The sequence below is a fragment of the Lissotriton helveticus genome, chromosome 1_1, assembly GCF_964261635.1.
Source record: "Lissotriton helveticus chromosome 1_1, aLisHel1.1, whole genome shotgun sequence".
NCBI classification, from domain to species: domain Eukaryota; kingdom Metazoa; phylum Chordata; class Amphibia; order Caudata; family Salamandridae; genus Lissotriton; species Lissotriton helveticus.
The window spans coordinates 1175773963-1175846051 of NC_136057.1; positions in this window are offsets into that span (position 1 = coordinate 1175773963).

Below are 72089 nucleotides of genomic sequence, written 5' to 3' on the forward strand. Positions count from 1 at the left end.
AGGTCGGTGGAGCGGAGCTGGCAGGTGGGGGTGTAGTAGCTGGGTCATCTGTTGAGGTACGCTGGTCCGGTGATGTGGAGTGCCTTGTGTGAGTGGATGAGGAGCTTAAAGGTTATCCTCTTGTTGACGGTGTGCCAGTGCAGGTCTCTTGGGTGGGGTGTGATGTGGCTGCGGCGAGGGATGTCGAGGATCCGGCGTGCAGAGGCGTTCTGGATGCGTTGAAGCCATTTCAGGAGTTTGGCCGAGGTTCCTGCATAGAGGGCGTTTCCGTAGTCCAACCTGCGGTTGACGAGGGCCTGGGTGACCGTTCTTCTCGTTTCAGTGGGGATCCACTTGTAGATCTTGCGGAGCATGCTGAGGGTGTTGCAGCAGGAGGAAGAGATGGCATTGACCTGCTTGGTCATGGAGAGGGTGGAGTCGAGGATGACCCCTAGGTTGCGTGCATGGTCGGTGGGTGTTGGAGGTGTTCCCAGTGTGGTCGGCCACCAGGAGTTGTCCCAGACCGAATGGCTGGACCCGAGGATGAGGACCTCCGTCTTGTCCGAGTTCAGCTTCAGTCGGCTGTTCCTCATCCATTTGACGACGGCCTTCAGTCCTTCGTTGAGGTTGGTTTTGGCGGTGTGGGGGTCCTTGGTGAGGGAGAGGATCAGCTGGGTGTCATTGGCGTAAGAGATGATGGGAAGGTCGTGCTGTCAGGCAACGTGGGTGAGCGGTGCCATGTAGATGTTAAACAGCGTTGGGCTGAGGGATTAGCCCTGGGGTATGCCACAGATGATCTTGGTGGCTTCGGAGCGGAAGGGGGGAAGGCAGACACTCTGTGTTCTACAGGAGAGGAAGGAGGTGGTCTAGTCCAGGGCCTTCTCTTGGATCCCGGCGTCATGGAGGCATGTTCGTAGTGTGCGGTGGCAGACCGTGTCGAAGGCAGCTGACATGTACCTGGGGAATGAGGGCCGCGGTTTCTCCGTTGTCTAGCAGGGTCCTGATGTCATCGGTGGCAGCGATGAGGGCAGTTTCGGTGCTGTGGTTGCTGCCGAACCTGGGCTGGGACGGGTCCAGGATGCTGTTCTCCTTGAGGTTGCGGTTCAGTTGTTTGTTGATGGTCTTCTTGATGACCTTTGCCAGGAATAGGAGCAGGGAAATGGGCCGGAAGTTCTTGAGGTCCTTGGGGTCCGCCTTGGGTTTCTTGAGTAAGGCGTTGATTTCGGTGTGCTTCCAGCTCTCCAGGAAGGTTGCTGTGTCGAAGGAAATGTTAATGGTTTTCCGGAGACAGGGGGCGATTGCGGTGATGGCTTTGTTGAAGATGTGGTGTGGGCATGGGTCTGACGGAGATCCGGAGTGGATGGTATTCATGATCTTGATGGTGTCGTCGTCGATGATGTTGGTCCAGGAGAGCAGGCGGTTGGTGTGGATGGTGGTCGTGGGGGCTGAGGTCTCAGTGGTTGTCGGAGTGGTCGTGGCGTTGAAGCTGTCGTGGATGTCTGCGATCTTGTGATGGAAGAAGGTGGCCAGCGAGTCGCACGGGTCTTGCGAAGGTGCGATGTCGTTGGTGTTGGAGCTGTGGTTGGAGAGTTCCTTCACGATGTTGAAGAGCTCTTTGCTGTTGTGTGCGTTGTTGTCTAGGTGGTCTTTGAAGGAGACCCTGTTGGCGGATCGGATGAGGTGATGGTGTCTGCGGGTGGTGTTCTTGTGGGCTGCGTAGTTGTACGGTGTTGGTTCACAGAGCCAGTTCTTCTCCAGCTTTCGGCAGGTTTGCTTGGAGGCTTGGAGGTCATCAGTGAGCCAGACGGCTTTCTTGCTGGTGTGACTGTTGGAGGGTTTCTTGAACGGGGCGAGGGTGTTGGCGCAGTCGTCGATCCACTGGCTGAGGTTGCGGGTGGCGGTGTTGGGGTCAGAGGGTGGGCTCTGGGCGAGGGTGGTGGTTAGCTGGTTTTCGTGACTTTGCTCCAGCAGCGTCGAGGCATTTGTTGGGTGCGGTGGTGCATGGTGGTTTTCCAGAAGGTGAAGTGAATGCAGCGATGGTCGGTCCAGTGAAGTTCGGTGGTGTGGTTGAAGGAGCCATGGGGGCTTGCGGAGAAGATGGGGTCAAGCGTGTGGCTGGCAGAGTGGGTAGGTTTTTTGACGAGTTGTCTGAGTCCAATGTTGGCTAGGTTGTCGATCAGGGTGGTGGAGCTGGTGTCGTTGATGTTCTCGAGGTGGAAGTTGAGGTCCCCGAGGAGGATGTAGTCCGTGGAAGCTAGGGCGCGTGTGCTGATGAAATCGGCGATGGAGTCGCTGAACTGCGGTCGGGGTCCGGGGGTCTGTAGACGAGGGTTCCTCTAAGGTGGTGTTGAGGTCGGTGTGGATCTGGAAGTGCAGGTGTTCGGCGGTGCTGAGGGTGTCGTCGGTGTTGGTCGAGACTCTGAGAGTGTTCCTGTGGACGATTGGGATTCCCCCTCCTACACCGTTGGTGTGGTCCCTGTGGGTGATCTTGTAGCCTTCCGGGATGGCTATGGCAATGTCGGGTCCCGAGGAGGGGTTCAGCCAGGTCTCCGTCAGAAAGGCGATGTCTGGGGAGCGTTTAGTCCAGTAGGTCCAAGAGCTCAACAGCGTGTTTGCGGGCGGAGCGGGTGTTGAGAAGGATGCATCTAAGGTGGTTGGGTTCTTTCCTGGTGGGTTGCTTGGCGGGGCGGTTGCTGGTGAAGCTGCTGTTCTGGCCTGTGAAAGGTCCTTGGGTGCGCTTCGGGGTGGCCAGGAAGCAAGTGTGTGATCGTCTGGTGTTGAGTGCGAGGAGGCTGCTGGCATCGTAGCGGAGACGGGTGTTGTGGGGTTCGCGGGGGCCAGGGGTTCTGGCGCTGGGTGCGGTCCAGGCGCGGACGGGCACAGACGGGCTTGCCTTAGGCGAGCCTTTGGCGCGCCAGTGGCGTGCATCTGCTGTGCGGCCACGCAGTGGCCGCCATATAAGGGGAGGTGGGAAGGGGGAGCCGCAAATGGGTGAGCAGGGGGTGGGGCCACAGTGGGACGCAGCAGCAGGGAAACTGCGGGGAAAAACAGGCGTAGAGTGGGCTGAGGGGCAAGCACAAAGGGCAGAGTCCACATGGGGCAAAGAACGGGCCACAGAAAGCAAAAATGGGCAAGCAAAAAGGGGAAAATCACAGTATAAAACCAAGACAATAGTAACACAGGAAATAAATGCAAAAGGAAGTTACCAGGCGAGCGAGGCAGAGGGACCTTGAGTCACAGGAGCAGCAGCAAGCGGCAGTGAGCAGGGGTCACGTGCACACAGGTGGTGCTTTGCAGCATGGGGGAGCAACCTGCCTGTGGGCAGGGTCAAGGGTCGCTCCCCTCACCGCGCAGCGGCCGCCATATAAGGGGAGGAGCAGCGAATGGGTGAGCAGGGGGGCGGGGCCGCAGGGGACACAGCTGCAGGGAAACGGTGGGTAAAAAAGGGCAGAGAGTGGGCAGAGGGGCATGCACAAAGGGCACAGTCCACATGGGGCAAAGAACGGGGCACAGAAGGCAAAAAGGGGCAATCACAGGGGCACTGAAAAAGGGCCAATCACAGTACAAAACCAAGACAATAGTAACACCGGAAATAAAGGCACAAGGAAGTTACCAGGCGAGGGAGGCAGAGGGGCCTCGAGTCACAGGAGCGGCAGCAAGCAGGGGTCACATGCACACAGGTGGTGCTGTGCGGCATGGGGGAGCGACCTGCTTGTGGACAGGGTCATGGGTCACTCCCTTCACCGCGCAGCGGCCGCCATATAAGGAGAGGTGGGAGGAAGGAGCAGCAAATGGGTGAGCAGGGGGCGGGCCGCAGGGGGACGCAGGGGCAGGGATACGGCAGTAAAAAACAGGCAGAGAGCGGTCAGAGGGGCAAGCACAAAGGGCACAGTCCACACAGGCACAAGGAAGTTACCAGGCAAGCGAGGCAGAGGGGCCTCTAGTCACAGGAGCGGCAGCGAGCAGGGGTCACTTGCACACAGGTGGTGCTGTGCGGCGTGGGGGAGCTTCCTGCCTGTCAAGGGTTAAGGGTCGCTCCCTGTGCATGTTGCAAGTACAGAGCCTAGGATACAGGCTAACAGCCTAACATGAGCAGGTAAAACAGTGCAGATCCAGCATTAAGAAACAATAACGATTTGGTGATATTTTCAAGCAACATTAAGTAGGAGTTGTTTTCAAGCACAGAACAGAGGCTTCATCCAAGGATGGGTGTAGAATAGTTTTCCTTTTCAATAACTCCCCAATCCAGAGCCATGAGATATCCCACCAGGAGCCGGAGTCTCGGGCAGTGGCAACTAGAGCCAGGGCTGGCTCTAGCACTAGTGGCGCCCGGTGCGACAATGTTTGTTGGCACCACCCCCAATGACCACCTTCGCCTTGGATTCTGTCACTACCACCCTTTAACAGTGCCCCTCACATCTCCATAACCACTCACTGAGATGCATTTAATTAGGTTAATAGCGCCGCTCATAACAGTGTAGGGTGTCATAGCACTTTACATTACACACACATTACACAGAGACAATCAATCACACGTGTGTAAATCAGTGTACAGTAAATATTACATAAAACTGAGGACTACAAGGCGTAGGAGTCACATGTCATCCTTACTGGTAGACAGTATAGTTTAAGAGTACTTAGTCTGGAGAAGCACAAACTCAGAATTTTATGCATAACACCACAGTTGGGGGTTACATTTAACAATAAGAAATGATATATATATTTTTTATTTTTCAGAAATGAACCTACTTTGCAAGGTTAGAATAATGAATGGCTGGGGGTAAAAGCATAACGCTATAATAATAATAATAATAATATACCTTGCAGTTTACATGCAGCCCTTGATGTCAGTTATTAGCTCACTGTTCTATATTAGGATTTTAACTTATACACTGCAAGGAACAAAAGGATCTCTCTAACAAAAACACTGACCTCTTTACTCATATGCAAATTGTGATCTGCACGGTACACACACTTTGCATCAGGCATATTAACCCACTGTGCTACTTTTGGTTGAGTTAAAACTTCCCCTAAAAAAAATTCTGATCTCACTCCGAGAACAACATTAATCACCGGAGTTGTCCGGACATTTTTATTGTTGTATTAAAATTGCTGGATGCAGGGAATGCGGTAAAAGGTGCTTTTAAAACTGTAACATACTTGCAAACACTGCTCCCCAGAAGTCCGCCCTAGAGCTTGCCATGAATAGAGTAGGCCAGACCCACACAGGGATCCAATTGGAGCTGCAGCACGCAGTGATTCTGAATGCACACGTGTGCTTGAAGACTTGCTACATTTCCAGATTATGTCCTGCGCTCTATTACCTAAAGAAATGCAACAAGTCTACAAGCGCAGGTGTGCTTTCAGAATCCCCTGAAAGCACACGTTGTGCTTCTAAACTGGCTGCCTTCCTTCCATTTGTTAAAAGGACGCAGCTGTGGGACAGCTTGTATGCCTTTGTTAAAGTAATCATGTTAATTGCAGCACAGGATGGGTGCTTGCGATTAACCTGAATACTTTTACAAAGGCATACAATCTATCCTGCAAACGTGCCCTTTTAACACAAGAAATGCAGCAAGTGCAGAGAGGCACTTGCTGCTGCACTTACCTGTGTGCGCTTCAAACAGCACACTGCTCGCTCGAGGTGAGATAGGTGCGCGCGGGCGCCCACACGCACCTTACTGGGAACAGTGGAGTGATTGCAATCATTAAAAGGCGCTGCACACCTAGCCTTGCTGTGCAGAAGAGAAAAATAAATTTAAAAATTGGCCCAGAGAAAACTCCCCAGGGTGTTGGGGGTCATTATTTGTTTTGTTTTCCAAAAACGAATCCCGATTGGGGAGTTTGTTTTTGTAAAATAAAAAGGGTTCATGAGCGGTCATGTGAGCCATAGCAGCCACTAAGGAAACTTTCAGTGCCTTCACAGGAGCCACCATGAAGGTAGCCCCTCTGAAGTCACAGAGGTATCCACAAGGTAGGAGTTGACCTCTAAATACGCAGGCCATAGTCCACCAGGGCAGCAGAGAACATCCATTGGCTGACCTGTTGGGAAAGATAACAGTCCATCAAAGACAACATGAGGTCCTTAGTGACTAGAATGGCTAGCATCAATTGTGCCATTATAGCAACCTGGCTTAAATACCATCCTAGTGGTGAAACAGAATTGTATGAAATGAAACACGTTATGGGTCAGATCAAGCATTGGTTGCAATCAGAGCAAAAACAGCAGCATATTTTAAAAACCTATCTTTGCCAAAAGTCAGAAAAAATCCACCCTTGTAAGTGAAGAAATAAAAAAAGTGCAAAAAAGTGTATGAAAAATATTGATGAAGACATTGTTCATGCAGGAAAGAGCCATTGATAATGGGTCAGTGTCACAGCTCCAAACACACCTTGATCAAATCTCTTCACACACAAACACAAGAAGACAGTGGCACACAATAATAATAGCATCTATTCCAAACAGGACTAGAGTCTCTGAGTATCTATCATGACAATGCGCACCCATGAACCAAATGACAATGCTTACCCAAAAACATGAAAATCAGTGCGTGAGAGCTGTGGGCCAAGTGCTTCTGAGTGTCAATCCTCCACATACCAGCATGCACAGATGCCATTAAATGTAATGCTACATTCATGCAGAATGGAGTGTTCTGAAACTTTCATGTAGTACACAGTACTATGTACTGCAGTATTGGTAATGACGCACACAGTGTTCAGACAAAGTTAATTCACTCCGCAGTTCAAGAGCTCCATAGGCAAAGATTTCATGCTTCAAAGCGTGCAAAGATCATAAACCAGACATTACTGTGGGCTTCTCTATAATTTATGTGCTGTAGAGGAAAAGGCCTCACACTTCTCAATGTGCAAAAATCAAATCCCCGGTTTCATAAGGCAAAGTGAATTTCTTTGCAGAGCACAAAGTACCATACCACACAAATGTAGAGAATATGCTCTGCGTTCAGTGGACAACATATGATATGTTCTAGGTTCTGTGACTGTGTTCTTGATGCTACACCATCTCACGCTGTGGTTGCTTCAGCTTGCACAGGGCTGAGCACGAGTTTCCTTCCTGCTTTGCCGTCCTGCAGGATAATGACTCAATCTGCAAGGGCATGTACTTTATGTCCTTACCCCTCCCAAGATGGCTGCCAAGATTTTGTCTGAACTAGAACTCTTACATAGCCTGCCCGTGGACATACAACCATTAAACACAACAGTTTGTCTCACTCACAGAATGGATAACACACATATCGAGCAATCGGGGCTCCTGGCCTATGAGAGTAAAATAATGAGCACCTGTCTGTAATTGCATATATTTTCTTAATCTGACTATTCACAGAATTCGTTGACCAACACCTCAACTGGCCTCCATGTTTATGTTGGATTAACATTGTAAAATCAGCTGAGATGTGGTCCAGGTCAAAGAACATTTTCGCTAAGTTAGTAGAGCAAAGGTGCAACTGCTGACATCAGAGGGCAAAGGGCAGCGGAGACAGTACAATCCGAGCAGCAAAACCAAATGCTGAAGCAAGCCGAGTTTCATATCAAGGCCCGGAGGCCAATATTATGCATAGTACCTTTATTGCTCCCCAAACACAGCAGCAACAAGTACTAGAATTTAGAATACGTATAATTTCTACAACGTTGAACATGCTTATACTCTCAGAACTGGCAGCCATCTTCTTCTTTTGTTGCTGCTCAACACAGATAAGTAACTTTTTAGTCGGTTAAGATAAAGAGATGAATGTGTGTTTGAAGGTGTATATTGTGTTTAAGATTTAATGGCGAATGTTCTTTTATTTAAGAAAAACTTTTAGTGAGTTTTAAACAAAAAGTCTTTATTAATCAGTAGTTTATGTGGTTGTGACGAGGAGGGTCGGACCGATGACTATACGAACTTACCTGTTACCAGGCAGTGTGTGAACGACCCACCTCTCCCCTCTCTCTCTCCAGCAACCGGAAGCCTGGCAGGTTGCTGAGCCGCAACCATATTCAGAGGAAGACAACACTAGCCCGTGTTTCTTTAACTGGGCCAAGTTCTCACCAAGCCCCGCCCACTCCGATGACATGGAGGATGCAGGAAGCACAAATCCCGGAAACAGAGGGAGTCCTGGGTGTTCTACCACCGGAGGAGAAGAGATAGCGAGACGAAAGAGAGCCGTGAAGCAGAGCAAAAAGGAGACGAACGACGGAGGCCCGACTAGAGGACCAACCCGCAACCTACTGGAGCCAGAAGGCCAACAACACGGCGGTTCGCCCAGCCATGCTTCAGGAGAAGCGTGGCTAACACAGGTACGATCACGTATCTCGGCAGGAGGGGGTTTGCGAAGCCATAAGTGCCTTGCTCCGAAAACTCCCAACACCCTGTCCTGAGCACCACCATCATATAGATCTTAAGAAACTGCACAGTGTGTCTCCTCACTACCCTTCCCTCACGCATTACACGTTTTGGGCACCAGACTGAACCAAGTCTTCATTTTTTATTTTCTACTCACGTCGGACCGCTGCGAGTCCCCCTCCTACGACGACATCACCCTGGAGTGGACAAGACGCGGAAGGAGCTCCCCCAGAGGTATTGTTTTACCAGAGAAAGCTTCCGAGCCACTCCTGCCGACTGGCTATTCGAAATAGAAGAACCCTAAGACCAATAAAACCCAGTTTAACCCCATCTAGTGTCCCTGCGTTTTCATCCCGCCCGCCACAGTGGTGTTTTTTGTTTTGGAGTAAGAAGTCTAAAAGAAATGTTTATGGTAAGCGTTCAATAAATTATTAATAAAGTTATCACGTGCACTTAGTATATAAGAGGGTAAGGTATTTGGTTAAGGTTTTATTGTAGCGAAAATGTTTACCGTTTTTATTTTGGCAGTTGGTCGGGTGCACATTGCGCGAGGCACGAAATTGAAGGGCGTGAGCTGCTCAGCCTGTGAGGAAGGTTGGTTCTTTGCACGAAGATGAAGGGCGCGAGCTGCTCAGCCTGTGACGAAGGTTGGTTCTTTGCACGAAGTTGAAGGGCGCGAGGTGCTCAGACTGTGACGAAGGTTGGATCTTTGTTTGAACGCCTGAGGAGAAAACGCGTTAGTTTAGGTAGTTTTGGCACAGGGAGGACGCTGTACGGACGTAACGTACGGCGGCCATTTTGTTACTTTGGGACATTTTTTATGTTGTGCTGAGTCTGTATGTCGGCCATATTTTGGGATAACACGAAGTTTGACAGAACACAAGTCAGTTTCTGTCAAACTTCGGTTATCGGTTCATGAGCAGGTCACGTTTTTGGGGTCACGTGAGAAGGGAGCTTTGGGAGTTTACAGTTGAAATTGATTTAGGAATATGTTTTTTATAGATTGGTGAGGACAAATGTATTAATTAGGTTTAAAGGAAGATTTGGGTAGCTTAAGTATAGGATTTGTTGGCAGAATAGAACATCTCTGGTAACATGGAAGGTGCAGGGGGAAGTTTTGAGTAGAGAATAAAGAGCTACATGGATAAAATGTTCGGAGAGATGTCAGCATCTATTGATAAAAAAATAGAAAATAGTTTGGAGAAAACTATGCAACGGAAACAAAAATCTGGCGAAGATGAGAACTTCTGGACCACTGAAGAAATGGATGTGGTTGCAGAAGGATCTAGCCAGGGGAAGAAAAGCACCCAGAAAAGAAAGTATGTTGATACAGTAAAGAAAGGGAAAGAACGTAAGGTTCAAAAGGAGCCAACTATAAAGGCGAAAGAGTGTCCAATAAAGGCACATAAAGTAAAACACACAGCGGTGCTTCTAGTTCATCTAGTGGTGATGTTGAACTTACTTGTAGCTCAAGTATAGATGAGTCAGATGTGGAGGAGGTCCCTCTTAAGAGAAGTAAGGTGAGACAGAGGGAGATTAAAAAAGAAGAAAATGACACTGTAGATCCTCAAGGGGAGGAAATGTTCGACCCTCTTTTGATACAACATCCACTTTGCACGCAATGGTCTCCGGTGGAGCACGTAGCCAAATACATTAGGTATTGGATTAGAAGGGAAATACCGAATGATGTGAGGACTAGGATGAGGAGAGAGTGTCCAAGGCCGAGTCTGGAGAGTAAGGTTGCTTATACACCTCAGCTGGACTAGAAAAAGATGGCATTTATAAACACGTCTGGGAAAGAACCAAGCAGAAGTCTTGAAAAAGGATTGAAGGGGTGTGAGGATAGACTCCTGGATGTGTTGAGGCCTCTGACCATAATATTTGACATGTGCGAAAAGGCGCATTCAAACAATATGCAATTGAAGTAGCAGAAATGCGTCAATGGGCCCAAAGAGCTATTTGCCTCCAGGGTACTTCAAATACTGCGCTATGCATAGAAAGAAGGAAAAGTATTCTTTTCAAAAAAGATCCGAAGTTGGCAGATCTTGCAAGTAAGGAGCCTGGGGACGGGATGGATTACTTTTTGGTGACGATTTTGTTAAAGATATGTCAAGATATGTGAGTACTTTTAGCTCGCTTGAGAAGGCGCAGAAAGATACGCGGAGAGTTTTTAGTGTGGCCGGGCAAATGCGTGGTCGGTTCCCTGGTCGTGGGCAAGGTGTTTCTAGAGGAAACTTTGGAAGGGGATACAGACCCTATGGGACCGGTTTTGGTTAAAAGTTTCTGCGGATAGAGATGGGGCAAGGATGTTTTTTCCCACAAAAGCAATGAAGCAGGGCAAGAGGCATCCGATCGGAGAGGCGGACAAGGGGTGCCTAATGTAAGCTGGTTTCAAGACCCTTTTTCTATCCAAATAAAGTTGGGCGGCAGACTAGCCCATTTTGTTTGGAGATGGAAAGCGATTACACAAGATCCCTGGGTTTTGGAAACAGTTTCAGGTTACAGAATAGATTTCTTACAGAATCCAGTGCAAGAGAGACCACCAAATATTCTGAGGTTCTCAGAGGAGATGGAGAACATGGTAACGAAAGAAATAGAGGCATTGGAGGCAAAAGGGGCAATAGAACCGGCAAGGAAAGTGAAAGGAGGTTTCATAAGCAATGTTTTTTTAGTGGAAAAGAAGGAGAAATGTATGCAACCGGTGAGCAATCTGAGAGAGTTGAATGAATGGGTTACTTACAATCATTTCAAGATGGAGGACATCCATATGTTGAGGGATCTTTTAAGCAAGGGAGATTGGTTGACAAGATTGAATTTGAAAGATGCCTATTTGACTATTCCAATATGCAAAGAGCAGAGAGATTATCTTCAGTTCAGGTGAAAAGGGAAGTATTGGAGGTTCAAGAGTCTCCCATTTGGGTTGACTTCGGGCCGTGGTGCGTTACCAAAGTAATGAGACCGCTGGCAGCTTGGTTGAGGTCAAGGGGGATATGCTTGATTGTCTATCTGGACGATGTGTTGATCATGGCGGAAGAGAAGGAATTAGCAAGGGATCAAACGGAGTTTCAGTAAGGATGCTGGAGGATTTAGGTTTTGTGGTGAACAAAGAGAAATCATGTGTGGTGCCTCAATAGGAGATACAGTTTTTAGGTTTTCAGATACAGAGGTTGGAATGTGTGTTGAAATTACCTATGGTGAAGGTGAGGAAAATCAGGAAGGAGGTGAAGAGAGTGAGGAATGCAAAATGGATTACTTTGAGACAATGAGCTCAGTTGCTGGGTCTGTTATCGGCATCAATTCAAGCGATCTTTCCAGCTCCTCTTCATTACAGAGCATTGTAGAGGTTGAAGGGTTATCATTTGAGAAGTGGGGCGAAGTATTCTCAGAAGATTTTATTGAATCAAGAATCGAAAGAAGAGTTGAATTGGTGGTTGATGAATCTGGAAGCCTGGAATGGCAGGGGGATATTTGGAGTGGTGCCAGAAATAGAAATAGAATCGGATGCAAGTTTATACGGTTGGGGAGCACGGTGTGGCATGGTGTCAACAGGGGGACAATGGTCAAAGGAGGAGAGAGAGATGCATATAAACTGTCTGGAACTTCTGGCAAGGTCTTTTGTAGTAAAGAGTTTTCTCAGGGATCAGGTGAAATGTTGTGTTCTGTTGAAGATGGACAATTTGTTAGCAGTAAGATATGTGAACAAGTTGGGAGGCCCGAGATCGAGGGGTTTAGTGAAGGAATTTTGGAAGTTGTGCTTAGAAAAGGAAATTGTGGTTCAGGCTCAGTATATTCCGGGGTTGAGCAACGTAGAAGGGGATTGGTATTCAAGGTATCTCAAGCATGTGAGCAATTGGAGGTTAAACAGAGAGGTTTTTTTGAGGATACAGCAGAGAAGGGGTCCGCTGCAGGTAGATCTATTTGCGGACTGACTGAATTGTCAGCAGAAGGACTTTTACAGTTGGAGACCAGATCCAGAGGCGAAGGGGATAGATGTTTTTCTTCAGAATTGGAATATAGGAAGGAATTATGCTTTCCCCCCTTTCTCGTTGATTCGGAGGGCATTTATAAAAGTCAGGAGGGAGAAGGCAGAGTTGGTCATGATAACGCCATTCTGGAGAACTCAGGTGTGGTTTCCAGATAAGATGAGTATGGTGATGGAGGATCCGGTGTTGTTGTCGAATGTAAGAGAGATAGTCATGGATCCAGAGGGTTATGTTCAGAATTTGGTCGTGTCAGGTCAGTTAAGGTTGATGGCTTGGCTGATTTCAGGAGAGTATGGCATGTGCATGGATTATCAAAAGAGGCTGAGGATCTTATCGCGGAATCATGGTCTAAGGGAACAACCAAGGTTTATAGATCAGCTTGGAGAAGATGGTCTGGTTGGTGTTTCGAGAGGAATTTGGATTCCTTACCAGCTCCTGTAGTGGAGGTGGTTAATTATTTATCGGAGTTGTAAAAGAGTGGCTTGGCGTACAATACTGTGTACATAAGCAGATCTGCAATTTCAGCAGGTCATGTTTTGGTGAGTGATCTGCCTGTGGGGCAACATGTGTTGGGTAAAAGGTTAGTTAAGAGTGTAAGAGTGGATTTGCCACCAAAGGCTAAGTATGGTGTGCTTTAGGATGTTTCATTGGTTCTCAAAGAAGTGGATAGTTGGGGTGTTAATGCGCCTTTGGATCTTACGTTTCTGTCATGGAAGTTGGCTATGCTTCTCTGTTTGGTTTCTTTTAGAAGAGTTTCTGATATTAGGGCGGTAGAGGTGGATTTAAGGTGTTATCAGCTGGAAGGAGTGTGCTTCGCGTTAAGGAGAAGGGACAAAGACTGTGTCTAGGACAACTTTTTATCCTCATTTGGAGGGGCATGATCATTTATGTGTGGTTCGTTGTCTTAGAGAATATGAAAAAAGGACTGTTGGTTTGAGGCAAAGAGGTTGTTCTCAGCTTTTGATTTCTTACAGGAAGCTTTTTAGGGCTGTGACAACTCCTATGCTGGCAAGGTGGGTTAGAGAAGGAATGTTAAAGGCAGGTGTGGATGTGAATGTTTTTGGGGCTCATTCTGTTAGAGGGGCGGTTGCAAGTAAAGCTTTTATGAGAGGTTTTAGTCTAGGTGGAATAATGAAATCGGCAGATTGGTCTAATGAGCCAACATTTAAGAGGTTTTATTTTAAGCCAGTGGAGAATGTGTTGAATAGGGCTTTGGGTGAACTTTGAACATGCATAATATTGGCCTCTGGGCCTTGATATAAAATGCAGATTTTACACAGTTTCAATGGGTAGAAAATCATGATTTTAATAAAGGCACGGAGGCTAATATTATCCCACCTCTATTACCGCCCAGTTTATTCATTGTTTGTTTTTATTATGCAGGATAAAGAAGAAGAATTGATTGTTTGGGACAGTTTATGGAGGATTCTGCATCATTTGGAATTTGACTGTTGGATCTTTGTTGTTAAGAGAGACTCTGTTTTGTTCGCAGCACTTAAAAGAGAAAGATGGCTGCCAGTTCTGAGAGTAAAAGCATGTTCAACGTTCTAGAAGTTATATGTATTCTAAATTCTAGTACTTGTTGCTGCTGTGTTTGGGGAGCAATAAAGGTACTATGCATAATATTAGCCTCCGTGCCTTTATTAAAATCATGATTTTCCACCCATTGAAACTGAAAAATCTGCATTTTCCCAACTGAGGCAAAGAGTTGAAAGTTTCCGATCTCTAACCATAGATTCTAACCACGGATTGCAATTGTAGCTGCAGTATATTCACAGTTTAAACATCACTCAAACACCCACAAGTAGGACCCTTCCTGTGTGCCACAATATTAGATGGAGGACAAAACTCTGCGCCTAATTTGTGCCAGTCCGCAAAATGATGGCGAAGCCTTTCTATTTTAGAGCAGAGCGCTAGGCACATCAGTATACCAATTCATGATACCACAAAAAGAATAACACCACTGTAAGCTGGTCATTTGTAGAGTTGTCATTGACCTGGAATAGTCCAAATTGCCACAGTTGTAGGAGTGTGAGCAGTACAAGCTGATGTAGTCTCTTGAGCAACACCTTGGGCCATTGTGCATATTATTGTTTTTTTTTACAAATGTAGCTCTGACAAAGCCGATGTATTGAATGTTATGAATAAGTAATGTAACCTTGAAAAGAAGAGCAATCTGATTACGAACAGACGAATTTCAATTGTGATTTCAGGCAGTAAATTAAATTATTGATACATTTATAAAACAGCAGCACTAAGGTTGCAGACAAGAACATGAATGTTTGACCAGGAGCCACCAATATAAAAGTGCCCAGCAAGACTTTTGGATGGAGATGAGCCACAATCTGGGGCAATAATTGCTGCACCTTCCATTGTCAATCACAATTGTGTTTGATAGTGCATAGTAGAACTAAAGGAAAAACAAAATAGCAATTAAGACCCATATCAGAGCTCTCCCCCAACAGTAGAAAGATAATACCAAGCATTGGCACTGCCAGTAGGTCTGGCCTTGATGTGCAAACCATTGCAAATATTATTTTTGCATATGCTGTTGCACATTAAAGCTAGACCTGTTGGCTTGGTCAGTGCTTGTTTAATGTACAATATTGGCAGTTAACGGTGACGAGAGACGAACAGCTCTGTGTGTTTTGAGTTTACATCAAGCCTTCCTCCCCACAACACTTAAACATCCTGCATTCAATCACTACATTAGATGCTAGAAATTATATTTTGTTACAATTGCCCAAGGCAAACTCAAAACTTCCCTCCTACTCTGCTGTTTGCTTTTGGCAACATTTTGTACTTTATTAAGTAGGTATGACTCGAAGTGTAGGAAGGTGGATATCTGACTATATGGTTACCCCCCACTTTTTTCCTGGTGTTTTGCTGGTTTTCGACTTAGTTGACCTGGGACCCTGCTATTCAGGGCCCCAGTCTATTTGCTTTTCTCTATAAAATGGACTCCATGTACTTTAGGTACATACCAGATTGGTTACTGGGTCACCCTTGTGAGCCCCTGTATAGAGTACCATAGGTACCCAGGGCATAGGTGCACCTTAGGCCTACCAGGGGCTGCAGGATGTATTGTGCCACCCCTGGTTTGCCTTCCAAACTGACACCACAGGTCTGTTCACACAGCCTGGGTAAGGTGGTGTCATCACCCCTTACTTAGATCTAGTGTACCTATATCTATATATACATATAGAAACATATACACCTATAAGTCACTCCTATGGCAGGCCTTAACAATCCTGGAGGCAGAGTGCTTGGTTTTATGTGAGAGGGTCCCCTAGCATGAGCTGAGCCCCTCTGCAGCTTTTGGAACCATCTCCTTATAGCTGTTCTATGATATAGCCATACCATATACTCTTAAGTGCATTATAATCCTTGCGGTTAATGCTAACTTTGATTTGGCTTTATCAAAACATGTCGTGTAAGATGTCAAACACTTTGGAATACTACCCCCCCTTCTAGAATGCTAGCGGCAGGGGTAGCATTCCACCCTTCTAGAGGGAGAAGACATGTAGTTACTTGTTTACGAGTCTGACCTCCTGTTGCTGGACGAAACTCCGGCAGGGGAGGCCTGTACAATAGGTTTCCTGTCCAGGGAGGTGCCAGCACCTCCTCAGACAGGCTTTTGTGTATTGGGGCAGGGAGGGCTGCATTCAGTGAATGCTTTCCAGACACTGCCTGGGGCCCCCAAGGTGCTTCATGCATTTCCCAGTTCAAACCGGTTGCTAGGGCACTCTGCCCTAGCTCTAGCGTGCAACTGGACAAAGGGAACGGGGTGTAACCACCCCCTTCCCAGGTCCACCCATAGGAGGGACCTGAAGGGTAGTCCAGCCCCTACACTCAGTATAAGTATAGGAGCTGTGTCCCTAGGACTTTAGATTACCCTGGACAAAACTCTGAAACATAAATCCTGGACCTTCGACATTCCATTTCGACTGGAAGATGGCAGACATCTCCCTTGTGGTCAAGGAGTGACCACCCTGTTCAAACAGGCACCAACAGCAACGTTGCCCGTCTGCATTTTCAAGGCTCCCGCCGGATGACGAAGAATCTGCGACACAGGACACAGACTTTCAGACATCTCTAACCCCGACCTTTAATCCGAGCAGAGCTGAGACCCGTGGTGGACACGAGAGATGTGGGACCGGAACTCCTGGACATCCTGCATTTTGCTAACTGCATCGACTCCTGAGGTATCTCGCAGTTGTGCACTGGGGTACGAGAAGCCCCAGACCCAAGCACCATTTGCACCAAAGCTCAGGCCTCCACACTCCACGAGTGTCCCGTGGGGCCCGCTCTTGACATGTCTTCTTGGTTCCTAGTCTGTTGGCTAGTGAGCCCCCTGAAGGCTTTCTTTTACATCTAACTTACTTTCCTGGTTGCTCCAGGCTTGTTCCAACTTCTCTACAAAGGAGAAGTTCCTCAGACCTTGCTGGTCTGCACCGAAGCCGTTCTTGACATCCTGTGCGGGTTGCGTTTGCCAAGGCTTGTTGGGTCCAGTCTGGATACCGACACCGCAGTCAACTAGATCCTTTGTGGTACAGCTTGAATCCAGCTCCTGGTTGTTATCTACGTGTCCTGGTCCTCGTGGCTGAAGAGACAAACTTCACATCTTCACCTGAAATCACCCGACATCGCCTGGTTCCTTCCTGGTTCCATCCTGATCACTGGCAAGTGACCCAGACTCTGTCCCTTCTGCTCTAAGGTTTAACAGAACTTCAATCCACCCTTGGATCCACCCGGACACTTTTCCTCTGGTCGCCTGCAGCACTTCTTTGCAGCTCTCCATTGAAAACGATGACGAAACCCGACACGAACAGACACCTATGCACCCGGCTTCCCTGGGTGAGGTAATACGAGATCTCCGGTGCTCCCGTGGGTCGTGACTCTCGAAGTGTCCTAGTTTAAAAGGGTTCCAGCGTAGTCCATCCGGAAGTGTCCTTAAATTGTATATTTGTAACTTCTACGTTTCCCATAGAAAGTCAATGGTAACCCGCGTCTGTGTTTAGACACTGCACGCGTCTCCCGTGGGCCTCCTACTTCCTAACCTTTGGTTGTTTAGAGTCGCCCCAGCGATTCCACAGGCCTCAGGCCTGCTTTCTAATTCTCTTGTGGTTCTTTAACCACTGTTTTAGTATATGGTTTGTTAGGCCCCTAGGGCATGACGTATACTGTGCAACTTATCGTATATTAACTCAGTGACTTGTATTGTAATTTTACCTCTAACCTCATAAACAGTGCAGAGGGGTTGTGTTTAGAATAAATACATATATATTTGATATATACCTTGTGTGGTGTCCTTTCATTTGGTACTCAAGGGATTATAATTGGTAAAACAACTTGCTTAATACGCTCTCTGAAATCTTAGCCTGATGACTGCTGGTCCATGCTACCACTAGGATAGCTTTCTATAAGGTAGAATTTACAACCACCATCAATAAGGGTCGATTAGACTGGTGCAAGGTTCCCACTAGAACTAGTGGACATTATATGCCAGGCTGACTTCTCTCATTGGTGTGCAGCGTTTGGTATAAGAGCTTGCATTGTTTTACCAAATAATCTTGAGAATATCATTTGAAAGATCATATCAAGGTACCTGTAGGTACATATGAATCAAGTCTTATATACATAAGTTCTACTGAACTGAGCAGTTGTAGGTGGCACGGGCTCAGCACACCCTGACTACAACTCCTAGAGAGGTTCTAGTAGGGAACAAGTAGTGTAGGTAGATGCAGACACCACACCTCACTAGCCATGTCCTTGAAAGAAGGGCCTAGTGGGCCTCTGCCAGAAGACAACCCAAGGTTGCCTTCTAAGTATGACACATTCTCTTTTCAAGAGTTGAGAAGCTTGTGTGTGGTCAGACAGTTAAGACAAGGACATAGTCCAACCTTTAACCACCTGGTAGATATCTTAGTGGCACATGATCTATAGAATGCATCAGACCCAGGTAGCCAAGGTAGTAGAGAGGGGGGCCATCCCTCATCAGAAGAGAATCCTAATGGGGATGCCCCACTGGTCTCTGAAGATGATGAGGATGTAGATCAGGATGAGGTTGATGAACCTAACCTGAACCCAGGACTACCTGAGGGTGGGTATGGCCTAGGAAGGCCTCCCCCCATTCCTCCACGTAGGCCTAATGGTGTGCCTAGAAGGCCCAGATCCCTTTCCAGTGGATCTGAGTATTCTGACTCATCAGTAGGGTCCAATGCCTCTGCTCAAAGAAGAATGACTTCCCCTCAGAGAAAAGAGCATAAAACTATTATGAGAGAAGTCAAGCTGAGGATCAAGAGACAAGGAATTGCCCTTGCCAAAGAGACCCTGGCTCTTGAAAGAGAGAAGAAAGAGGGGGGTTGAGCCCACTGGTGGCAGCAACAACCCTAGTGGTAGGGAAAGGTCTCATGACCATAGAAACCTAAACAAGATTGTCCCTCCTATCAGATTGGGGATGACATCCACAAGTGGATAACTGCTTTGGAGAGGGCCTGCAAAGTACAGAAGGTACCCAAGGAGCAGTGGGCAGCAATCTTGTGGCTCTCCTTTGCAGCAGACAAAGGTAGAGATAAGCTCCTCACTGTCAGAGAAGAGGATGCTGACAGCTATACAGTTCTGAAGAGTGCTCTGAAAGATGGGTTTGGCTTAACCACTGAGCAGTATAGGTTGCTGTTCAGAGACACCCAGAAGACACACACAGACTCAGGACTGGACTGATTTTGTAGATTGTGCTACTAAGGCTCTGGAGGGCTGGTTACTTGGCAGCAAGGTACAAGACTTCACAGGATTGTATAATTTGATTATGAGGGAGCAGATCCTTAATAATTGTCAAAACCAGCTTCTACACCAGCACCTGGTGGACTCTGATCTGACCTCTCGCCAAGAATTGGGAAAGAAGGCAGACAAATGGGTCAGAACCGGGGTGAGGCCTAAAAATCAGGGTGGTGACCAGAAGAAAGATTTTACCAAACCACAAGAGAAAGGTGGGGATAAATCTAAAGATAAATCCACAACAGGGCCCCAAAAATCCTCTGAGGGGGTGGGTCCCAAACTCCTTCCTCTAATGTTAAGAAACCGTATTGCCTTGTATGTAAGCAACCTGGCCACTGGAAAACTGACAGCAGTTGTCCAAAAGCCAACAATAAGGAAAATATTCCTCCAAATAATACTCCAACACCTCCTGTTACTACTAGTAGTAATCCCGCAGGTGGTGGGAGTGCCCCCAAAACTTTGGTTGGGTATTCTTGGGGAACTCAGGTGAACTCTGGCCTAACCAGGCCCCATACAACATCAACTCTAGTCTGTGATGGCATGGGGTTTGCCGACTTCACTGCTTGTTCCAATACCTTGGGCAAGTACAGACAGGAGCCCCAAATCAATGGTCAGACAGCTGTGGCCTATAGGGACACAGGGGCTAGTTTCACCATGGTGACAGAGAAACTAGTGCACTCAGAAAAGCTTTTACCTGGGTTCACATACCAGGTGACCAATATTGATGGAGTCAGGTCAGAACATGCCATGGCAGTAATACATACCAGCTGAGGAGGTGTCACTGGCCCAAAGAGAGTGGCAGTGTCTGCAAACTTGCATGTAGATTGTTTACTGGGCAATGATCTTGAGATCTCAGCCTGGGCAGAGATAGAAAAAGAAACCCATTCCAAAATGGTAGGCCTTCCTGAAAAGGTTGGCAGGGCTATGATGGCCACAGCCCAAACCCAGACAGATTGTTGTGTTGTGAAGCCTGAAACTATGGATCACTCCACTCAGACAGAGAGCATTGGGGAGGAAGAAAAGTCTCCCTCCCACCAGGCTTTAGGTGAGGGTCAGCCTCCTCAGGGAACTGATCCTACCCCTTGTGAAGAAATTGCCCAAGAGGTAATCAGGCCTGGCCTGGCATAGCCCCTGATGTCAGTGGGCCCTTCCAAGGTGGTGCCCAGTCTGGAGCAGGTAACCTGCCCCTCTCTACCCTGCCTCAATCAGCCCAGGGCTGTAGAGGTCAGGGAGGTCAGTGGACCCCAAAGGGCTCCCTGTCCAGAGGAACCCCCGCATTAGCAGATATGGGGCACCCAGTTTAGTAGCCCTAGCCAAGTGAACATTCCTCAACCCTCTGAGGGATCTCCCTTACCCTTGTGTAGGAACCTCGCCCAGATGGACTCTGTTGGACACTAGGCACACCTGGGACCCAGTGGTCCCAAACCTGAACTGTCCCTCCAGTGGTCCAACCAAAGGGACCCAACCTCCAGCTGTAGGTAGACAAAGGTTGACCCTGAGAGCACAGTACAACTCAGTCATGGAAAGAAAGGCATGCATGGTAGATAGTGATTGGAGGAAGCTGAGCCCAACCTTAGTGGAGCCTCCCTTCAGTACTCCATCCCAGCACTAGCCTTTTACTTTGCCAAAACACCCCACAGGTAGAGAGTCCCTATGGTGGAGACCCTCTGATACCCTTAGGGTGAGGGAATGCTTAGTGGACCATAAGACGGGATAACCATGGTAGTGCAGGTACTTCCTTATATGGCCACTTAGTCAATATAGGCTTACTTGGACAAGTATAGCCTTATCTCCTTTTGTTTGGGGGGGGGGGGTTGTGTAGGAAGGTGGGTATCTGACTATATGGTTACCCCCCCACTTTTCTCCTGGTGGTTTTCGACTTAGTTGGCCTGGGACCCAGTCTATCTGTTAAGGGACCCAGTCTATCTGTTTTTCTCTATAAAATGGACCCCATGTACTTTAGGTACATACCAGATTGGTTACTGGATCACCCTTGTGAGCCCCTGTATAGAGTACCATAGGTACCCAGGGCATAGGTGCACCTTAGGCCTACCAGGGGCTACAGCATGTATTGTGCCACCCCTGGTTTGCCTTCCAAACTGACACCACAGGTCTGTTCACACAGCTTGGGTTGTAGTGTAGTTCCTATATTCCCAATAGGCTCTGCGCATTGGAATAACATAAACGATAGTTTAGACGTAGGACTTAGGTCGACTAGGTCTCTATTGAATATGTTAGACTTAATTATGAATGCCAGCTAGCTCAGAGATCACTAGAAACTTTCTCGAATTCACAAGAAGGGATTAGTTTCTGACAACCGCAGAAACATGACAACTTTGCTCCCTTCAGAATAAGGAGTATACTTCCAGAGTCACGGAAACAATAGATAACTATTTTACTCAGACAATCGTGCATGCTTAGTTTCACCAGAAGTGCAGAGAAACAGAGAGACAGGCGTTTTCAATAAAAGAGGTTATTTATTGAACAGTCTTCTTTCTCATGCAAGAGAAGTGAGTTGCTACAATTGCAATACTTGTCATAAAGTAAAGTGCGTACAGTAAAATGAGTATTATAAAATAATACTGTAAAAGCATGGTATGGTTTCTAAGCCATACGGTGTTTAAAATAGATAAAATACATACAATGATAAAATCATGACTAAACGTACTCAACTGGTACTTCTAAGATACGCCTACCCCGGTGTACCTAACCTAAGCCTAGTACAGGGAAGGAGTAAGTGAGCTGCAGTTCGAGTTAAGATAGTTTCTGCCAAGAATCTGAATCAAGAATTCTCTAAGGGTCTAATCAGCTCAGTACCTTGGTTATAGAATGAAGGAGGTCTTGTATCTCTCTCTCAAGACTCGATCTCCCAGCAACCAGCAAGGGTGTCAGGGAAACACTGGAGCTGTATTTCTCGGCAGGAGAAAATACAGCGTCTCTCTCAGTGCGTCAATGGGATCTGCTCCAAACCACTGTGTGTTTTGCTAGGGCCGATGCTGGTATATTTATACCTGGAAGGTGCCGAGTTTGACGTAAGGTTGGACATAAGACGTCACTAAGAACTCGCAGTTCTTTTAGGACTCCGGGAGTTCAAGGACAAATCAATACAGAAGCAGGTGGAATTCCCGGGCTGCTGGAGGCTTGGTTTGTTTAAGAACGCGTTGTGCTTTCTAGGAGTCTATGAGAGTAGCCTTGCCGTATTTGGACTGCATTGCCTATGTCTTAATATGGGTATGATTCTTATGCCTATATAAGGATATGATTTGATATAACCACATAAGGGCATAAATCGGGAATATTTAACTAGAGTCCTAGATTTGTTTACAACAGGGTAAGGTGGTGTAATCACCCCCTACTTAGACATGGTATACCTCTATCTATATATACATCTAGACATATATACACCTATAAGTCACTCCTATGGGAGGCCTTAACAATCCTGGAGGCAGAATGCTTGGTTTTATGTGAGAGGGTGCCCCAGCATGAGCTGAGCCCCTCTGCAGCTTTCGGAACCATCTCCTTATAGCTGTTCTATGATATAGCCATACATATACTTTTAAGTGCATTATAATCCTCGCGGTTAATGCTAACTTTGGTTTGGCTTTATCAAAAAATGTCGAGTAAGGTGCCAAACACTTTAGAATACTACCCTCCCCCCCCGCCAATCCTGGTGGCAGTGGTACCATTCCACCCTTCTAGAGGGAGAAGACATGTAGTTACTGGTTTACCCGGTTAAAGTTAACAGAGCCTCAGCATCACAAAATGGATGCTGCTGCCAAAGACACCTCCTGCTGCTGGATGAAACTTCGGCAGGGGAGGCCTGGACAATAGGTTTCCTGTCCAGGGAGGTGCCAGCACCTCCCCAGACAGGCTTTTGTGTATTGGGGCAGGGAGGGCTGCATTCAGTGAATGCTTTCCAGACACTGCCTGGGGCACCCAAGGTGCTCCATGCATTTCCCAGTTCAAACCGGTTGCTGGGACACTCTGCCCCAGCTCTGGCGAGAAACTGGACAAAGGGAATGTGGTGTAACCAGCCCCTTCCCAGGTCCACCCATAGGAGGGACCTTAAGGGTAGTCCAGCCCCTAAACTCAGTATAAATATAGGGGCTGTGTCCCTAGGACTTTAGATTACCCTGGACGAAACTCTGAAACATAAATTCTGGACCTTTGACATTCCATTTCGACTGGAAGACAGAAGACATCTCCCTTGTCGTCAAGGAGTGACCACCCTGTTCAAACAGGCACCAACAGCAACTTTGCCGGTCTTCATTTTCGAGGGTCCCGCTGGATCCTGAAGAATCTGTGACACAGGACATGGACTTCCACATATCTCTGACCCGACCTTCAATCCCAGCAAAGCTGAGACTCGTGGCGGACAAGAGAGACGTGGGACCGGAACTCCTGGACATCCTGCATTTTGCTAACTGCATCAATTCCCGAGGTATCTCGCAGTTGTGCATTGGGTTACAAGAAGCCCTAGACCCGAACACCATTTGCACCGAAGCTCAGCCCTCCACACTCCACGAGTGTCCTGTGGGGCCCGCTCTTGCATTTCAGCTCGATGCATCTTCCCGGTTCCTAGTCCGTTGGCTAGTTAGCCCCCTGAAGACTTTCTTCTACATCTAACTTGCTTTCCTGATTGCTCTAGGCTTGCTCCAACTTCCCTACAAAGGAGAAATTCCTCAGACCTTGCTGGTCTGCACCAAAGCCATTTTTTTTTTTTTTTTTTTTGTAAACCTTTATTTGTACAAAAAGGAAAAACAAATCTGGGCCTACAACCAGACCGGCCGGCCACGATACAATAGAGCAATCCAAAAAATACAGAAGAAAAATATACAGATACAATCAGGATAATATGCAGTCAATACAGTTCGAAAAAGGAAGGGGGGGGGAGAATCTGGACGGCCCACAAACAGGAAGAAGGAAGGTTAATTTTTATAATATTACAATAAGGAGTATAATAGGCTCGGATACAGTATAAATGAACCCAGGTTCCCAGAGCAAACTATTGGCCGTAAGAAAACTAAAGGGGCAGCAATGCGGAAAATTATCACTACAGTCTACATCAATACGAAAGCAGATGCGGTTAATTCAAATCAACATACAAATAGACTCATCGTGTGCACCTCTACCACCCAATAGCACAGCAGAGATAGGACGATGGAACCGGAACACCAATATCACTAAAGCCAACCCGTCATACTAACCCTAGGGAGAGAGAGAAAGAGAAGGGGAGGGGAAAGAAAAGGGGGGAAAAGAAAAATACAGACTGAAAGAGAAGAGCGCCGCGCCGAGACAAGCATCCCGTAGTAAGGACACAGAAAGAGCAGGAGTATTAGCAACAAGGAAGGGATGGGAGTCGGCATTGAAACGCAGCATAGCCACAAAAGGAGGGAAGCAGCAATCCAGACCCCATCCCTATAATACCACGGGAGGCAGGGACAGCCGCGGCTCTCCTATAAAGGGATACAAAAGGGCCATAGAACGAAGAAAATTAAACCGGGAAAGAAAACCCATCCCACCCATCCCACCCAGCACCCCTGCAGAAGGCTACGGCCTACCCCCCCAGCAGAGTGCCTGTCGCCCTAATCCCGAACCCGAAATGTAGGAAACACGAAAGAGAAAAAGAATAAGGAAACAAAAAGAAGAATAAGAAGACAAAAAAGATGTGAGGGAGGAGTGAAGAAGTAAAAACAAAATGATCGGCCTCAGCCCTCCGCCCAACCAGTCAATCGTAATACGTGTAGACGAAAGCGATACAACTCGAGCATCATAAAACGTACAAGGGGGTCACCCACCGCACTATGCACACGGGAAAGCTCGCCATGGATATGTATACCAGCAATCCACCGGAAGCAATGTATCTCACCACAGGCCTTCCTTAGCTACATGCAACTCCCACCATACGACAGCGAGAAGCGAACAATTCGGTGCAAGGCAATCACACGAACAAAAAATAGTCCGATGAAGACGTAGGCCAGGGAGGGCAATCCATAAGCAAAAGATCAAAAGTCCGGGTATACAGTGCAAGTGTCCCAACAATATTAACAGGGGCAGGAAAAGACAGGAGTTCAGTCTCGCCGCTCGGGAAAGCGGGGGTTCCCCTGCAGAGCAGAAACACGACCTCAGCAAGGCAAATAGATGTAGCAAGCCATCATGTTTCTCGGACACTCGAGTAGGATCCGACCCCAGAACGACATCCGGGCCCCCAAACTCCAAACAGTGAAGCGCAGGAGGTGCAGAAGCCAATCGTTCGCATACCTGTCGACGGCCAGTGGCAGTAGTTCTCAGCGCGGCCGAGGGGGGTGAGGCAGAAGCATCACCGAGACGAGAGGGGACCGTGAGAGACCGGCCCTCTAAGATGGCGGCGGACCGCACCGATACCCCAGAGGCAATGGGGGTCAAGGCCGCATGCAAGGACCGCAGTGCTTCCAGAACGTCGCCGATTGTAGGCTCGCGCACACATGTCCAGGCCCCCGTGCAGTCCAGTAGTTCAGGTCCGCCGTCCGGAGGATATCCACGGTCTATCTCGATGGCCGCCATTTTGTGGATTCAGGCTCGTCACCACCTCCCACGACTCCCGGATCAGGGCCTCAGATGCGGACCTCCACAGAAACCAAGGGGGTCCCGCTATGGCAGCCTTGGTGCAGAAAGGAGAGCCGCCAAAGTCGGGTTGCAGCCTGCAATACCTTTGGCGTGGTCGAAGAGCAGATCCCGGGCGCGATGCTCCAGGATAGACGGACGGAGCCGCGGCAGGGGGGCCCCCTTCACACGAGCAGCCCTCGGTGCACCGTGCCCCACACCAGCTCCACGGCCGCCAAGGCAAGTCCGGATCAGGACCACCGGGATGTTCGCACAACGGTCTCCCGCCAGCGGCTCACGCTCTCGGCCGGGGCCGACGCGTACAACAATGCCAGGCTGGGTCCAATAGGCGAGGCCCCGGCTTCATCACCGCGGAGGCCCTGGTTCCTCAGGGGGCACAACTTCGGAGTAGCGGCACGTAGGAGCCTCCAGGTCAGACGGTGAGTAAGAGCAACACGTTGCGTTTCAATCTCTGCTCGAGTGCATCGTCCCGGGGCAGGATATATGGCAGGATTTGCGAGTCAGGCCGGAAGGCTGACGGAGCCGAGCTACAGAGCGACCATTACGATCGCGAGCTTGGCTCCTCCACCAAAGCCATTCTTGACATCCTGCGTGGGTTGCGTTTTCCAAGGCTTGTTAGGTCTAGTCCGGATACCGATATCGCAGTCAACTAGATCGTTTGTGGGACCGCTTGAATCCAGCTACTGGTCATCGTTGACACCTCATGGTCCTCGTGGCTGAAGAGACAAACTTCACATCTTCACCTGAAATCACCTGACATTGCCTGGTTCCTTCCTGGTTCCATCCTGGTCACTGGCAAGTGACCCAGACTCTGTCCCTTCTGCTTTCAGGTTCTACAGATCTTCGATTCACCCTTGGATCCACCCGGACACTTTTCCTCTGGTCACCTGCAGCACTTCTTTGCAGCTCTCCATTGAAAATGACGACGAAACCCGACACGAAAAGACACCTATGCACCCGGCTTTCCTGGGTGAGGTAACACGAGTACTCCGGTGCTCCCGTGGGTCTTGACTCTCGAAGTGTCCTAGTTTAAAAGGGTTCCATCGTAGTCCATCCGGAAGTGTCCTTAAATTGTATATTTGTAACTTCTACATTTCTCATAGAAAGTCAATGGTAACCCGCGTCTGTGTTTAGACACTGCACGTGTCTCCCGTGGGCCTCCTACTTCCTAACCTTTGGTTGTTTAGAGTAGCCCCAGCGATTCCACAGGCCCCAGGCCTGCTTTCTAATTCTCTCGTGGTTCTTATACCACTATTTTATTATATAGTTTGTGGGGCCCGTAGGGCATAACGTATACTGTGAAACTTATCGTATATTAACTCAGTGACTTGTATTGTAGTTTTTACCTCTGACCTCATAAAGTGTGCAGAGGGGTTGTGTTTAGAATAAATACATATATATTTGATATATACCTTGTGTGGTGTCCTTTCATTTGGTACTCAAGGGATTATAATTGGTAAAACAACTTGCTTAATATGCTCTCTGAAGTCTTAGCCTGATGACTGCTGGTCCATGCTACCACTAGGATAGCTTTCTATAAGGTTGACTTTACAACCACCATCAATAAGGGTAGACTAGACTGGTGCAAGGTGCCCACTAGAACTAGTGGACATCATATGCCAGGCTAACTTCTCACACAAAGTATTTACTGAAACCCAAAACCTATCTTTAAAAGAACAATTCCAGCTGAAACAAACCTGCACGTGGGGATACAAAGTGTCATGGTATTATTTAATTCACCTTTGAAGTCTACAGCGTATTGCAAACTGTGAGTGTGCTGGCTCCTGCTCCTGTGGGTGCCTTTTTTTTACATAATAAGTCTACATACCTTTGTCACTGTCAGATAGCTCAGGTTTTCAATTTTTTTCATTTCGATGGTAGAGGAAGCATGAGTATATTGCGCGGTGTGCGTGACTTGCCTGATGGCACTGGCACATCAGTTTTGGAAACGTCCCTGCATCTGAACCCACGCAGCACGACACAACGCTCCCCAGAGCAGATGGTGTCAACAAAAACACGCTGCTTCTGCCTTTGAAAGAACAGCACGCCCTTGATGTGTGTATTTCTCTTCGGTTTATGTGCTCCAAAAAAGTGTAAAGGCTAAACTGACTGAAATGGGTATTTTCTCCACAGGCTGGATATTAAAGACACTACAGTATGAATCATGTATATTTACTCTCCATCTCTCAAAACAATTTCCTCTAACTATTTAGCCACGTGTAACGTTGGTGCTTTAGGTCTATTCTTTGACATGGAAGGAATTCACTACGGTTTATGTTCCTGGGGAGAAAATGGCAAGTGCAGTCAAGTCAAAAACTCCTGTTTAATTGCAGAAATGCAAGGTTAAACGCACTTAGAGTTTGACAATTCTAAAATATCGGTGTCCATTTTTATTTCTTTCAAAGCGATGCAGAAGGATCACAGTTATTAGTATTCATAACCTTTTTAGGTCTCGCGCCTGCGTAGCATTGCGTAGCAATGCTCGCGGCAGCGAGACATTTTGTAGGGGGTTTCAAAATGTACCTAGAAATTGAACATGAAAATGAATCCTGCACACACATTTACAGTCATTTAATCCAATGAGTAAATGTTTGAGGAAAAATGGGACAATCCAGACGGTTGAAGCTTTGTTCTGTTCTTGTCTCTTTTTTTTTAAACCTTTATTGATGTAATAGTATACACCGCTATTCAGCCGAACATCCCGAGGGCACGGCAGCACGGAAGAACATAATATTATGGTATACATCGATCACATTCCGGATGAGTGAGGTTTAATTTTATGTTAAGCAGGATGACACTAAGAACGCAATAAGCTCCAATATAACACAAAGGAATATGGGGACCAGGTGCCGAACCACAAGCCATAGCTACAAAGTGGGCGGGCCAAACAAGAAGTCCTGCAGGATCAAAACGATAACAAGGAAGGCATAGGTGCCGCGTCAAAAGTCAGGATATACAGGCATACAATTACTATGAGTACCGGCGAGTCGCCCGCCCAGGTCTACCCACAATGCAAAAACAGCTCAGGCACAAATTACGACAAATCAATGAAGACTCAAAAATCAACACAATAAACCGATCCCCAATACAGAAAAAGAAAAAGTAAAAGGAAAACCAAAAAAGTGAAGAAAAAGGCCATAGAAACAAAGAAGGGAGAAATAAAACCCCTCCCCCAACCCCCCACCCTGCACCCCTGCAAATGGCTACGGCCTACCCCCCATAGCAGCGTGCCTGTCGCCCAGTACCTAAACCCGAAATATAGAAGAAAGAAGAAATATGGAAAGGAAAAAAAGTAGAAAGAAAGAACCCCACTCAGTGAGGGAAATCGGAGGAGGGCAGATGTCTACGGACTCCCGGTCTCCTTCCCCCATTGTAGCCAACCCCGCCCCGGACTTCGTCAGGTCAATAAAACAATCCCGGTAAACACAGTGTCACAATAAGAGACCCAAATAAAATCTCAACCCTGGCCCCTACGATCAAATTCACTGAAGTCGTCAATTAAGAAAAACCCTTTCCACAAAGGACTGCAGAAGTCTGCCGAACAGGCGTACACAGATGAGAAAAGAACGGCAGGTCCCAATGTAGATGGCTGGTACCAATGTTGCTCCTCCCTGCCTCCGAAGCCAGGCTGCACCCCATCCGCCATCTTGAAAGAACGACAGGGGAGGAGAGTCGACATGGTCCGAAACAGCAACCTACAGAAAGTAGAAGGTTCCAAAATGGGGACGACATGTAAATGTTCCGAGGGGTACACAATCGGGGGTTCCAACGGTTCCATAGGGTGATCAGGCACAGCACAGTCAGGTAGATACACTACAATAGGGGTAAACCCTGCTTCCAGCGCCGGGTCAAAACACGTCTCCGAAACGTCTATTGAAAGGCAGGCTGGCTGCTGGGTCGCGGGCGTCGAGTCAGGATCCAGTCTCAGGCCTGTGAGTCCATCCAATGCAGACAACAAACTGCTAGTCCGGACATCAATAGCCCCCTTAAGTGCCATGAGTGCATTCAGCACCGTTCGCAGTGACGGGCCAATTCGAGCCTGCTCCGCTAGACGCCTTTCGTTCTCCAACATGATGGTCTCCACGGAGAGGAGCCCTCCCCGGGGCAAAATTAGGCAGAGCAGGAGTAAGCCATGAGGGTCTGATGGTTAGCGAGCTGTAACACGCAGCAGGGCACCGACCCGGGGGAGTCGGCGATGTAAATGCCGAACCCCCGGTCAGGGACCCCCGCGACACAGAACCATGCGTCACTCGTCACCTCACCTATGCAGGGCACCAGGCAGCCGATGTTAGCAGAGCAAACAAAAAAATTTCGAATGTCACAGAGACCGGACCCAAACACAGTCAGCAGTCCGTTGTTATGCAACTCGGACCCGGCAGAGCCAGCACTCGAGACCCCGGCTTCCCTGGTGGGTCAGGCCTCAATGCGACCATCGACGTATCTCCGCTCCACAAAGGCGGAGAAACTCCGGGATTGCACCACTGGAATGCGGATCGGATCGCACACACGAATCCGGTGCGGGCAAGCAGGATGGGCAACAGGATAATAAAACGAAGGCCGGAGGGCAGCGGAGCCGGGAGACTATACGGCCATCTCGGTTGGTGTCGTAGCTCCTCCCCCCTCTTGTCTCTTTTTTAATCGTGCATTAGATATAGTAAATGTAAATGTATTTCGATTTATATAGCGCACGTTTCACCCGGGGGTCTCAAGGCGCTTGCTTAGGGAACCCGTCCTGGTATTCCCCTGTGAGAGATACCCCGGCAGGGTATTCACAAGGTGAAAGCCAGGCATCCCGCCGCGAGGGGCCGTAGTGGAGATTAAGCAAGCTATTGCCCAGAGTCGCAGAGTGTGACCCTGTGAGTCGAGTAGGCACCGGAGCGAGAATTGTCGAGTCCGTGGAATTTTTGAGCCCGAGACCCGCCGAGGCGGGGAATCGAACCCTGGTCCACGGCTGATCTCAGCTTCCGGGTCTGCCGCCTCTAACCACTGAGCCACACTTCTCCACATTTAGTTAGTACAAACAGCCAGCCGACACGTGTTTCGTTGCAGAAAACAGTGTTCAACAACTCTTCAGCGCTGGGAAACAGAGAAAGATAATCTCAGAAAAGGACAATGACACTCAATGTCCTCCCAAAAACTCATAAAAGTAGACTTATAGGAAGTGTACAAAAGGTAATCCCCGCATTTTAGTGTCAAGTTAAAAAACACACAAAGCACTTGGCACGCGTGGAGACCAAAAGAGATTCAATCTTAACGGCGAAAAACGCACAGTGCTAGATAATTGTGAGTAGAACAGAACAAATATTCTACCATCTGGATTGTCCCATTTTTCCTCAAAAATGTACTCATTGGATTAAATGACTGTATATGTGTGCGCAGGATTCATGTTAATTACAAGTGTGTGGCTTACTATACAGATTAAGGGGTTTGTGAGGGTCTCCCCTTCCTGCTAGCACCATTCCTTTAGGCTATACAACACACACATTACGTAATTATTGCTTGAGCGCCATAACTTCCTGACTACTAAAACCCTTCTCTATCCACTTACAAATTGCACATGCTCGTGCAGGTGCTTTTTCTTTTGTGTTATGGGATTGTCTTGTGGGTGCGTGTATTTCACAAACAGAGCACACAATAGGCCAAAGGTGGGCGCAGTGCTCCGCCCACGGCCTATTGGTGTCTGTTATGACCACCAGCCGTTATGTGGTTTCAATTATCGTGGCCAGACATGGGCGAGATAATTGAAGCCACATGTCTGGCTGTGGCGCGCGCGTGCACCACTCCCGGGCTTTTTCTGGGTTTTTTTTATCCATTTCACGGGGAAGCAAGTAAAAGAAAGAACCACGGACGTCTTATTATTTGCTTTCTATGACCGGTAGTCGGAGTTCCTGATTTTGTAACGGGATATCCTGGACTGCAGGAGCTATTCACTCTAGTACCTCGGAAACTTGGAGCTGTGTGGACAGTGTCACCGTTTGTATGCTAAGTGTGATCCTTCATGTGCTCGAGTATGAAGACCTCCTACAAACATCCTCGTGTTTTCCTTCACTTCACTGCCATAGCTGCTAAAATGTGTTTTCCATCAGGCCGCCGGTCTAAGGGCCTCAACTGACCCAATTGCTCCATCTGCTCCATTGCTCACTGGATATTGTACACTGCACAGAGCTCCCGTAAGCCTCTCCGACTCGATGCGCCATGCAGTTTAAGAAGGGTACATTAAAAGCGCCCACTGCAGATTTACCCGCAGGAGTGTAGGAGGCGCTGCCTGCATTCTGTGGTGTCTGCAGGGTGCTGTGCCTGCATGCTGTGGTGTCTGCAGGGTGCAGTGCCTGAATGCTGTGATGTCTGCAGGGGGCAGTGTCTAGATGCTGTTGTGACGGCAGGGGGCAGTGCGTGGCGACTGCTGAGGCCTGTGCCTGTTGAGGTTGATGCCTGGAGTGTGTAGCGCCTGGATGACTTTATACTGAGATATGTTGTCCCCTTTAGGCCATGGGCTCGGACCTCCCTTTACACTACCCCATTAGAGCGTTTCTTCTGCACTGAATGAACCTCCTTTCCTGAGAGGGGGGGGTCTGGGTCACTTGTGATTGGCGGCCCTCGGTTCTCACACACTTGTGCTCCCGGCAGCACCCAGTGCGTTCTGGGCCCCCTTCAGCACTAGGCATTTGCAGAGTGAGTATGCGTGTGCAGTATAACGCCAAGAGACGGTGTTTTCGAGACTTTTCAGCACACGAACCGTGCACAGAGGCCTCGCTGGGAGAGGAGTTAGACACTTTCCAGCACACAGTATTGTGTACAGAGATGCAAAGACGCACAGCCTGTGTCCATGGGCGTCCGCAGGGGGGGGCAAGAGGGGGCGATTGCCCCTCTTGGATCGCCGGTGCAGGCCCAGTCAGGGGATGGGCTGAAACGGCAACATGACATTGTATCCCTTTGAGGTGCTGCAGACTGGGCAGGGCAGGGTTTGTGGCCGTGATTAGCTTTCCCTGCATCTCATTTCTTAGCTTAATCGCTGCATCTGCATGATAACAGCGTTAAGCAGACACTTGAACTAGTGTGAGGTGTGAAGTGAGCCCTGCCCCTGATGAATGAAACACAGAGCATCTTGCACGGCTCACAAAAAAAAAAAGAGTGACCTCACATGACAATGGGCTCTTCTCACTCCCAAAGAAGGGAAAGGGAGAAGAGCAGAAAACGGAGAGAGAAGTGGTTATTATTATTATTTTTTTTACAATTCTGTTTTGTTTACTCTAGCATCTTTTGTTGTCTGGGGGTGGATTCTGGCTCTGGGAGTGGAGAAGTGTGGCTCACCGATTAGAGCGGCAGACCCTGATGCAGAGGTCTGGCCCGGGACCAGAGTTCAATTCCCGCCTCAGCTGGCCTTGGGCTCAATGTCCTCGGACCTGATAATTCTCGCCTCAGTGCCTATTCTAATCATGGGTCCCACTCTGCAACTCTGGGCAATAGCTTGCTTCATCTCCACAACGGCCCTAACAATGCTAGGATGCCTGGCTTCACCTTGGGGGTGCCCAGGAGTGGACACCTCACAGGAACAGGCCAGGAAGGGTTCCACAGCGGTATTCGTACAGCGCTTAGAGACCCCTGGGTGATAGGCGCTATACAAGTGCAAATTACATTTACATTCACATTTACATTCTGGAACCCTGCCTGGGTTGGGCCCCTTAACCCAAAAGTGAAAGATGCAAATTCATTTCTTAACCTCTCAAGGGCCTCATTATAGTAAGGAGGCAAATAATCAAACCAAAGGCAGGCAGGAAGAACTTCAAGCAGAGAGACAAGCTTGCATTTCCTCTTATGTTATTTTAACAGGGGAGAGATTTTAGTTTGGTTTCTTTGTTCAGTGCAGCAGGGCCTGTGTCTGATTTTCCCTAGGAGCAGCAATACTTATGGTACATGAATGTGCCAGACAACGTTGGACGGATCTGGTCAGTACCCGTCCTTACGCCACATGTCATGGCAATTCTAAAGGCATCATTCACACACACCAAAGCCTGATGTCACGTCTCTGGCCACACAATAGACTATTAACGATTTAGTTTTTTGGTTGTGTTCGAAGCTCACAGACACAGTATGTAACCACTTTTGCTGCTGTGGGGAGCAGGCAAAAATAAATAAATCTAGGTGTTCCTTTCCGACTCAGAAAACAGATTAACTCCTATGATTGACAACATTAAATATTTGAAGAGAGAAACAACACCATAATCGTCAGCCACAACCAAAGTAGAGCTACAGTTACAATATCTGAAGGTGCTTATGAACCAACAGCCCACGCAAGTGATGGTAGTGGCAGACTGGCAACTAACAAACGTTTGGGGACAGGGACTTTTTTCTTTTTTACAAATTAAACTCTGAACTGGATATAATGTTCCCCCTTCATACACCTCTACGCGGGGAGATTCGGTTCAAATTAGAACATTTCCTCACTTGACAGTCACAGAAAGAAAACTAAAACAGAGGTCATCATGTTAAAATAATTACAGCAGTTTGCCAGAAAAGGGTGCCTGATATTTAACAGTCTGTGTCAGAAAACATACTAAATGATGACAAACGAAAAACATATGAAGGGGTTCTACTGTTAATTTTCCTACTAAAATCTGTCAAGTTTTATGGGATTGGTTCAATTCCTGCATCCACATTTCCAGCACCACGTTTGTTTCTCATTATGTAAGAACCTACACTCCTCTTAGACCGGTGCTTAATTTGTAAGTAGAAGCCCCGTGGCTCACAGTTTTGCTCAGAAGGAGCTGCTGTATTTCAGCACGCTGAAAGCCATGGCTGCAGTCTTGATTCCGCCGCCTGTTTCCTTGTTCCACAACCTCTTGTCCCGTTCTCTCACTCTTGCATGTTCTTGCTTTGAACCTTTGTCACTTTTTTCGGCCTTTTTCTTCCTCCTTTGCTCCTTGTGTGTTTTCCACTCTCTTGCTTTGGATAAAAGTCTGACAAAGAAATATAAGTACTGGTCCCCAAAAATGAGTGCCGGTACGCACCCCTTCACCCACTGGCCCAAATGAAGTGAGGTCTAGAACCTATCACTCGCACATGTATAAATTAATTCAATTCGTCGACCTTGGTTCTGAGGTTTCTACAAGGTCTCTCTCTTCACCTCACATCTATTCTTTCACACTTGCTCTTAAGACGCATTTTAACTCTACTTTTCGGTCAAATCTTTGGATAATTTATCTAATAACTTCATAAAACAAGGGTCCCATTACTGCCAGCAGGCCTCCAGATAATAGTGCGATCTATAAAGGTTTTCATAACATAATATAATATAATAAAACATTTTGGCAAGGGAAGCAGGCTCTGACAACTTCCCCACTGCAGAACGAAATGAGTAAAGGGTGGAAGCCACAATTAACCTCACCCTTGTCTACCAGGGGGAAGGAAGTAGTGATCCATAGCAGCAGGCCGGTGAAGACGGAGGCCACAAGGGTACGCAGTGACACAGCGATACATAGAAGAGTCCTTCAGATTAACAGGCCATGGTGACCCATGAAGACCCATGAAGAAGTAATGAAGCCTCCCAGACTATCTCAACGTATGGGTGGAAAGTTACTTTTAATTGCCTTCCATCGATTTCCCAGGTCCCTTCAGATACATTTCATGGCAGTGAACAGGTTCTTTTCAAATTACATACAGGCCACTCAATTGATCTGGGTATATAAAAATCTTGAATAGGAGAGCATATCAGTTCTGTATCTAAATGCCTAGTGCAAGATGTTACAAACTGCTGTATGTTGTGCAAAAGTGTCCCCTCTGGAAACCCTATAGACCCAGTTATAGTAATTCACTAGAATATCCATTGCAGAAAGGTCAAGTCAAGAAGGAGCTATTAACCAATCTCAAGCCTGTATACGTCTCAGGAGGTACCCATAATAGGAAACTTTCATCCCGTGCACCAAAATTGCATTCCGGACCATACCCCAGAGTGTGTGAACTTGTCGATCATATGGGCATGACAAGCTGTCTACTTCCAAGAACAACAAGCATTGGCATAGCCAATAGGTCTCGCCTTTGGGACCTTATAAGTGTTAAGCCATGCAACAGTTGATTTTGTTGCACCAAGGATATTGTGCTGCATAACTAAATTCTTATAAGGTCCAAAAACCGAGACCTATTGGCTATGCTAATGCTTGTTATTAAGTGACATCAAAACACAGTTTCTTCCCTAGAATGGGCCAGGCCCCTGAATAACGTAAAATAGGGCTAAGCTCGTCCTCCATTTTTTTGCCCCCCTACTCCTAGCTGAATGTAACTCTCGGAACTCCATCTCGCCAAACCCATGAACTCCATTCTGTCCATCCTTGTTGTTTGCCTTTTGGTCTCTGCCTCTGTTCTAAAGAGATGTGCATTGGAGGACATGTAGCCCTGCCACTTCCATGTTCAATGACTTGCAGAGTACACCTAAAACCTACCCATTTATCAGTCCCCTGCTTTCCTTGTTTCAGTTTTCCTGCACCTGACCTTTACTTCTGGACTGAGATTTCCCTCTCTTGCATTTCCACTGACTCTAAAGAGGAGGTAGGCATTCTTCTGTCCATGTTGAAACCTGGCTTTCCCCATGACTTGTGCTGTGTGAGAATATTACAAGAAATATCTACTGCCAGTGTCTAGGAAATTGCCAATATTATCAATGCATTGTTCACAGCTGGTCTTGTCCCCAAAGTTTGGAAATCCAGTGTTGTTAGCCCTCTGCCTTCAAAAGATGGTATGAATGTTCCAAATGTTTATAACTCTGATCTCATGGTGCTGTTACCCACTTCTGAAAAAAAGACAAAGCAAATCATGTCTGAACAACTTACCGACCATCTTGAAGAATTCAATGCTCTGTACACTCCTCTGTGAGTTTCTGTCCAAGTCGAGAGATGGAATCAGTCATGGCTTTGGTACTTAATGAGGTGCTTCATTAATATTGTTTGATACGATGTGGCTTAGTGAGGCTAATCCTACTAGCTCTTCAATTTGACACAATCGTCCACTGTACCATCATTGAAAGGTTTGCTGATGTGAGTCTCTCTAGAACCTGATTTAGAATTTTTTTGTTTTTTCTGGCCATTTTTAGTTTTTCCCTCTGTTTCATTGTAGTTGCCAGGCCGTCTGCTGTGGCGCCTCACAAGATTTTTCTCTTCCCCCTATGGGTTTCTCTGTTCATTTAAGCTCTTTGTCTTATTAGATTTTTAAAAAAAATGTATTTAATACTTGTGCTCAATCATGTTGGAGGATGATGATGAAGTTAAAAATTTGCCCTCCCCTGGAAACATTTCTGCGGAGGCCCATGCCTGTGTCACACGCTAAATTCACCCAAAAGTAACACCACTGAAGTCATTCCCTCGGTGGGCGTTCTTCTGTAGGGGGCACATGGGCCCGCAGCACCCTGCAGTCAGTAGTCCCAGTACCCTGCATTGTATTACAGAAGCCTGGACCCTTTCCGCAGCGTGCCAAACCCCGAGCTAGCCTCATTCCAGGGGTAGGGGCTTGGATTAATCGCCCTTCGATCAGGAGCCACGCACTTCTGACCAGGTTCCTCTCCACCAGTGTGGCAAGTAGGGTAATGCCCTCACAGACCCGGTGGAGTAGTGTCCCTCACCTAAGCAGATGACGTCAGACTCTTTGGCAATGAGCGTTTTTCAGTATTGCGGTAATTCTTCTTGGGCTAATAGAGAGGTTGTGTGGTAGAATCGCAGGTGGCGGTAATTTCTTCTTCCAATATGGCAGCCACAGCCGCTCCATAGAGCTTTTGTTTTAGTTTGAACACAGGGGGTCTAGAGATGCGACCTCAATGTGGGTCTCCAAAAAACGGCCTCCAAAAAACAGCCCGGGTGTCTGCCCTGTCAGGAGGAATCCATAAAGGGGGACGGGGGAGGGGGTTCCAGCTCCCACCACAGTTGAGGCCCATGCGCCTCTGTCACTGCTCGTCAACTCCTTGTGTGGAATGATGGGAACTGCTTCTGTATATAATTTTGTATTATATGACATACTACATAGTTCTAAAAATATCGTCATTTACAATGCCAGTAGCTCTAACTCTCACAAATGCATTTACTAGAGTTTGAGCTATTGACATTGCAAATGACAATGCCTTTTATTTACTTGTTTTAGTCGTGACTGGACAAGTCCCAGCAGCTGTTGCAATTGTAAGTGGAGTTAATGGCTTAGGGCGAACTGGCAGAAAACTGCGCCTTCAACGGTTTCTCAGCATCCTACCGATGCTGGGTCCCGGCGGGCACCCCAGGCTTGGCAGCACCCGCTCATAAGGTACTCCAGGACCATGTCCCCAGTGTGCAAACACCCCTCGAAGATCTGCGTGATGTTATCTGTGGAAAAAATGGATTTACGACTAACCAGAACAAGCATTAGTATAGCCAATAGCTCTCGCATTTGAGAGAGTTTATGGTATTGGCATTGTAAATGACAATGCTTTTTTTTTTTTTTTAAACCAACACATTAATAAAAGGCATTGTAATCTACAGTGCCAATTGCTCAAACTCTAGTAAATGAGAGACCTATTGCATTCCAAATGCTTGTTTTATAAGCCTTTGACCTGCAATTTGCCCATCTCTAAGCGCTGTAAGTAACAGGTGGCACAATGCCCAATTTAATGTTACCAAAGCTTCTTGGCTCTCAAGGATGGAAAGTTTCGTTTTCCTACTGAAATGCCGCCTTACTACTTACTCGAAGGTCTGATTGAGGTGTTCGGGGTCAGGCGTTTAATTCACTGAACTATCCTGCCAGCACCATTACCTTTCTTAAAACGGGTTTTTCTGATGCATGCCTACATTGTACAGCAGTTTCTTGTCACCGCGGACGTTTTCAAAATCTTGTCACTCATGTTTTATGACCGAAATGGTGTACGTGGTCAGTTTTTTTTAAACTGGATCTTCCTGTCAGAAGCAAAAGAGGGGACAACTGGTCGTATTTGTTGACAGCATAGTCTTCAAAGCCAACATACATTACAACATGCCAGAAAATGCAGCATAATCCGACCTTTCAGTTGATTCTGTGGATGTGTGCTAACCACAGGGGTAAAAGATCACGTGCAACATTTATTCTCTACATATAAGCACGCTAACATGTAGTCCCCCCCCCCCTTCTTCACTGTGTAATGGTTGATTAATATTCTTCACTCTCGTGGACACACACAATTAAACGTTACTACTGCCTACCAGGAAATAAGCATTTAGGCGAGCTCTGTTAAATGCAGAATCGTCGGCACTATTTTAATTGTTCTTTGTTACTGTTATCCCCACACCGACTTCCCAGAGAATGCTGAAAACTACATCCATGCCTCCAGCCCCAACCCCAACCCACCACAGAGTTTACTCGATTTCCGGAATGCCCATTCTTGTAATTCCTGTATTCATTCTTATTATTGACAGCTGAGCTGGAGGGGCCTTCTGGAGGCCAGGGGGAATGTAACCCTTGGTGACGTCCTGCCCTCCTAAACCAAGGTTCTGAGAAACACATGGAGAATCGTTTTGCACGTTGTAACTGCACACTGCAGGCCTTTACCCCCCTCCCTCTCCCACCACTTTCTCATTGCAGTTCCTAACCCCAACTTCTACTCCATGTACCCCATGAACAAGGGTTAACATCCTAAATTGAGTTTTGCTCGTTGTTATTCACGTAAAGTGTTTACAAAGGTACAATTTCAAAGATTTGAAAGTAATTCCCTAAGAAATCCTTCTGAGAGAACCAGCTCACCATGCCTCCTTTGATAGGTTGACCAGATCTTGAGAACCAAAAACCGTGACATTTGAGAAAAATAGAAGAATGACTAAATTTTTTCATCAACAGAATGGAGCAGAATGACAGCTCTCATCAACACAGGATCACAGAAGAGGCATTAATAAAATGTAATTTCTACAACCAACATCATACCTATCAATTAAATTGCTTACTTATAACTGCTGCTAACTAGCACAGCTAGTGCCTCTCACTATTTTCAGTTGACCCCCTCTAAAAACCGGGACAAGAGCCAAAATTACTGAAACCTGCCGGGACAGCTGATGAAAAACCAGGACTGTCAGGGCAAATCCGGAACGTCTGGTCACCCTATCCTTTGAACAATACCAATGATTGTGGCTAAATGTGCTCCTAAATGAACTCTTTGCCACTACATTAATTCCTAGCTCTTAACACAGATGGCTCAGACCAACTCAGCTTTCAAGGGCAGCAGCACTTTGTTCATAGTTCTCCGCGACCACTACTGCAATGCTGCCTACACCTCTTGTATGGTGCAATGATAAAAAAATAGAAAACTGGAAGGGACGATGATATTCCTTATTTGTATGGCAGCAGGTTTGAAAAACCCTATCGAAGCCTATTTAGTAAATACCTCATTTGTAATTATATGTGCTGATCATTTTAGTTATTTTCCATCTCTGTGTTCCAAAATATTTAATATGTTCATCAGCCCAACTCTAAATGGTTGCTGGAGATCTAGTCGGCACGACTGCCCAACTCATCGTAGTTGCTGAAGACCCAGTCAGCGCAACTGCCCAACTCATCATGGTTGCCAGGGACCCAATGCAGCATAGCAGCCCAACTCACAATAGTTGCCAATGATTCACTCCAACACAGCAGCATAACCCATGACGGTTGCCGATGACCAATGCAGCAATACGGTACAGCAATACAACTTACGACATTTGCTGATGACACAATCCGGCAAAGCAGCCCAACTCATGATGCTTGCTGATAGCTCACTCTGGCTCATACATGCTGTTCATACAGTGCTTTTTAGGTCTCGCCTACGCAGAGCGCTTGCGCTGAATAGGAGGACCTTTAGCCGTCATTCTGCACTTTTCCGAAGCACATACTCATGCTTGTGGCGGCATTCACCTTTTGGGAGCGAGCAGGGGCATGCCACAAGCACGAGTATGTGCTTCAAAAAAGAGCAGATAGCTCTCAAGCGTGCGTGCGCCTCTCTCCTTGCCCACACGTTATTTTTACTTGTTACAATTGGCTTTCTTCTTTTGTTTGTTTTTCTTTTGCTGTTTGGAAATGGAAAGATGTTATAATGTGCTTTGCATTTCAGCTCCTTAAACTTGTTAACCCTGATCATTCAGAATCCTTTGTAGGTATTCTTCATGCTCTGGTTGGAACGCAGCAATTCTTTCCTTCTCCGGATACTGATGAGATCTAAGCACCTGGCCGTCTCACTCTAGAGTTTCTACGCCTTCCTGGGCCTTCTGGTATTTTTTATCAATAAAGCCCTTCGCCTTCTTGACCTGCTGGGTGTAATTGGTACATTCTTTCAAAACAAAATGATGTTCCTGTCTAGTGAACATCATATATTTGAGCTGTCAACTTGTCGTCATAAGGGGAACCTTCGGCCAGTCCTGATTTTCAGTCATCTTGTCCACCATGACTCCTAGGATTTGCAGACTGAATTCAGTATTATGGGAATTCATACTCCAGCCTTCGAAGTTAACTTGAAAACACCGAATTTGTAGCTGCTGCGGTCTACTAACTCTACAACAATGAACTGGAGTGGCGGTACACACACGCGATTCAGACCAAGACCTAGCCTATTACATTAAAGGATGTAGTTCTCTAGTACGAGGGCTTGAAACAACACTCCCTCCTTGCACACCTCACCGTCTCCAGGACGATGGCCTTGCTTGATCCTGATGGTTGGTGTTTGAAGAGCCTCCCCAAAATACTTTGACAGCAAGCTGTTGTGCACTGTGCAGAACCACTGAAAGTATAAGGGCTAGCAATGAAATCTGCAATAATTCCTAAGATCCTGGGGTGGCAGGATCTTTGCAATGCAACTGTAATTCTGTTAGCCCTGCATCTGCATGCATTCTTTAGCATTCTGCAGCTACAGCCAGGCCACGCCTAACTTCTTTCTGGGGGAGCCAGGATAGAGGCTGTGTCATGGCGGCCGGCAGCAGCATTACCCATTCGGATGCTTCCGAATTTTATGTGCAGGAACCCCAACACCACTCAGACATCTCTGACCCCGACCTTCAATCCGAGCAGAGCTGAGACACGTGGCGGACACAAGAGACGTGGGACCGGAACTCCTGGACATCCTGCATTTTGCTAACTGCATGGACTCCCTGTGCATTGGGGTACGAGAAGCCCCAGACCCGAGCACCATTTGCACCAAAGCTCAGGCCTCCACACTCCACGAGTGTCCCGTGGGGCCCGGTCATGCGTTTCAGCTTGACGCGTCTTCCCGGTTCCTAGTCTGTTGAATAGTGAGCCCCCTGAAGGATTTCTTTCACATCTAGCTTGCTTTTCTGGTTTCTCCAGGCTTGCTCCAACTTCTCTACAAAGAAGAAAGAAGAAGTTCCTCAGACCTTGCTGGTCTGCACCGAAGCCATTCTGGACATCCTGCGTGGGTTGCGTTTGCCAAGGCTTGTTGGGTCCAGTCCGGATACCGACACCACAGTCAACTAGATCCTTTGTGGGACAGCAAAATCCAGCTCCTGGTTGTTGTCGATACCTCCTGGTTCTCGTGGCTGAAGAAACAAACTTCACATCTTCACCTGAAATCACCCGACATCGCCTGGTTCCTTCCTGGTTCCATCCTGATCACTGGCAAGTGACCCAGACTCTGTCCCTTCTGCTTTCAGGTTCTACAGATCTTCAATCCACCCTTGGATCCACCCGGACACTTTTCCTCTGCAGCACTTCATTGCAGCTCTCCATTGAAAACGACGACGAAACCCGACACGAAAAGACACCTATGCACCCGGCTTCCCTGGGTGAGGTAATACAAGTACTCCGGTGCTCCCGTGGGTTTTGACTCTTGAAGTGTCCTAGTTTAAAAGGGTTTCATCGTAGTCCATCCGGAAGTGTCCTTAAATTGTATATTTTTAACTTCTACGTTTCCCATAGAAAGTCAATGGTAACCCGCGTCTGTGTTTAGACACTGCAGGTGTCTCCCGTGGGCCTCCTACTTCCCAACCTTTGGTTGTTTAGGGTAGTCCCAGCGATTCCACAGGCCCCAGGCCTGCTTTCTAGTTCTCTCGTGGTTCTTATACCACTATTTTAGTATATGGTTTGTGAGGCCCCTAGGGCATAACGTATACTGTGCAACTTATCGTATATTGACTCAGTGACTTGTATTGTAATTTTACCTCTAACCTCATAAACAGTGCAGAGGGGTTGTGTTTAGAATAAATACATATATATTTGATATATACCTTGTGTGGTGTCCTTTCATTTGGTACTCAAGGGATTATAATTGGTAAAACAACTTGCTTAAAACGCTCTCTGAAGTCTTAGCCTGATGACTGCTGGTCCATGCTACCACTAGGATAGCTTTCTATAAGGTTGATTTTACAACCACCATCAATAAGGGTCGATTAGACTGGTGCAAGGTGCCCACTAGAACTAATGGACATTATATGCCAGACTAACTTCTCACATTGGTGTGCAGTGGATGGGATAAGAGCTTGCATTGTTTTACCAAATAATCTTGAGAATATCATTTGAAAGATCATTTCAAGGTACCTGTAGGTACATTTGAATCAAGTCTTATATACATAAGTTCTACTGAACTTAGCAGTTGTAGGTGGTAAGGGCTTAGCACACCCTGACTACAACTCCTAGAGAGGTTCTAGTAGGAAACATTTAGTGTAGGTAGGTGCACACACCACACCACACTAGCCATGTCCTTGGAATCAGGCTTAGTGGGCCTCTGCCGGAAGACAACCCAAGATTGCCTTCTAAGTATGACACATTCTCTTTTCAAGAGTTGAGAAGCTTGTGTGTGGTCAGAAAAGTTAAGACAAGGACATAGTGCAATCTTTAACCACCCGGTAGATATCTTAGTGGCACATGATCTAGAGAATGCATCAGACCCAGGAAGCCAAGGTAGTAGAGAGGGGGGTCATCCCTCCTCAGAAGAGAATCCTAATGGGTATGTTCCACTGGTCTCTGAAGATGATGAGATTGTAGATCAGGATGAGGTTGATGAACCTAACCTGAACCCAGGACTACCCGAGGGTGGGGATGGCCTAGCAAGGCCTCCCCCATTCCCCCACGTAGGCCTAATGGTGTGCATAGAAGGCCCAGATCCCTTTCCAGTGGATCTGAACATTCTGACTCATCAGTAGGGTCCAATGCCTCTGCTCAAAGGAGAATGACTTCCCCTCAGAGAAGAGAGCATAAAGCTATTATGAGAGAAGTCAAGCTGAGGATCAAGATACAAGAAATTGCCCTTGCCAAAGAGACCCAGGCTCTTGAAAGAGAGAAGAAATTGAGTGGGCTAGAGCCCATTGGTGGCAGCAACAACCCTAGTGGTAGGGAAAGGTCTCATGACCATTCAAACCTAAAAAGATTGTCCCTCCCTATCAGATTGGGGATGACATCCACCAGTGGATAACTGCTTTGGAGAGGGCCTGCAAAGTACAGAAGGTACCCAAGGCTCAGTGGGCAGCAATCTTGTGGCTCTCCTTTGCAGACAAATGTAGAGATAAGCTCCTCACTGTCAGAGAAGAGGATGCTGACAACTATACAGTTCTGAATAGTGCTCTGATAGATGGGTCTGGCTTAACCACTGAGTAGTATAGGTTGCTGTTCAGAGACACCCAGAAGACACACACAGACTCAGGACTGGACTGGTTTTGTAGATTGTGATACTAAGGCTCTGGAGGGCTGGTTACTGGGCAGCAAGGTACAAGACTTCACAGGATTTTATAATTTGATTATGAGGGAGCATATCCTTAATAATTGTCAAAACCAGCTTCTACACCAGCACCTGGTGGACTCTGATCTGACCTCTCCCCAAGAATTGGTAAAGAAGGCAGACAAATGGGTCAGAACCAGGGTGAGGCTTAAAATCAGAGTGGTGACCAGAAGAAAGATTCTACCAAACCACAAGAGAAAGGTGGGGATAAATCTAAAGATAAATCCACAACAGGGCCCCAAAAATCCTCTGAGGGGGGTGGGTCCCAAACTCCTTCCTCTAATGTTAAGAAACCTTATTGCCATGCATGTAAGCAACCTGGCCACTTGAAAACTGACAGCAGTTGCCCAAAAGCCAACAATAAGGAAAATATTCCTCCAAGTAATACTCCAACACCTCCTGTTACTACTAGTAGTAATCCCCCAGGTGGTGGGAGTGCCCCCAAAACGTTGGTTGAGTATTCTTGGGGAACTTAGGTGGACTCTAGCCTAACCAGGCCCCCTAAAACAGCAACTCTAGTCTGTGATGGTGGCATGGGGTTTGCCAACTTCACTGCTTGTTCCAATACCATGGGCGGATCACTGAAAGAATATCGACTGAAAGAATATCGACTACCCAAAATATCGTTGAGAAAATATCGAGTACAAAATATCGAGTTTCTATCTACAAACAGGTAAGTACAAAAATATCGAGTACAAAATATCGTTTACAAAAATATCGTTGTTAAAAATATCGACTTTACTAAAAACAATGTTTAATTACATTAATATAAAAAATTAATTACTAAAATATAATTAACAATACTTAAAATAACTTTTAATAATTAAATAATTAATGAAAGTAAAAAAATATTTTTTTTTCATCATATTTCTTAAAACATATATATATATAGTAACAAAATTTAATTAAATAATAGGCAATATTGTATATGTACCCCAAAAACCCCAAACTGACCCTGAACCCTAAAAATACCCCTTTACCCAAAAACTGAAAACTGACCCTGAACCCTAAAAATACCCCTTTACCCAAAAACTGAAAACTGACCCTGAACCCTAAAAATACCCCTTTACCCAAAAACTGAAAACTGACCCTGAACCCTAAAAATACCCCTTTGCCCAAAAACTGAAAACTGACCCTGAACCCTAAAAATACCCCTTTACCCAAAAACTGACCCTGAACCCTAAAAATACCCCTTTACCCAAAAACTGAAAACTGACCCTGAACCCTAAAAATACCCCTTTACCCAAAAACTGAAAACTGACCCTGAACCCTAAAAATACCCCTTTACCCAAAAACTGAAAACTGACCCTGAACCCTAAAAATACCCCTTTACCCAAAAACTGAAAACTGACCCTGAACCCTAAAAATACCCCTTTACCCAAAAACTGAAAACTGACCCTGAACCCTAAAAATACCCCTTTGCCCAAAAACTGAAAACTGACCCTGAACTCTAAAAATACCCCTTTACCCAAAAACTGAAAACTGACCCTGAACCCTAAAAATACCCCTTTGCCCAAAAACTGAAAACTGACCCTGAACCCTAAAAATACCCCTTTAATTTAACATAATTAGCAATTAATCAATTAAATTAAATTACCAATTAAATTGTAAATAATTAACATATGTTATTTAATTACCAATTAATTAATTATTACTACCAATTAATAAATTTACATATTTAATTTATTATAATTAAATTACTTCCCACCCTATTCCCCTATAAACCCACAACCCGCTACAGAATAAAATTACACAATAATTAAAAAAAATTATTAATTAAAAATAATTATTAAAAAAATGACACTTTTCACATATATTATAACATAAAAACACTATAAATAATTAAATATTATTGAAAAAACTATATTTTTTACTATCTAGATTATATACTTGGATATTTTCACTGTCTATATTATTTACAGTCGATATTACTTCACTTACCTTAAAAACGATATTTTGACTGTCGATATTCTGTCTAGTCGATATTTTCTCCAAACGATATTTAAAACTCGATATTCTTTCCAGTCGATATTTTGGAGTCGATATTATGTCTGTGCACCACCATGGGCAAGTACAGACAGGAGCCCCACATAAATGGTCAGACAGCTGTGTCCTATAGGGACACGGGGGCTAGTATCACCATGGTGACAGAGAAACCAGTGCTCTCAGAACAGCTTTTACCTGGGTTCACATACCAGGTGACCAATATTGATGGAGTCAGGTCAGATCATGCCATGGCAGTAATAAATCTCAGCTGGGGAGGTGTCACTGGCATAAAGAGAGTGGCAGTGTCTACAAACTTGCCTGTAGATTGTTTACTGGGCAATGATCTTGAGATCTCAGCCTGGGCAGAGATAGAAAAAGAAACCCATTCCACAATGGTAGGCCTTCCTGCAGGGCTGTGATGGCCACAGCCCAAACCCAGACTGATTTTTGTGTTGTGAAGCCTGAAACTATGGATCACTCCACTCAGACAGAGAGCATTGCGGAGGAAGAAAAGTCTCCCTCCCACCAGACTTTAGGTGAGGGTCAGCCTCCTCAGGGAGCCCCTGATGTCAGTGGACCCTTGCAAGGTGGTGCCCAGTCTGGAGCAGGTAACCTGCCCCTCTCTACCCTGCCTCAATCAGCCCAGGGCTGTAGCGGTCAGGGAGGTCAGTGGACCCCAAAGGGCCCCCTGTCTAGAGGAATCCCCCCCCATCAGCAGATTAGGGGCACCCAGTCTAGTAGCCCTAGCCAAGTGAACATTCCTCAATCCTCTGAGGGATCTCCCTTACCCTTGTGTAGGAACCTCCCCCAGATGGGCTCCGTTGGACACAGGCACACCTGGGACCCGGTGGTCTCAAAACTGGCCTGTCCCTCCAGTGGTCCAACCAAAGGGACCCAACCTCCAGCTGTAGGTAGCCAAAGGTTGACCCTGAGACCATAGTACAACTCAGTCATGGAAAGAAAGGCATGCATGGTGGATAGTGATTGGAGGAAGCTGAGCCCAACCTTAGTGGAGCCTCACTTCAGTACTCCATCCCAGCACTAGCATTTTACTTTGCCAAAACACCCCATAGGTAGAGATTCCCTATGGTGGAGACCCTCTGATACCCTTAGGGTGAGGGATTGTTTAGTGGACCATAAGACAGGGGATAACCATGCTAGTGCAGGTACTTCCTTATATGGCCACTTAGTCAATATAGGCTTACCAGGACAAGCCTCATCTCCTTTCGTTTGGGGGACGGGGTGTGTATAGGAAGGTGGGTATCTGACTATATGAATAGCCCCGCTTTTTTCCTGGTGTTTTGCTGGTTTCCGACTTAGTTGGCCAGGGACCCTGCTATTCAGGGCCCCAGTTTATCTGCTTTTCTCTATAAAATGGACTCCATGTACTTTAGGTAAATACCAGATTGGTTACTGGTTCACCCTTGTGAGCCCCTGTATAGAGTACCATAGGTACCCAGGGTATAGGTGCACTTTAGGCCTACCAGGGGCTACAGCATGTATTGTGCCACCCCTGGTTTGCCTTCCAAACTGACGCCACAGGTCTGTTCACACAGCCTGGGTAAGGTGGTGTATTCACGCCTTACTTAGATATAGTATACCTATATCTATATATATAGACTCATATACACCTATAAGTCACTCCTATGGCAGGCCTTAACAATCCTGGAGGCAGAGTGCTTGGTTTTATGTGAGAGGGTGCCCTAGCATGAGCCAAGCCCCTCTGCAGCTTTCGGAACTATCTCCTTATAGCTGTTCTATGATATAGCCATACCATATACTCTTAAGTGCTTTATAATCCTCGTGGTTAATGCTAACTTTGGTTTGGCTTTATCAAAACAGGTCATGTAAGGTGTCAAACACTTTGGAATACTACCCCCCACTCCCCCACCAGTCATGGTGGCGGGGGTAGCATTTCACCCTTCTAGAGGGAGAAGACATGTAGTTACTGGTTCACCCGGTTAAAGTTAACAGAGCCTCAGCATCACAAAATGGATGCTGCTGCCACAGACACCTCCTGTTGCTGGACGAAACTCTGGCAGGGGAGGCCTGGACAATAGGTTTCCTGTCCAGGGAAGTGCCAGCACCTGCCCAGACAGGCTTTTGAGTATTGGGGCAGAGAGGGCTACATTCAGTGAATGCTTTCCAGACACTGCCTGGGGCACACAAGGTGCTCCATGCATTTCCCAGTTCAAACTGGTTGCTGGGACACTCTGCCTCAGCTCTGGCGTGAAACTGGACAAAGGGAAAGGGGTGTAACACCCCCTTCCCAGGTCCACCCATAGGAGGGACCTTAAGGGTAGTCCAGCCTCTAAACTCAGTCTAAGTTTAGGAGCTGTGTCCCTAGGACTTTAGATTACCCTGGACGAAACTTTGAAACATAAATTCTGGACCTTCGACATTCCATTTCGACTGGAAGATGGAAGACATCTCCCTTGTCGTCAAGGAGTGACCTCCCTGTTCAAACAGGCACCAACAGCAACTTTGCCGGTCTTCATTTTCAAGGCTCCCGCCGGATCCAGAAGAATCTGCGGCACAGGACATGGATTTCCAGACATCTCTGACCCCGACCTTCAATCCCAACAAAGCTTAGACCCGTGGCTGACAAGACAGACGTAGGACTGGAACTCCTGGACATCCTGCATTTTGCTAACTGCATCAACTCCCGAGGTATCTCGCACTTGTGCATTGGGTTACAAGAAGCCCCAGACCCGAGCACCATTTGCACTGAAGCTCAGGCCTCCACACTCCATCAGTGTCCTGTGGGGCCCGCTCTTGCATTTCAGCTCGACACGTCTTCCCGGTTCCTAGTCCGTTAGCAAGTGAGCACCCTGAAGACTTTCTTTTAGATGTAACTTGCTTTCCTGGTTGCTCTAGGCTTGCTCCAACTTCCCTACAAAGGAGAAATACCTCAGACCTTGCTGGTCTTCACCGAAGCCATTCTTGACATCCTGCGTGGGTTGCGTTTGCCAAGATTTGTTGGGTCCAGTCCAGATACTGACACCACAGTCAACTAGATCCTTTGTGGGACAGCTCAAATCCAGCTCCTGGTTGTCGTCGACACCTCCTGGTTGTTGTGGCTGAAGAGACAAACTTATTCCCAATGTGGTCTACCAACCACTAAGGACGCGCTCCTTTCATATGAAACACAAGAGTTTCTTCACTCACTCATTCTGTTTAGTTGATATTTTGTCGTACTATATATTCATGAAACTGTATCCGATTCATTGTTCATAAAAGTTCTTTTAATGGTTAATTTCTTTTTATGGTAGTTCATAAGTATTACCAAAAATCCATTACATTCATGAAAATTCAGCAGTTTATATTATGCCCAATGCATTTCGGGTTAAAGAGAGCTAACCCTTCGTCAGGGGCCTGTCAAAAAATAACAAGAAAACAAACAGGACCTTAACATTTAGCACAGTACGAATATGTCAAAGTATTTAACATGATAGCAAGGAAAACATAAAGTCGTGCTGCAAGACGATAATGTGTTGTATTCGGGGCTGTTAAAGAGAACTGGAGAGGACTGGCGGAATATTAAGCGCAAAAATGAAATGTTTGGTAAAGAAATGACTAACGGTCCGGCCAGTGGAGGTGAAAATGACGTGCAATATCAAAAACGGGTGATCGGTATTCAAACGAAGACTGAACAAAGCATACAATGCTGTGCTAACGGACAAGATGTGCACAAATAAACATTAAGTGCGCGGACTAAAAAATTATAAAACTAATACGCGGGCTCGGTAGCGAACTTACAAGCAACTGCGGAATCTCTTGGATCAAATCCGGGTCACGTAGGTGGTCACGGGACCACCAGTGAAGCTTATAGGATGTATCAACTGTCACGTGATGGCGTACCAAAAGGAGCGTACGCGTACTAAAAGAAATATTGAAGATTACTGCTAAACGATTTTTCTGGGAACCATGCAAATATAAGCATTGCAGGCAAATAATAACAGTCGGAAACAGACTTAATAACATGTCAATACCGGCGGTGGCCGTGGTGACTCAAAACCTTAATCAGTGATTGGGTGAAATTCCGACCACGTGTCTAGTGGAGACATGCTCACGGAATGAGGAATAATAAAGTTGCAGTGAAAGAGACGTGGATAATTAAACTGGAGTATTCGAAGTACGTGGAAGTGCAAGTTTTCGAGTAACATACATCATGTGCAAAATATACAGCAATGTGCTAACATGTGGCACAATAATATGAGTAATGCGTTACTAGAAAAACAATCATAACTAATGTAGTGACATAACAGTAAACACAGAATCCGGTGTGTAAAGATAAATATAAATGAACAATACAAATGGGTGGTGTAAATACTGGCTGGTTTGTGTATAGGTTGTTACAATTTACTGGATAGTGGGGGAAGAAGGGCCGTTATGCCATAGCTGTGGGACAGTCATTATTACTCATAGAAAACATGATAGTTCAATTCTGTCATTCATTCCGGTTGGATGAAGAGAGTGTAACTTTTTAATCCAAAAGTATTCGGCTTGAAGTCTTTGTTTTACTGGATCCATGTCACAGTGTTGTGGGAGTATCTCGAGTATCGTAAATCTTAGTTGTGAGATTTGGTGTTTAGCTTCTAGCCAATGCATAGCTATAGTAGATTTGTTGTTCATATTGCGTATGTTACTCTTATGTTCAGTCATTCTAATTTTGACTTTACGTTCAGTTTGTCCTACGTATATCTTGTCGCACGGGCATTTGGTCGCGTAAATGACGTTTTTAGAGTCACATGTTCCTGTGTAATGTAAGTTTATTTTGTGGCCTTTTGTAGGGTGCATAAATATCAACTCATCTGTAACTTGTCCTCATTGAACGCAATAAATCCTCGCATTAAGTTCACCCATACTATACATGATGAAACCATATCTTTTCTGGATGTGCAAGTCACCCTAGCTAATCAACAAATTCAAACTAAAGTCCTCAAAAAAGTTACAGATCGGAATTCAAGCTTACTCTTTCAGAGTTTTCATCCTGAAACCCTCAAAAGACATCTACCGACTTCACAATTCATTTGTCTCAAACGAATCATTTCCGATGAGAATATCTTGAAAGATCCACTCCTTGAGCAAAAAGATCAGTATTTAACAAGAGGATATCCTAAAGAAATCTTGGAAGAATCCTTAAAAAGAGTAGCTAAATTACCAAGGTCAAGCCTGCTGAAACCTGCTACACAATCTACAGAGCAAAAAACAGTGTGTGTACTCAAATTTTCCACTGATTCACAGAAGATCAAAAAAGCCATCAATCGTCACTGGTCTTTAATTCAAGCTGAACCGGACCTACAGAATCTATATAGCGAACACGTGATCTTTGCATTTAAAAGATCAAAAAAACGTAAAAGAGATCCTTTCAGAAAAAAGTCAACCTAAACTTGTACACAAAGGGATGGCAAAATGTCACAATTGCATTCACTGCAACAACGCTATAACCGGAAACATATTTATGCACCCTACAAAAGGCCACAAAATAAACTTACATTACACAGGAACATGTGACTCTAAAAACGTCATTTACGCGACCAAATGCCCGTGCGGCAAGATATACGTAGGACAAACTGAACGTAAAGTCAAAATTAGAATGACTGAACATAAGAGTAACATACGCAATATGAACAACAAATCTACTATAGCTATGCATTGGCTAGAAGCTAAACACCAAATCTCACAACTAAGATTTACGATACTCGAGATACTCCCACAACATTGTGACTTGGATCCAGTAAAACAAAGACTTCAAGCCGAATACTTTTGGATTAAAAAGTTACACTCTCTTCATCCAACCGGAATGAATGACAGAATTGAACTATCATGTTTTCTATGAGTAATAATGACTGTCCCACAGCTATGGCATAACGGCCCTTCTTCCCCTACTATCCAGTAAATTGTAACAACCTATACACAATCCAGCCAGTATTTACACCACCCATTTGTATTGTTCATTTATATTTATCTTTACGCACCGGATTCTGTGTTTACTGTTATGTCACTACATTAGTTATGATTGTTTTTCTAGTAACGCATTACTCATATTATTGTGCCACATGTTAGCACATTGCTGTATATTTTGCACATGATGTATGTTACTCGAAAACTTGCACTTCCACGTACTTCGAATGCTCCAGTTTAATTATCCACGTCTCTTTCACTGCAACTTTATTATTCCTCATTTAGTGAGCATGTCTCCACTAGACACGTGGTCGGAACTTCACCCAATCACTGATTAAGGTTTTGAGTCACCACGGCCACCGCCGGTATTGACATGTTATTAAGTCTGTTTCCGACTGTTATTATTTGCCTGCAATGCTTATATTTGCATGGTTCCTAGAAAAATCGTTTAGCAGTAATATTCAATATTTATTTTAGTTCGCGTACGCTCCTTTTGGTACGCCATCATGTGACCGTTGATACATCCTATAAGCTTCACTGGTGGTCCCGTGACCACCCACGTGACCCGCATTTGATCCAAGAGATTCTGCAGTTGCTTGTAAGTTCGCAACCGAGCCCGCGTATTAGTTTTATAATTTTTTAGTCCGCGCACTTAATGTTTATTTGTGCACATCTTGTCCATTAGCACAGCATTGCATGCTTTGTTCAGTCTTCGTTTGAATACAGATCACCCGTTTTTGATATTGCACGTCATTTTCACCTCCACTGGCATGTCGTTAGTCATTTCTTTACCAAACACTTCATTTTTGCGCTTAATATTACGCCAGCCCCCTCCAGTTCTCTTTAACAGCCCCGAATACAACACATTATCGTCTTGCAGCACGACTTTATGTTTTCCTTGCTATCATGTTAAGTACTTTGACATATTCGTACTGTGCTAAATGTTAAGGTCCTGTTTGTTTTCTTGTCATTTTTTGACAGGCCCCTGGCGAAGGGTTAGCTCTCCTTAACCCGAAATGCATTGGGCATAATATAAACTGCTGAATTTTCATGAATGTAATGGATTTTTGGTAATACTTAGGAACTACCATAAAAAGAAATGAACCATTAAAAGAACTTTTATGAACAATGAATCGGATACAGTTTCATGAATATATAGTACGACAAAATATCAACTAAACAGAATGAGTGAGTGAAGAAACTCTTGTGTTTCATATGAAAGGAGGGCGTCCTTAGTGGTTGGTAGACCACATTGGGAATCAGTCTATGAAAAGGCACTGCCTGACACAGTGCGACAAGGATAGCGCCACTAAGAATTGAATCAACCAATTAATATTCAGGTGTGCACGAAGATAACATTGAAGTGAAGAGACAAACTTCACATCTTCACCTGAAATCATCCGACATCACCTGGTTCCTTCCTGGTTCCATCCTGGTTCCATCCTGGTCACTGGCAAGTGACCCAGACTCGGTCCCTTCTGCTTTCAGGTTCTACAGATCTTTGATCCACCCTTGGATCTACCCGGACACTTTTCCTCTGGTTGCCTGCAGCACTTCTTTGCAACTCTCCATTGAAAATGACGACGAAACCCGACACGAAAAGACACCTATGCACCCGGCTTCCCTGGGTGAGGTAACACGAGTACTCCGGTGCTCCCGTGGGTCTTGACTCTCGAAGTGTCCTAGTTTAAAAGGGTTCCATCGTAGTCCATCCGGAAGTGTTCTTAAATTGTATATGTGTAACTTCTACGTTTCTTATAGAAAGTCAATGGTAACCCGTGTCTGTGTTTAGACACTGCACGCTTCTCCCGTGGGCCTCCTACTTCCTAACCTTTGGTTGTTTAGAGTAGCCCCAGCGATTCCACAGGCCCCAGGCCTGCTTTCTAATTCTCTCGTGGTTCTAATACCACTATTTTAGTCTATGGTTTGTGAGGCCCCTAGGGCATAACGTATACTGTGCAACTTATCGTATATTAACTCAGTGACACACTGACATCCATACTAGGCTAGGCCCCTCACCCCCACTGCACCCTTACGGCGGAACAAAAGATCTCCGACAAAGAGCCCCTTTAAGGATGCCCGTTGGGCATTGCAGCGCCGACCCAACGAGGAGCAGGCTCAAATGATGAAGCATGACACCTAGCTTGCTGGGTGTGTGAGAGCCCTAGTTCCACAAGGAGGAATTTCCCCCCTCCTTCCACTTGTTTTCTAGCCCCTGTAGAAGTCATCACCTTTCTGACACTCTCCGCTAGACAACTCCTGACTAGCAGGAGTTCTGTGACAACCTTGTCACTTAGGAACTACGTACCCTTCTATTGTTGATTAATAACCGGGCATGTACGCAGGACCTACACAAAAGCCCTCCCCTTAAAATAGAATTTTCCCTCTTTTTTTAACATATGCCTTGTATGGGCTTCACCACCCATCGGAATCAATTAGGTTACCAGTAGATAACACAATTTATATCTATCTGGCCCCACAAACTATTTTTATTCTCCTAATCAGTCTTGACAGACACCAGCTCTACTAGTAATAATAACTCTTACAAATAATACCTACACCCATACTCAAGTGCCCGTCCAGAGATTCACACTCTCTTTATAATTTCTGGAGGCCAGACAATGAACGAAAATCCAGGGTTAAGCTTTGATGAGGATCTAGTGGCGGCTTTCCTCAGGGATACCCCCTAGATCCTGGGCACGGCAGGTCCATCAACCAACATCACACAGACAGATGAGTGGAATAAACTTATTGCCATGAAGAAAGAATGGCTTAAAATCACATTACATGGAGCAATGATGGCCGAATACTTGAGGGCAAGCATAGCCCCCACTGGACTATTAGTTAAGCTTGTTCCACGCATTTTCCTGGAGGATGCCACCTTCAAGGAAGAATGGTCTTTGGTGGCGTGGAAATGCACAAGAGACCTCCTAGTGCTGATCATTAGAACTGCTAAGAGACTAGCAGATGCCTTACTTATCCAGATACAACTGGCAGAAAGCAACCTAAAGACCACGATCCAGATCTCCCTATTTAAGACTAAGTTCTCAGAAATTAATAATGACATTGCCAAACAGAAAGAGTTCCTGATGAAACAAAAAGTAACCAAACTGCAGAAGGACGTGCAGAGATTCGACAAAGAAAAAGTTTACCCCTACTTAAAAGCTGACTACGTTTCCAATAAAGATACCTACTCGACAGATGAGAGTGGAGATAGTTCGAGGAGGGGGTCCTCAAGTAGTAACTCAAATAATGGAAGCTACAACCATAACAAACCAACAAGAAGGAACCAACAGCACTACCAGATGCAACCATTTTACGGCCCACCCCAATTTCATGGGCCCCCGCCGCCACCGTTCTGGCCATACCAGATGTATCCACATAACAACCCTCAAGATTCCCACAATACTAACCCACCTTTTTTAGGTAGAGGCTGGGGCAGAGGAAGAGGGCGGACAAAAAGAGGAAGCAACAAGCAAGTACAATGGCAGGACGCGGAACCGAGAGGGATGGACACACGGAGCAAGACCAGAGGCAAGAAAGCCTGATTGTCAACTTGTCTGACAGAAATGGAAGTGAAGGTCCTAGAGAAGGGCTTGGGATTTGTTCCCACACCAAAGGTAGACAAATTCCAAGAACAATGTGAGATTCACAATTTTTTCAGGAAGGTTCGGCTAAAAGCCTACTTCAAGGATGACTTACTACAACAACAAGATGAGGATTCAGGCCTACATAACCCCTCGACTTTCACCCCCTCGACTGGGATGGCTCCACCGGAGGTTCTGACCTTTGAAAAGGCGGTAATGAAGGATTTAAAACAAGGAACAGCCACCAATCCCTTTCAGAATATCACAAAGGAGGAACGTCTAGCCAGTAACTCATTGACAGTGGACAAGGGAATCACCATTAAACAAGCGGACAAAGGCGGGGCAACTGTCATACAGTCAACTAATGATTACAACCAAGAATGCTACCGCCAACTCGGCAACAGGAAGTTCTATACCCCCATTACTAACAACCCCACGGCACGTCTAACCAGCGAAATCACTACGATGGTTTTCGAAGCAGAGGGCAATGGGTGGATCACAAGAAAGGAAGCAGATTTCCTAATAAATAAACAGCCGAAGATCCCCTATTTCTATACCCTGTCGAAAATACATAAGGGAGTTACACCAACACCGGGCAGACCCATAGTATCAGGCATTGGGTCGATCCTCGAGCCCCTATCCAAATTTGTAGACGTGTATCTACAACCATTGGTGATCAAAACCCCTGCTTACCTAAAAGACACCACAGAGGTTCTACGACTGATAGATACCTGGGACTCTGAGATAGAGATCAACCTGCTAGTTACTCTGGATGTAGAACAACTTTACACCAATATCCCCCAAGGTGATACACTTGTAGCTATAGAGACAGCACTCAGGAGTTCAGAATGGACATCAGCAACTCCAATCTCATTCATAATGCATTGTGCCACGCTAGCATTAACAGAAAACTTCTTTGAATTCAATGACCAGCTGTACCACCAATCCCAGGGCACGTCTATGGGGAGTACTTTTGCCCCTAGCGTGGCCTGCCTGTACATGGCTAATTTTGAACAGGAGTGTATTCTCAACCATACCAACCCCTTCCATGACAATGTGGTATATAAATAAATAATACCGGATCTAGGTTTTACTGGACATAGCAATAACAGATAGCTCAATAAATAAGAGTCAAGATTCGAGGTAGTAGGAGTTTGCAGGTTTAATACAGCATAAAGGACAGGAACAGGACAACCTGCACGGGAACAGGATGGCAGCGCTGCCTGGGACAGGATCAAGGGAAAGGAATCGGCGTAAGGGAATGGGTAACATTTAATAACAGTGCACAAGCATATATACTAAAACAGTTGCATTACAATACATATGATAGGCGGAGCAGTGGGTGTGGTCAATAGCAGTCGCGAAAGATAAGGGTGAAAGTAGGTGTAACAAGAGGCGTGTACATAGACATGTGATGTAAACGTAACAGAATATGTCATAAATGGGGCGGAAACATGGAGGGGGCTACCTAAGGAGCCGGGACCTCTAACCTAATGGTGCGCGCAAACTGACAATGACGTGTTACTAGGAGAAGCTGGGGGCTATGAACTCTGTGCTAGGAGCAGAGACTGAAGTCTGGAGAGTCAGGGCGACATGTACCTAAACCCTATCTAGTATCTAATGTTTAGAGGACATGTTGATATAAACTAAGAGTCAGGAGGAGAGAGGCTAACAGACTCTAAGACTGGAGCATGCATTATTCTACATGTAGTGCGTGATGAAGAATATTAAATGACCATTAAATACAGTATTTCTCTTGCATGGAGACGTAAAGGCTAGACGATGACGGAAACTATTGATGCGATTCAGTAGCTTAGGAATGCAGAGAAGGAGGGCTGGACTGATAACTAGAATCATAACATACTCTTGGCAGACTCGTAGGCAGAGCCAGGCCGAGCCGGGCACTGTGAGGCAGGAAGTAAGTGAAGGGTCAGGAATACAGGTGGGGGCTGTATCGTTCCTCAGCGAGGGTTCAGGGGACAGGAGCTGAATCTGGTGTCCAGGCCCTTTTGAGGCCTAGAAACGGGGACTTTACAATGAAATAACGTGCACACTGAGAAACGTGGCAACGTAACTTTACATAGGCCTAATACTCGTAGCTTTCACGAGAACTGGAAACTGGCATACTAGAGATGGACACAACTGTAATTGCGTCTTTAATCAAACATGGGGAATACATATGCATATTAATCATGCACACATAACATAAGATGGGGGACACGTAGGGACACAGAACATGGCAAAATTTACTTTTCCACATTCCCTCCTTGTCACTACGTTTCCATCAGGAAACATCAATATTCATGATACCATCTATCATTTCATACAGTATCATTTGCTCGTCTCGAATTTTCTTGGAACGGGATTTAGAACGGGACTTGGGACTAGGAATACAAGAGGTAGCACAAATGCCACAAATCGCAAGGCCACATTGTATACAGAGGCAGCAACTGAATATGATCGCTACTGCAATACCTAGAAAGGACAATACTTTCCATCCCCAGGCGGAAATCATATTCCAGAACCAACCGGACCATGTCCAGGTGCCTGGATTTTGGTGTAACATATGGGCAATATTATGGAGTCTGGTAATAGCTGAATATACAGACGGCGCGTTATTAGGAATGAAAATGCAGCAACTAGATCCGATGACTCTACATGCCCCGCCCCTATCGGCCAGTATGACGTCAAGGACGGGACGATTCTGGAGCACGACAATTCTCATAAAGGATTGCTCCTCGGTTAAATTACTTAGAGCAGAAGTAGTCTCAATCACTACTGCTTCAAGGGTTCTGGTTAATCTACGTATCAGTTTACTATTCACAACAGTACCTAAATAGGGGAAAACACCTTTATTGATATCTATGTATTGTTCTAGAGCAGTTTCAGTATAATCGACAATCGGGAGGTCTCTCTTGTGTCTAGTATGTACTAGGTGGGAATTCCTATGGTAGTCAGGTGGGGCTAGGAAAACTGGTGGCAGTAGGAAGGCAATGTAACAGGTACCCTCCCAATCGAGGGGCAGACGAACATATGCGGTCTGACCACAAACAAAATAAGAATGACGTGAAGCTTTAAAAATAGATTTCCTACTGTCACTATACTTGACAATAGTAGTACAATCACTATGGCCTACATGTATGGAACCATTATTTCGGACACATAATTCACCTTTGACTGGTAATACTGATATAGCAGGGTAGTCTGGAGTAGTATCAGACTGAACATTCAGGACCATAAAATTCGAAGAATAATTACCTAAATTATAAACTTCATTTTCTAGATCTAACCCTGTTCTGTGGGGAAGACCTTGCTTGTCTGGAAAACATGTACTGTTAAGAAAAGACATATCTGTTGAGGATGACGTTAACGTGGACCATGCTCCACACGAACCATTATGTGAAAATGGATAAGGAAAGAGTGGCAGAACTCCCTTCGGTGTCTGGAAAGGGGGGAGTCGACCACACACCCAACAATTAGTGGCATTGCTGGTCTGGTGTGAATAATGTAACATGCGGATAAAAGAATTATTTCGCATAGCGAGACGATAAGAGAGTTCATGAGGAGGCAGATCACTAAACGTGTGCTCTACTGTAGCATTAGCAGACTTATTTACATGAGAAACTGGAAAACACAAATAAAATGCATAACATGTGCAGGTAGTCATAAGGCTGAAAAACAATATGAAACTCAGAAAAACGATACATCGGATTGAGTTTTGACTAACTCTCTCACTATGGGGGTCTATTATATACATGTCAGAAACCGGTCTAACCGTTTCACCTAGGGGAGGACTTAGACAATCAAACTGGCTGACTTATTTTACTAGACCTTAATTTTTTCTTATACTACTGTTGCGGAGTTTTCTCTAACAGGGAGGGTTCAGTATCATTGTCTTTTGCGGGACAGTCCTTAAGAATAGTACTTTGGCAGTCTTTAAGATCCTCGGAAATGTTCTTAGTAACAGGTTTTAGTCCAAAAAATCTTTTCACATGTGACAGGTGGACCCAGCCCTTCCTGCCTTCCAGCTTGACGGCAGTACGGGTGGCCAGGAGGACCTGTCGGGGTTCCTTCCAGCGGGGCTCCAGCGGACTTGAACGATCAAAGTTCCGGACAAGAACCATGCATCCGGGAACGATGTCATGCGGTGCCACCTCGGTATTGTCTGGAAATGCGGCGGCAACCTGTGAACGACAAGAGTTGAGGGCAGACATCAAGGAAGCTAGGTAATCTGTCAGCATATTACTTGAAACATCGGTAATACTTCGAGGTCTAGGTGTACCCCACATGTTAGGGGGGCGGCCGAATACGACTTCATACGGGGACAGACCTGATCTGGAGTGTGCGACCATGCGCATATAGAATAAAGCGACTGGCAGAGCTACTAGCCAGTCCACACCTTTCTCTTTACAAATCTTGGCAATACGGATTTTCAGGGTCTGATTATGTCTCTCTACTAGACCGGCTGCTTCTGGATGGCGTACACAATGGAACTTCCACTGGTACCCTAACAAAAGGGAAACATGTTTCATCAACTCGGATGAGAATGGCTGGCCGTTATCAGAATATACGACTCTAGGGAGTCCATAACGGGGGAAGAACTCACGAACCAACTGTTTGGCAGTGGTCGCGGCTGTGTAATCTGGGACTGGATATGCTTCTGTCCACCTGGACAAAGCGCATACAACTACAAGGACATACTTGAAACCTCGACATCGCTCCATCTGAATATAATCCATTTGGAGGACTTCAAAAGGGTGGTCAGGGGGCTGGAATCCACCTTGTTCCACCGGGACACTTTTACCTGGATTAAACTGGCAACATATCATACAGGTACGGACTTTCTGCTTGGCTGCAGCTCGTAAATGCTTGTTGAACCAAATGTTCTGGATACTGTCTAACATAGCTTTTTCTCCTAAATGTGCTGGACTATGTGCGGTATTGATAATGACTTGAACCATGGAGTCGGGGAGAAACCATGTGGCTCTACCCTTCGTTACCCATCCCTGATCTGTCTGGACCCCTCCTTGTTCGGACCATTTCTTGATTTCATCGGGAGTAGCATGTAACTGGATATCTATGACATCTTGAGTGGGGTCCTTAACTGTCATACATGTAGTCGGATCTGGAGTATGTGTCTGTGTCGGATTAACTGACATGTCTGGAGTCTGTGCTGTAAGCTTGGCTGTGCGATCTGCTAGATCATTACCTTGAGAAATAGTATCAGTAACTTTAGTATGTGCTTTGCACTTCATGATAGCAATAGATGTCGGTAAGTGTATGGCATCTAACAGAGCCTGAATAAGGAGACCATGCTGAATCTTGGTTCCATGAGAAGTCATGAAACCTCTCTCCTGCCAGAGCACTCCAAAGTCGTGTACGACTCCAAATGCGTAACGTGAATCTGTATAAACATTGACTTTCAGGTTCTTGGCGTGTATGCAGGCTTGGGTCAGAGCAACTAGCTCTGCTGCTTGAGCGGACAGGGTGTCAATACGGTGTGTTTCTATAACTTCAGTGTCAGTAGTCACTGCATACGCGGCTACTAGTTCTCCTGTACTTGTTCTCATACATGAACCATCCACATAAAGTGTCAGGTCGGGATCTGGTAATGGAATATCTGTCAGATCTTGTCTTGGCTTTGTCATAATGTTAACTACTTCCACACAGTCGTGTGTGGCAGGATTCGAATTAACTGATGGTAACAGTGTAGCAGGATTTAGAACGTTGCAGCGTCTGATTTCTATATGTGGCTGGAACAGTGTCAGTTCATAACCTGTTAAACGTGCAATTGTCAAGTGCTGAGTTTGTGTTCGGTTTAAAAGAACTTCCACGGAGTGTGGAACTTGTACTGTCAAGGAGTGTCCCAATACTATGGAATCACTTTGTCTGATAGCTAGTGCTGTGGCTGCAACTGACTTGAGGCACGCAGGCAGAGCCTGGGCTACAGGATCTAATGTGCTCGAAAAATAAGCACATGGCTTGTATTGTCCTGCTTGATCTTGTGTGAGAACAGATAATGCTGTACCTTCACGTTCAGTGACGAAAAGTGTAAAAGGCTTACTGTAGTTCGGTGTAGCTAGAACAGGAGCTTGGCATAAAGCTTTCTTTAACTCATTGAAACTAAGTGTATGTTCAGATGTCCAAGGTAGGACAGTCGATACGGCTGCCTCCTGTGTCGTTAACTGTATCAGTGGCTTAGCTAGAAATGCATACTGAGGAATCCATTGTCTGCAGTAAGAAGTAAGGCCGATAAAAGCACGTACCTCCTTCTGGGTCTTGGGCTGAGGAAGACTCGCTATTAACTGGATACGGTCTGATGTCAACTGCCTACCCCTCTTGGACAGCAAGTGGCCTAAATAGATCACTTGCTGGACACAGAATTGAAGCTTCGAAGGGGACACCTTGTGCCCCATCTCGGCAAGGAAATACAAGACTGTAAGTGATGCTCGCTCGCAAGCACGTTCAGAACGGGCAGTGATTAGTAGATCATCGACATACTGGAGCAGGGCAGTGTCAGTTGGCATGTGAATGTTGTCTAGTTGTCTCTTAAGTGCTTGACTGTAAATACTAGGGCTTTCTGTGAAACCTTGAGGAGCTCGTGTGAACGTATAGCTCCTTCCATTTAAACAAAATCCGAAAAGAAACTGGCTGTCTGGATGAATGGGGACACTGAAAAACGCGTTCTTGAGGTCTATGACTGTGAAAAATGAGGCTTCGGAATCAATAGCTGTCAATAGGGAAGAGATATCTGGGACAACTGGGTACTGGGGAATAATACATTTATTGAGTTCTCGAAGGTCAATCACTAATCGATATACTGGGGGTGCATTTGGATCAGTACGTTTCATGACTGGAATGATCGGAGAATTACATACATTGGAGTCAGTTTCTACAACTACTCCTTGAGCGATGAGCTCGTCAATAATTTTGGATAAGGCTGTTACAGCCTCAGGTGGCAATCTGTACTGTCTGATTCGTGGTAACACTACACCTGGTTTGAGAGTCACACGATGGGGTGTGATTTGCATATAACCAACATCAGTTGGACCTTGCGCCCATAGATGCTGTGGAACATTGGACAATCTCGGATCAAAATCTCGTAATACATAGTGACCCTTGAAGTCACGTAGAAACAGTCGTATTCCCTCGGGGGAACAGCAAATAACTGCACCTAATTCTTTCAGTGTCTTAATGCCTAATAAATTTTCTGGACATGACTTCGTAAGTAACAGATCAGTAGTGCGGGACAATGGACCTACTTCTAGAGTGACTGGCTTAGATATCTCGTTTACAATAGGCTTTCCTGAAAATCCAAGGGAAACATTTCTAGAGCCTGAGAGCGGAGCCCCTGGAACTTCGGCGTGACTGATGGTCGTCCTACTTGCCCCTGTATCAATCAGAAACTTTCTGTCTTTCCCTAGTACTTGACTATGAACATAGGGACCCTCTTGATCTACAGGTATCTCGATGAGAGGCAAGCCTACCTCCCTCTCTAGGCTGTTTCATGAATATGGCTTATACTCTGGATACTCTGACTGTGCATACTGGTACATCTGCTGTGTAACATGCTGTGTTGCAGCAATAGGCTGCGGTGCTGGAACTGTCTGTTGTGCATTCTGCGGCTGAGAAGTCTGTGAAACTTGTTCTTGTCTAGGCGGACGTGGTCTTTCTTTAGTCTTACCAGTAGCTATATTGTGTTTCAGAACTGCACACTCGTTTATAAAATGACCTGGCTGTTTACAATAATTGCATGTCCCTTTAACGGGAACTGCAGGATGACTGGCTTGATTCGTACCCCTCTTCTGACTGTCTTGAGGAACAGATCGTGCAACTAGTACTTTCATTTTCGTGTCTTTCATACGTTTTCTTTCATGATCTTGCTCTTCTCTGATTCTATTCTGGTGGTACTGGAGCATCTGTAACATCTGGGACGGGGTACTAGCTTGCCACGTACTTTCGACTTTCAAAACTCGATTCTTAACTTGTGGACTTGAATTCTCGACTAATTTAGTAACAAAAAGATGAGGGTATGACTCGCTACTTGTCTTGAGGCCACTGTTAATAATAAAACACTTTTCAAATCTAGAATAAAAATCACTAGTGTCTTCGTCTGGTTTCTGTTTACAGGCTGAGATTGCATCCCAGTCTTCCTTTTTAGTGGCTAATAATCTTGGCAAAACTTGTATCAATAGTTCTGGTAATTCTTTACATTTCTCTCCAAGACCGGTACCTGGTACTCGTATCTTATCTTCAGCTTCTAGAACTGCCCAATCGATCTTTTTCTCTCCCACCTCCCATTCTTTTTCCTTGAGTTTCTCGTATACCCCTGCGGGCAATAAGACTTTTAACATTTTAATTATATCTGGATACGTGTATTCTCCCATACGGAGCATGTCTTTTAATTCTCGGTGGAACCCTGCTGGATCTTTGTCATGACAGGGAATTAATTTCTTCATCTCTAAGAGTTCCATCTTTGTAATCGGAGTGTAAACAAACACTTGTTGCATTTCACCATCCGTTGTCCTAACTGGGTGTACTTCTCGTAACGGATTCTGTCTATCTATATAAAAGGGTTTACTTTCTGGGGGTGAGACATGAACAAAATGCGAGTTCAAAAACGTACTATATTTGTGGCGCTGTTCTAGAATGACACTAATTAAATCGGTACCTAAACCTTTCCATCTATACTGGAGTAACTCGTTCAGGACATCGTGTAACGGACCTGGATCAGAATGTTGACCCTCATACAGAGTAATGAGGTGCTGGATCATATACATACCCACCAGTCGCTGCTCGGCTGGGGGCAGTTTCAGAAACATTTGTGCCACTATTTCATCTGGAAAAGTGGTAGAATCAGTAATCCATCGGACCGCTGATCGGACTAGTTCTTGTTCATGCATAGTACTTAACTCGCTATAACCGATTCGTGATTTCAGAATGTGATCGGTAGCTTGAAATACTTGTTCTAGAGAACCTTGTTCTGGTGCCGGATGAGGAACAGTTTTCTTGTAGTCTAGACGTGAATGTCGGTCTGGAAATCTACATTTTCCTACATACGCTATTCTGGCGGTATTCTCGTCCTCTACCTCTTCTGTAGAAGAGTCATTTTCTTTCTCGCTTACTTGTGCTGCTTTACGTTGTTCGTGTAACTTTATTATTTCTTTACGGATTTTCTTGTACATACTCTCTATACTACTGATAGTTCTGTGTTTACCCTCGGCTATATTATCACTCCACCTTGTCAGGATTCTCATTTCGGCCGAATCTTTAGTCGGGTAATCTTGTTCTCTTATTAAACAATTAATCAGAAACTTTAATATCATGAGCTGGATTTCAGCTTTCCTTTGAGACATGGCTTCGCCAATACTTTCTGGATCATTCCCTGTACGGATGAAACGATATATTCTGTCTAGATCTTCTTTCATATCCGGTAGGGTGTCCAAATACCCGGTCACCCGTCTTACACGGATGGAATATATAACTGTACTATCATCACCTGCGACTGGATCATAGCGGCATTCAGTAAGGGCTCGTCGGATATCTGCAACGGACTTAAATTTGGGCGTACGCTGTAACGCACATTCATGTAACTCGGCCAACGTTCTACGTTGGTGTGGTGGCGGGGTACCAGGAGGACCTCCTCCTGCGGCCCCTAAACTGGAATCGTCGACTGACACTCTTCGTGCTGGCAGAGTGGGAAATTGTAATGCAGGCTGAACCGGGGGTACCGTAACAGGTACTCCGGTGTCTGGAGGACCAGGAATTGCCTGATTTACAGGGACTGGCGGAACAGGATTTGCATATTCCGGGACTGTGTCGTCCAAATAGGACGAGATGAAAATATCAGCTGCGGTCGGTTTGTGACGTAGCTTGGTCGGAACTAAGGGTGGCGGAAAATTACTGGATGCCTCCGGGGTCGCTTTTGGCAAGCCCTCGGCAAGAAGAGGATACATACCCTTAATAAGGGCATGCCTCTGTCTGTCTGACTGTTCGGTTTTGACTCGTTCACCTATCTCGATTAGTTCCCTTTCTTGGGCTCGTTCTAAGGATTCTCTACTTAGTTCTGACTTTCTGATTTCTTTTTCGGTTCTTTTATGAGATTCTTTGCGCCATAACTCGATGGCATCTTTCTGTGACTGTCTGGCTTTCTTTTTCCATAATGCTTCTTCTACTCGCATGATGCACTCGGCATCCCATGTGCCCGATACGGGCCATCTATACTTTTCTTCTAACTGTTTGGTATACTCTACCCATAAATCTAGATACAATATGGCACTTATGCCATGCTTCTGATACATAAAATGACCTGGACTGTCCCTAGGCGGGACAGGAACTGCTGCTTCTAACAGACCTTTTCTAGTTTTCAACTGACGTAGTTTAGAAAATAACGGCATGACTGGACTGTAATCTAGACACAATACAATACACAATGAACACGATAATTACTCCACATTCATACCACGACATTAAAATACATGAAGAACATTTAAAATAACAGTTCGAACAGAGTACTACCTGGAATACGGAAAACAGAATACATGAATCTTCTCGAGAACAGAACTGACTAGAACAGAAACTAGATGCACTGCCAAAACAGTACGAAACTTACCGGTCTCATAAAGAGACACGTCAGGACCCGCATCCACCGAAGTGGACACTTCGTTTTGGGATCTGTGTACCACCAAACCCCACGGACCAGAGTCAATTAAATTGACCCTGTCTAGATACTACCCCAGCAACGGTACTCACCGGGCAGCAAGAACGGAAGGCCTCGGACTGGACTGGACTGCTTCGACGCCGGACGGACGAACTTCGGACTTCAGTTACGGGTGGGCCTCCGGATACCTCGGACCTTGGACTCTCGGCTTGGGCTCTGGTCGGGACTCGCCGCGTTCCTCCACCGCCTCGTCTGGATGCTGGACCGCCACCTCCGTCTCCTCCGTGGGCCTGAGGGATACTTGAAGCAGAAATATCTGCACGTGCACGGTATGGTTCCGTCACGGCTGCAGAGGGTCAGGGGGCCGGCGTGGCTTCACCGGCGCGTGGGGAAAGGGCAAGTCCCTATTCGGGCGCCATTATGTGGTATATAAATAAATAATACCGGATCTAGGTTTTACTGGACATAGCAATAACAGATAGCTCAATAAATAAGAGTCAAGATTCGAGGTAGTAGGAGTTTGCAGGTTTAATACAGCATAAAGGACAGGAACAGGACAACCTGCACGGGAACAGGATGGCAGCGCTGCCTGGGACAGGATCAAGGGAAAGGAATCGGCGTAAGGGAATGGGTAACATTTAATAACAGTGCACAAGCATATATACTAAAACAGTTGCATTACAATACATATGATAGGCGGAGCAGTGGGTGTGGTCAATAGCAGTCGCGAAAGATAAGGGTGAAAGTAGGTGTAACAAGAGGCGTGTACATAGACATGTGATGTAAACGTAACAGAATATGTCATAAATGGGGCGGAAACATGGAGGGGGCTACCTAAGGAGCCGGGACCTCTAACCTAATGGTGCGCGCAAACTGACAATGACGTGTTACTAGGAGAAGCTGGGGGCTATGAACTCTGTGCTAGGAGCAGAGACTGAAGTCTGGAGAGTCAGGGCGACATGTACCTAAACCCTATCTAGTATCTAATGTTTAGAGGACATGTTGATATAAACTAAGAGTCAGGAGGGGAGAAGCTAACAGACTCTAAGACTGGAGCATGCATTATTCTACATGTAGTGCGTGATGAAGAATATTAAATGACCATTAAATACAGTATTTCTCTTGCATGGAGACGTAAAGGCTAGACGATGACGGAAACTATTGATGCGATTCAGTAGCTTAGGAATGCAGAGAAGGAGGGCTGGACTGATAACTAGAATCATAACATACTCTTGGCAGACTCGTAGGCAGAGCCAGGCCGAGCCGGGCACTGTGAGGCAGGAAGTAAGTGAAGGGTCAGGAATACAGGTGGGGGCTGTATCGTTCCTCAGCGAGGGTTCAGGGGACAGGAGCTGAATCTGGTGTCCAGGCCCTTTTGAGGCCTAGAAACGGGGACTTTACAATGAAATAACGTGCACACTGAGAAACGTGGCAACGTAACTTTACATAGGCCTAATACTCGTAGCTTTCACGAGAACTGGAAACTGGCATACTAGAGATGGACACAACTGTAATTGCGTCTTTAATCAAACATGGAGAATACATATGCATATTAATCATGCACACATAACATAAGATGGGGGACACGTAGGGACACAGAACATGGCAAAATTTACTTTTCCACAACAACATGAGACTATATAAAAGATATATAGACGATATCCTAATTTTTTGGAAAGGGAATCATGCAACATGCATTGAGTTTTGCGAATGGATTAACACCAAGAACAAGCATCTTCAATTTACTCACACCATTTCCGCCACTCAAATACCCTTCCTGGACCTCACAATAAGACTTAATGAAGATGGGGTACTGGACACAACGCTATATAAAAAACCTACAGATAGGAATAGCTTACTCTCGTTCAATAGCTATCACCCCAGAGCATTGAGAGAGAATCTTCCTTTCAGTCAGTTCCTCCGCCTGAGGAGAAACTGCACGACCACACAAGACTTCAAGAAAGAAGCTACCCTTCTGTCTTTGAATCTTAGCAAAAGGCAATACCCTGAAACAACGGTGAAAAAATGCATGAAACGTGCCCGGAACAACAATAGGGCGGGTCTACTAGAACCTATAATAAAGACTCCAGACAACAACATCACGTGTGTCACCACTTTCTCACCCAGATCCACCCTCATAGAGAAAACCATTAATAAACATTGGGGAACACTTGGGGCAGGAGAGTTGTCAATTGCAAAACCACGTTTTGCGTTCAAGAGGTCCAGCAATTTGAAAGATCTACTGATACACACTAGACCACGTACTAAAATCACTAGTACACAGACAAACTTGTGGGGTTTACCGCCTGTGGCAGGCCCTCACCCATGTGGGGTCTGTGCAGTCTGCCCTCAAACATCAACATATAAAGAAATTAAGCTGACAGAGACTTTCACCTGGACATTACGAAAACACACAAATTGTAACACCATCCACTGTATATACCTCCTGATATGCCCCTGCAAACAATTCTATGTAGGAATGACAATGAGAGCAGCAAAAAACAGAATTACGGAGCACAAGAGCAACATCAGGTGTGGTAGAACCACCACTAAGCTATATACCCACTGCCAAGAGAAAAGACATACCCCAGAGAGCATACAGTGGCTGATCCTAGAAGCACATCCTAACATCACACAGTCTGCATTGTTCAGGATAGAACAAAGATGGGTCAATCGCATACAAACAGACGCCCATGGGCTAAACGATGAAATCCCATGGTCCAGTCTAACACACTGATACTGGTCAAGACACTATATCCCCAACAATACCAGATTGACCTTAATAAGTAGGATGAATGCGATATCCATAAAGTATAATTTGACCCGCCTTTTGACTAGATGAGGTCAGGGTATCAGTTCTATTGTCTGCCTTATTTGAACACGTATAGATGACAATGACAGATATTCCTATCTAATATTGATTATGCCCATCAGTCCCTTCCATTTACTCCCAGTGGGTAACACTCATGTCTTTTAACTCCCTCACTTCCCTCAGCAAGATGGCCGCCACTCTTGGTAGCACCCTTGATACCAGTCTACTGCTGACACCAACACGACTATCGGTATCATAAAAATTGGTGACTTCTAAGGCTCTACGTCACCTGACATCTATAGATCAGTGTTGACAACCCATAAGGTTTTTTCGGGATACTCCGGTATTTGCAAGTGGTTCACTCAAACATATTCAGTACCCTTACTACTAACACGGCCGCAAACTTGGTGGCTTTTCCTCTAGGCCCCCCCTCCCCCCATCCCCTGTATTTTTTCTTAATTGTCACAAACGCGAAGAATTTAGTGAGGACTAATCTCCCACAAATTAACTCATATTATTGATATAGTTAATTCCTTTGACTATTGACAGTAATAACACACAGTGACTTTAAAGCTGTCACAGCGTCACAACGGATTATAAACATTAGCGGTTTAATGACCGGCTTTAATTTAAGAACTACCATCATTTAGAGTAACCACTACACTTCAAGATGGCCAACGCATGCACATACACTCTCAGGCGTCTACAGGCCCGACCTTTCCATACACGTAGCCACGCCCCCTTGTTTTGTAGAGCCTTCGCGCCACAACTCCAACCCAGGGGTTCTTATGGTTGCTACCGGAATCACCCTTTACCACCCTGATGAGCGGCGGTTTGGGTAGGTCGTGTAGCGAGGCTCTGCTATGACTAAGGTACGCACGGTCATAGTTATTTTTGGATACCGGGGCTGCAGTTCGGACTGATCCAGGGCAGTACCCCTCACGGAGCGGGGGAACAGGGTGGTGCAACTGAGCGACCGGGGAATCTTGGATTGCCAGCGGAGTGGTCCAGGGATGGCCACATTGGGAAGGACTCTGTTGGCCGGTCTCTTTATGGGTTTGCCTGACCTAGCACCCTCTTCGGGCTTGGTTGGCCCAACGGCGCGGCACTCACCGCGGCCCGCCCCCCCCCCCCCTCGCATAAACTGTATCTGGGGCTGGCTGTGGGATGTTGGGCACGAGTCGGGGACATGAGTATTAGCTCGTCTCCCTGGAGGTACCTTGTGTGACTGCAGAGACATCTGCTACTGGCTGGGGGGCTCCAGGAGAGGCCACTCGTCACCTCCGGCTCGGACGCACAACTTCCACTAACTGTAGGAGGGTGCTGAGTTAGGCACCCCCTGAGGGTGACAATGGGAAAACTTACCTCTGTGTCGCCACCATGTACTATATTGTCTAGGCATGTTACGTTTTTTGGACGCTCCATGAGCTATTGCTGGAACCCCTAGTGGCGTTGGGGGATGGTGCGCTGGAGCAGCCAGACCACCCCAAAGTAGACATGGTTAACTGTACACATTATCAACTCCTGTGTCTGTCTTCTACCTGTACTAGGGACACTACTGTTGCGTGTCTCTACACCGCCGCTTCCAGATGAGGCCTGTCCTAACACCACGTTAGGTGAGTCATAACAAAATAGCCATTGCAATGGTGCTGACACCAAGCACACATGTTTGAGATATCACAAGTTGAGTTGGCTTTTAAGAGTTTAACTTCTGTTTGTGTCTTTTAACTGGCATCTTGCGTTAGCATATCCCGGGGATACTCACTGAGCTAATTCTATGTATCGTATTCACCGCGACATTGTGCTATATGCCAGCTCTGCCATACCTTTTTATTTTTAGAGGTGGCCATTTGTCCCTAGAAGGATTTCCCTAGTTGGACATAACAAGTGGCAAGTATTACTGTAACACTTTCCACCACAATATTGTAGATAGCACACACCAGTTCACCCTTTCACCCGGTCCTGAAGAATCGCCCCAGATCTCTCCAAGGCTACTAGATGGCGAGAAACATGTTGACCACTAGGGAGTAGAGTAGAGGTTCCTTTACATTAATCAGAGGACACATTTCCCTCCCTGTTACATTTTAACCTAGGTAAGGTACCTAATTGAATAAAGTTTCACTAAGGAATCCTTAACCTAATTTTAACTCACGACACTGACATCCACACTAGGCTAGGCCCCTTACCCCCATTGCACCCTTACGGCGGAACAAAAGATCTCTGACAAAGAGCCCTTTTAAGGGTGCCCGTTGGGCATTGCAGCGCCGGCCCAACGAGGAGCAGGCTCAAATGATGAAGCATGACACCTAGCTTGCTGGGTGTGTGAGAGCCCTAGTTCCACAAGGAGGAATTTCCCCCCCTCCTTCCACTTGTTTTCTAGCCCCTGTACAGTCATCACCTTTCTGACACTCTCCGCTAGACAACTCCTGACTAGCAGGAGTTCTGTGACAATCTTGTCACTTAGGAACTACGTACCCTTCTATTGTTGATTATTTCAATGGTAGAGGAAGCACGAGTAAATTGCGCGGTGTGCGTGACGTGCCTGATGGCACTGGTACGTCAGTTTTTGAAACATCCCTGCGTCTGAACCCACGCAGCACGACACAACGCTCCCCAGAGCAGATGGTGTCAACAAAAACACGCTGCTTCTGCCTTTGAAAGAACAGTACACCCTTGATGTGTATATTTCTCTTCGGTTTATGCGCTCCAAAAAAGTGTAAAGGCTAAACTGACTGAAATGGGTATTTTCTCCACAGGCTGGATGTTAAAGACACTAGAGTATGAAGC